Source organism: Patiria miniata, unplaced genomic scaffold (assembly GCF_015706575.1).
Source record: "Patiria miniata isolate m_02_andy unplaced genomic scaffold, ASM1570657v1 HiC_scaffold_6, whole genome shotgun sequence".
Classification (NCBI taxonomy): domain Eukaryota; kingdom Metazoa; phylum Echinodermata; class Asteroidea; order Valvatida; family Asterinidae; genus Patiria; species Patiria miniata.
The window spans coordinates 23,457,500-23,529,588 of NW_024037073.1; the positions used below are offsets into that span (position 1 = coordinate 23,457,500).

Here is a 72,089-nt window from a genome sequence, read left to right on the forward strand (position 1 = left end):
TTGTGAACGGAGCGGATAAGTTCAAAGGGTATTAATTCCTTGGTCATTTCATATCAATTTGTTAGCGCTCCTTTTCAAGCGCCCACACAGTCCCTGATTTTCCGCTATGGGAGTGGCCATCAAAAACTGTGCCTCGATGTCTCTTTTTGTACACCATTGAAAAACGGAACAACGCTTTCACTTCTTAAAAGAATACAAGACAGACAATAATATTCTACATGTACATCATACTGATAAGAAATATTGAATTTATATTAACAGGAAAGCCTGTACTTTTCAGGATATATATTGTTGTTTTAGCAGAATTTCACACGATTATGTGTAAATCATAGTTTTCAGTAAAACCTGCACCATTTCAACTCGCCGTAAATACAAACAGTGCCACCGTATGGCCTTCCTAAAAAAAGCATTGTTAGGGAAGGTTCTGGTCTAACTATCTATGTATTCTGATTAGACCTTGTTAAGACCTGTACTTTTAGGATTGAAGAAGATGATCGCCAATCATAACCCCTCTCACATACGCCATGGGCATTGCATTTTGTGTGTGCGTGCGTGCTATTCGATAATCAGGTCCAAAGATATAGCGCACAAAGTACATTCACTTCCACACACACGCGTGCGCGCATTTGTCTTACATTTTGTTAAAATTGAGCAATGCGCAAAATCGAGTTGAATCAAATAAGATAAATAGGAGTGCGGTTTCGGCCATAAACAAATTGATATGCCTTATCAATAAAAAACTTTTGAAGGGTTAATTAGAATTTTCATTTTAAAGCTTTGGAACCTGTTTCGGCCCTGTTTTTATTCATTATATTATGGGTTTTAATTAATGATTTTATATCCGACCCCTTTCAATTTTCAAAGGTGCTAAGCAGGGGTGTACATTATCCCCACTTTTGTTGAGAATTGAGAATTGAAGTTGTTGCTGATATTTTTAAACTGATAGTAAAAGTAATGTCGTTTCATACTAGTGGGAAAAGCAATGATGAAAAGTACCAAGCCTATTGCGTTCTACTTTAAGTTGCGCATAATCAGAAACTAAAACCAGTGATTAATTCATTTCACAATTCTTCTTTTTGAATTGTTTGAATTAAGAGTTCATAACTTAGAAATATACCGCATTTATTTTGTGAATATACCTTTATTGTTTTCCACCTTCCTAGTGATTCGGAGCACTGCATAAGTTGACGTACATGTGTATAAAGTTTGACAACAGATCTTTTTATGACTTAATAATAATTGTAAATACTGCAAGTGGAAGAAGTTGACTTGCAAATTATATTGCACATAATAACGTGTACATAGAACTGAACTTGTCCAATATTTGGTTTTTGTATTCTGATCGTCTTGATCTTTTCAAGCTCCACTGATGTGCTACTCTCTGGCATTCATGCAGAGTCAAAACAGATCAACCTAAAATCATCATATCATGCCTAGCTGTATCGACAGGCAATTATTAGAAGCTCACTACACCCCATCTGCAAGTTATCCAGTTATTCAGGGTATCTACATGACATGGTATCATCACCCTGTTCCTCATTGGTGTTTGTCAGCAAAATACATTGTAAACTTCACCATTAAGACCTCATGGGCTGCAACTACAATATAGTGTCCCTGCTTAAGAGGGCTACACACGTAGTTCTCATGTTGCTATACAAGAAAGTAATTATTTCAAAGGATTAGGCCTATATTTTCAGGTTCTGCAAAACAAAAATACTGGCAGTGCAGAGCAAAAATAAGCATTCTGCACACAATACAAAATTGGTGAAAACTTATCAAAATAACACAGCATTGTTGGCATAATGATGCAGCGTCCCCTTTTGTTTCCTGTGGGGAAACATGTGTTGGCCCTGTCACGATTAATTCCAGAATAAGAATTATCTTTGCCTGCGTTACAGTTGTATAGCAGGCAAATGTGTCTAATCGGTTGAGGAATGAATTCTGGGAGGCGGAGTTACATAAGGGTAGAAAGGGTGTGTCAAATTTGCATAGGAAAGAACGTGCGTTTAACATAGAACGTACGTAGAACGTACGAGGCGAAGGTGTGGTGGGATCATTCTAGCTTGCGACTTCAGTTCAGTTAAGGACAAACTGAGAATGGATCAGCTTTAAAAATAGCTTTGTGTAAACGTGCGAAATGTTTTGTTTTGCTGGCAACCACAAGGTTTTCCAGAGTTTTTGCTCATTGAGTTTTATCTCTGGTTTTTAATCCAGTGGGTTTCTTCGGGAGTTTGTAACAGTGTTTAAAAAATTCAATTACATGGAATTTGCATAATTAGGCCTATTGTTTGTAATTAAACAATTAAAATCCAGCACCAACTGGTTGACTGCCCCTTGGCAAGCCGTACCCTATATGGTGATATATGTCGTATATTAATTTGGTGTTGTGTTCATAGGAAAGGATGTATCATTAGAATCGACTGGCAAAAGCAGTCTTGTCTGCTCAAAGAACAAGAGATATATGATTGTAGACATCATCAAAGCAAGTCTTACCCTGTCCAGATTTTGTATCAGAGGCTTTGTTGAAGTTAAGGAGAGCAAAGAAAATGCAAGAGGCAACGTGAAAGATATCACAAAGGGTTCAACTGCACTTCCTCAGAATCTGAACATGAACCAGCCAAGAATATCTTGAAGGGTATCTGCTAATAGCTCAATGTAATTAGCTTTCATAATGGTCAAGTGGACAAGATTTCTTTGGCCAAGAGTTTGCCATGGAATCGTTCATTATGAACAACAGAATATTAAATATATTTAAGACTATTTCAGTACCTGTTAGTACCTATTACGCAAACGACCTTAAATATTGCAAGGGACAATATTCAACGGATGCTAAAGGTGATTCAAAGGATTGAATGATGAAGACCTGATTTATGATTGGATAGTTTGTCATTGTGGGTATATGTACATGTACAGGTACACCAGTGCTTTCTAAGAGCTCAGTAGGAAAAAAATCACAAGCTTAGTCAGCTTTTAGTGAACAAATGACCTTCTGTTTATATTCAAATATATTTAGCTCAAATAATTAGGAAATTTGGATTGCCCCAAAAGACAAAATTGCAAATACCTAATGTTAATATTTACAGTGACCTGACAGTATAAGAAAATGACAGTATTTTATGCATTCCTTCCTGGTCATATTTTAAATAAATGTTAATTCCATCAGCACTTGTACTACATTGTGTATTTTGTAATCAATAAACAATTAATCGATAAAACCATGGAGTGCACAGGCTGTTTCAGGCGCTACAGTGATTAGGCATGGCAGTTTTGGACACTACAGTGATTATATAGTGTCCAAAACTGCCATGCCTAATCACTATAGTGTCCAAAACTGCCATGCCTAATATTAGGCATGGCAGTTTTGGACACTTCAGTGAATAGGCATTGCAGTTTGGGACACTACAGTAATTAGGCATGGCAGTTTTGGACACTACAGTGATTAGGCATGGCAGTTTTGGACACTACAGTGATTAGGCATGGCAGTTTTGGACACTTCAGTGCCTATGAAAGGGTTGGGTAATTAATTCTTTAAGTAATGAAGTAATTACTTAAAGAATTGTATATTGTAAACCCCATTCACACTTTTATCAATAAAATGCTAGACTATGGAAAACTAACATTAACTTTAAAAGCCCTTGAACTCATTACTGTAATGAGTGAGGTACACGGTCAGAAAAAATATGGCTTTACTTTGCCTTCAAATAAGGTACCGGTACATGTATAGCTTTAATAAGCAACAGATGAAAAGCATGAGTTTAATGAAGAGTAAAAACAGTCAACAAGAGGCTCCTAAACCGAAGTGTAGGGTCATCGACGCCTTCACCGACAGCTGGAGATACCCCCAGTGTCACCCTGATGTTGGGTTATTCCGAGGATTGGGCGCCTATTCCTTATTTCCACATACCACCCAAAAATGTTGTAGAAAATGGCATCATATTCATGGAAAGCACATTCACAGGCAACACAAACCACATTGGCATGATGAACTTTCATGTTCAATTTCATGAGTTTATGTTTTCTGTGTTGTTTCTAGATGGTTTGTAGCCCACACATTTTAGGGGCCTTGGCTTTATGGTTGGGCTATACAACAAACCACCACCTCGGCTTGTGTTTCCCACTAAAACTGAAAGGAATATTTAGTTAAAAATATTTTTTAAAAAAATTGGTTGTTATCAAAAATGAATCTTCAGGTACATGTAGGTTGGCAGGCACAAGTGAATTAAATTAATTAATGAACACAAATTAGTTAACATGTTTGAATGTAATCAGTAGCATAGCTTTTTGTGGCGGGGGGGGGGGGGGGTGTCTGAACTATCTTAAAAGCTCTTAAAAAGATTGTTCTTTTATGACACCATTAAATGCTGCCAGGGGCCTTCCCCCCACCAATACCACCATCCAGCTAAATAAAGGCCACTGTACTTTTTATGCATCAAATTACTTTTTACAAAGGCATTTGGTCTGAACACCTTCATATATTTAAGCCAATATTTCACTTGGTTTTGCCCTCAACTGCCGTAATCAGTGAAGGGCAAATTCAACATTTAACCCTCCTATGCAAACATACATTCTGTTTAAAGTTGTCCTTTCAGTCTAATTCTCACAAGTGACTGTTTTCAACAGTTAAGAGCTCCCAGCCCTTATAAAGCAGGATTGACTGGCTGTGACTGTTTATGTAACTTGATACAGCTATACTTTGACTGTAGATGATTGATAAGACAGCTGTGCCTACTTCCTGCCTGCTGTTGTCTGATGACTGAGTTTGACTAGTCACTTGCTAGCTTGCTTGAAATATGATCTGACTGTTGGTGACTAGCTTAGGTAAAAAGCATGGCAGAGGAAGAGGATTATTTTTTTACTGTCTGTGACCGTTGAAACAGCAGGAGGGTTAAAATTGAGAAATCGTGTCATTGTGAAAAACTTTACATTAAAATTACACCAACCTGACGCAATTTCCATCAAAAGTCTCTACTACGTAAAGTATCAATTAAAAAGAATTCATCACAATGAAAAGTGACCACAAAAATATACAATTGCTAAAATTATAACAGCTTTTAAATGCTTTGTTTCATAAAGTATAAAAAGCAATACATTTAAATGTTGCTGGATCAAATATTAAACTGTCACTTTCAAGAATCTAATTTTTTCGTTCTAATAAAACAACGGATGAATTATGCATATCATGTGATACTTCAGTCTCAAACGACAGTATGGATTACGCCTTCACCGACAGCCAGATACTGATACCCCACTGTCACCCTGATGTTGGGTTATTCCAAGGATCAGGCACCTCCTCTTTTTAACTCTACGCTGATTACAAGCATCTCGCTTTTATGCCAAGTGCCACTGCATTGTTTAAGGGTCTTGATCCAGCCGAGTCTCTGTACTGCTGAAGAGTTCATCAGAAAATATCATTATCAGAGCTGAATCCTTGATCATCTATGCCAAGTCCTGCTGCAAAGTTTCAGGTTCGGCGGATTTCTGCAGAGTGACCCAGACCCACAGCTCAAATGAACCTAGGACATGCACAAAGCTGCTGTATCAGATGTCCCGCTGCAATACTTGAGGATAATGAGCCAAAACACTGCCTTCACCGACAGCCAGATACTGATACCCCACTGTCACCCTGATGTTGGGTTATTCCAAGGATCAGGCACCTCCTCTTTTAAACTCTCTGCTAATTACAAGCATCTCGCCTTTATGCCAAGTGCCACTGCATTGCTTCATGGTCTCGATCTAGCTGAGTCTCTGTAATGCTGAAGAGCTCATCAGAAAATATCACTATCACAGCTGAATCCTTGATCATCTATGCCAAGTCCTGCTGCAAAGTTTCAGGTTCAGCGGATTTATGCAGGGTGACCCACAGCTCAAACTAACCCAGGACATACACAAAGCTGCTGTATCAGATATCCCGCTGCAATACTTGAGGATAATGAGACCAGTCACTGCCATGCAAACGAGCTCAGAAAACATTATCAGAACAAAATCATCGACATGCAGGTATTCCATGTTCTGCTGCAAAGTTTCCAGTTTTAAGCAGAGTCTCTGCAACATCTCTACAGCTCAAGAAAACATGTCCACGTACAGTTTTTATTGAGCTACTTCAATGGCAGAATCTCTGATGTACATCATCTCTGGCTTTGAAGTACATGTATCCTAGGATACAGACATCTTTAAACGGCCAACTAGATGCTTATCTGTTACACTCTAAGTGGAGGTTCGGCAGGATTAACGATGTGACAACTCGGGGAAAAACAACCATCTCACTAGGCGTATGTACAGTTAGGCCTATCCAGTTAGCTGTAAGCAAGGGGCAGCTTGTACTACTTGCAATCACTTCAGGCCTAGTTGAGTCTGCAGGTGTTTATGCCAAGTTTCTTGCATATCATCCAGTAAGGCTTATCCTGGATTTCTAATACTGCAGGTGTTTGGCTGCATAATACGGGTAAAAGTCGACCAGGATCTGATGAGCTGTCACTGTCATTTCCCTGCTAACTTAAACTGTACGTGAACAGCTCTGCTGTGTTTCTTTAGAGACAAATATTCCACCGTGCATCAATGCCTCGTGTTGATCAGGGATGGCGCAAAGTTCACCTATGATCGTTTCCACTGCACTGTAAACTTGTCACCCTGAGATCGAGACCCTTTTTATTATCAGGTACTAGCGACTGAGTCAGTTGGACCTGGGGATCGGCACGGGAAGGGTCCAAACTCCCTGAAGAAGCAATTGCAATGACACAGCTGCATTCACTGCTTATTAAATTACTCTTTAGAATCCTTGCCGGATCATACATGTTCACATTTGCATTTATTTATAAATCTGATAAATTTGGCTTTAACCAAGGTAAAGTTTTTACTTTACACCAAAATAAACGCACAGTCATATCATGTTTGGCACCAAGATGCAGGAAGTAGTGGCTTACTTTTGGCACAAAAGCCATCTTGCTAATCAATACAGATATGGCATTGCACATCAATAATGTGTAATAATTGTATCTTGCACACACCAAGGAGGTCATCCTCTTAATAAGACTTGGGTGCCAATGCTATCTCACTTTTATTTTCAGTGTACATGTACCCTGCATTGATCACGGTATAACGTGTACAAGCAGTGAATGGGCAGATGGCCTCTGGTTTGAAATTGGATCAATATTGTAAGACTCCTGTGGTGTGGGGCGTGGTGTTTTACCAAGACCAAGTGCTCCATGGTACCTTCAGCTTTGTGTTTGAGTGCCATGCATCTTGAGCAATAAATGCCCCACATGAGTAAATACACCACGGCATTGACATGCTGAGCTATACTGGTCAACATACAGTTTGAACAATTTCCCTATTTTTAGACATATTTGTAAAAGCAGACTGCATACTTTTCATTGAAGAGTTTTGTCATGACTTTTTGTCCTGTAAAACTGACACCAGGAATTCTGGCCCAATCCACTTCTAACTGCAACATACCCAAGGGCTGTTACAATTACAAGACCATACTCTTACACCAAGCCACTACAATTGCAAACATGTGGGCTCTCTTTCCATTCATCATTAGAAAAATTACACTTTGTCAGTATTTGACTTTTGATGGAATTTGCATCAGGATAATTTATATTTTACAAATAATGAATGTTTCACGTTCGTGCAATGGTAAGAATAATTCCATTCGGTGACAGATGAAAAGTTCCATTGCACTATTGAAATTATTCTTACCATTGCACTCACAAACATTCATTATTTGTATACTATAATTACTGGCACTGTATAATCAGTGCTTTTCAACAGAAATTAAAACCAATAGCAAAAGCTATCTTGAAAGGCCAATAGTATCATTTGCAATTACAGAAATGTAAATAAAATGGCTGACTTTTCAGCTCAAGTGTCATGTATCTTTTAATAAAGATCATGAACACAATTTGTGCTTTTATTTAACAGGTTATTTCAAAAGGCAGATTTTTGAGTACTTGCAAATGATCCTGTCAAGCCATGTTACTTCCAACCTACATGTAGGCCAATGAGGCCTTTACTTTTAAAAGATATGCCAGGCCTGTACAGAGCATTTTCAAATGAGTGTCATGTACCGTTTCTATCAGAGAGTGTTCATATCAAGTAGCAAAGACTATTCATAAGATAGAATTTGCATCAATATTAGGTTTTGTCCTTCATCGACGAACAAACACTGTATACTCAGTGTGTTCAACCTGAGTGAAAGTCAGCAAAAGCACTCGGGTGGGAATCGAACCCACAACCTTCTGCTTTGTTGAGCAGACGTCTTACCACTCGACCACCAAGCACGTGAGGTTGTTTAACTTTCACTCGGGTGTAACACACCGAGTAGACAGTGGTTATATGTCGGTGAAGGGCAAAACCTTGCAAATTGTAAAGACTTAAATTGTGGAAGCAAAATGTATGCAAGATATAAATCACACAACAAAAATATAATTTAGCTAAATAACACTTTTCAAAGGTACATGTATTAGCACCCATCTCTGGTGCAGGCCTGCATATTTTATTTTAACTTTTAGTCACTGTAGCGCCCAAAACTGCCCTGCCTGTTACTCACTGTAGCACCAAAACTGCCCTAGCACTCTTAGGGTACATTCGAGTACAATGTGCACATGTAGCTCACCCGGATCGATGTCTCAGGTTAACCCCTTGCTGTTCAATTCGCTCCAACGTCTCGAGTCAGCCACCACAGAAACTGCTCAAGGACCAAACTCAGTGGTGGAAACAGGTCCCATGCATACAAGTGTTGTTCATTTCAAGAAACGAACAAATTTGGCGGCTAGACAGCGAAAATGTCGAGCGGACCCAAAAATCAACTTATTTCAAGCAAAAGGGTAATTTTTTTTAGTTAATTTCAACTTTAGAGGCTGTAATTCCAGCCCAACATTTTACTTTTGCAACTCTCTAAAAAGCAGTAAATCTCAAACTTAACACCCAGTCTGAAATGGGCATTTTGTACGGACATCACGTGAGAATCGTGATGGCCCACGCTTGAATGTTTGATTACATGTAGTCCGGCTGTCATAGCTAACGTCTCCCTTTACAGAGTCGATCCCAGTGAGCTACTTAAAGGCACCCTATGATTTTTTCAGTGAATAAATACACTGTAATAAAATACAGACCAAGATGCTAATGGGTTAATTATATTGAATGACAGATATAAAAATCATCAGTTAAAAAAAGATTGCTCAGCCATTCGGAAGAACATAAATTGCAATTGGTCTCAAATTAAAGCTGATGGTCAAGTGCATTACACACTACCAAAGCTTATATCATCATAGTTCCTTGATTGTTTATTTAAGCAGTTTTTGTAACTGATGCATTTTTTTATGCACACCCTGTGTAACAGCTATTTAAAGTGCTTTTGGGCAGCCAGGGGAGAGTAGGATTCTCAAAGGGAAGAAAATGGCGTATATCGCATTTTGGAAATACACTCTTCATATGTTCATACACCACACAACAAACATTTCATATTACAGCTTTAGCTAGAAAAATATTCTCACTAATAGGAAATTAGATCTTCATCATTCAATCCTAACTATGAGGTGTTTTACGTGAAAAATAGGGAGGGGGACTTCCACAAATGACTTCTTTTATCAAGTGGTACTAACTTTTCTTTCTTTTTGTTTTTAAGTTGTGCACCATGTTACACAATTGTTAAAAACCCGATTAAAAACTCTATTCTTTTTACATTCTTGCAATGGTTGACATGTACATAGAACTCTCTGAGAAGTTGCAGTTGTATAAAAGAGAAGAGATATAAGCCACAGAAAAATCACTATCTGATAATGCTTGTCCAGTAACTTTACAGAAAACGTTGTTGCTGACCAAGATTTGGTCAGTGACGGATGACATAGTTTGGTTTGAATTAGCATTTTAAAGAGATTTTACACTTCAGATCAAACGTTTGTTTGAAAGTGATATTTATGGGAGTATGCACTCTGTATGCCTAACAGCAAAGTGACACCTTCCCTTGAATATGGCCACATTTGGTCATTTTGTCAGGCAACACAACCTACATAATGACACACTAGCAGGGCAAATTCATCAAGGCACAGGGGAAAAAAGTGGCCCAAGTGAATCTAAGAGGACCAATGCAAGCTCTCGGTGAAAAATTGATTCAAACAGGAAAGAGGTACAAGCATATAAGGGCAGCCAGCTTCCAGACTGGACAAAGTGCTGGGTGGAAAGGTACATATATAGTTTACGATGGAAAAAAATATCATGTTTTCACTGTTAACATGCCAACTTAGTTGGCAGGAAAATGAACGAACATAGATATTGACTAGATGCGTATTGTGATTTGCAATGTTTCAAAGTCACGACAAGTAATCCACAGGACCAAGACAATTAATCCACAGGACAAAAACAACTTTACATGAGGGCATTCAAAAGTAGAGGCCAACAAGCAGTGTGTTATTCAGATAAGTTTTCACCATGGGAATTACACATTTTTCTTTCGAGATATTTTCTTTTAAGAATGATTAAAAAGTATGGCACAGTCTTACCTAGCAACTGCAATTGGGACAAGCTCGTGTTTCCATGACTCCTGGTCTCCATTCTGTGCATCATCAGTGACAGGAGATGCTAATGAGACGAGAGAAGCTGGGGCTATCCTTGAGGGCTGGATGACTCCTGACTCCTTGGTTATGGAGATGCTCCTCACAGAGTACAGGCAATCATTACTGCTCCTCCAGTGAAGGTAAACGAAGCAGGTCTATTGTCCCTGGGTCCAGCACAGGAGTAAGATGCCATGGGTATAGAAGACCCGTAGGCTTGCTAAAGTGGGGAAACATTGCTATGGGTGCTGAGTCCTTGGGTATAGGTGACCCATCGGACTGTCCAGTGAGGATGGGCCAAAACAGGGATCTTTATTCATCGAGTCTCACATTGCACTTCACCACATTCGCAGCAGATTCTCTCAAAGTCTGCACTTCAGGTCCTGCTTGTCCTTGTGGGATTGTAAAAGGCTGTGAATACTGATTAGTGTGCCCTTATAAAATAGCATAGCTAACCACCAAACAACTGGCCAGTGGTAAGGTGGTCTTCCAACTGACATTCAATTTGGCACTATGCTGAAGTTTCATTGGAGTCAACATTGATTTGAATTTGTTGACTCTCAAGCAATTTGATCGTCAGAGAAAGCAAATCCCAACTTAAGTGTCCTACATGTATAATTAAGAACTGTTCTGTATACCAATACTCCAATATAGTAAAATGCCATTTTTAATATATTTTCAAAGAGTATGGTGGCATATTGATCTCATTTAATCAATGTTCGCAGTAGCGTTAATCCTTCATCATTGCCTTCAGTATTATTCCCATGCAATATTCACATGCAACTAAACTTTCAAAGTTAAGCTGATGAGTATAAAGTATTGACTTAGACATATTCAAGTTGACTATGAAAGGACAATAAATATTACCATATTATGCTATGAATTATCAATAACATATATGCGTACGAGTAATAACTTGAGTACTATATTATTCAAACATTTCCAGAGTTTTCTAATTTAAAAGAATAATTTCACATTTGGTTTTTGATAGTCAGTAATTGAAGAAAGTAAAATATTTATGGTTAGAAAGTTGGCACATGATCCATATGTGAGAAGAATTAGATACCATTTTTATTTGTCAAGGTAGGTCTATATCGTGTTTAAATGAAATAATCAGAGAACAGTTTCCAAATTATATTTCGATGAAACACTGAGGCACACAGAGTATGGTGGCATTAATGTTAAATCTATTTTTGCAGTAACATTACCCCCCCCCCTTCATTGCCAAAGGAATTATTCCAACGAAATTTTCACATCCATTTTTTTTATTTGCAAAGTTAAGCTGGTGAGTATACAGTATACATGTAGATTCCGACATATTAGAGTTGACAACTATAAACATGTGAAGTGCTGCTATGAAGCGCGTCACCTTTTCAGTTTGGTAGCGCACGATCATTGAGGGCGTACGTACTTGTGGGAAAAAGAGGCGTTGCGCATTAGTCTGTTGCTAGCCAGGGAACAGAGTGCTGCATAGACTCAAATCGGGGTAATAGGTAATAGCACACCAGGCCCGTCATTTTTAATCCTTGTTCTGTTCTTTCAGTATATTTTACTTTTTTAAGAATGTGGTGATTTTGTGATGTGAACATGTTTTTTTTTCTTGTTTTGTTTTGTATTATAGTGCAATATTGTGGCACATGTATCTTCTGTGCATAATTCTTATAATTTACTATTTCACTGTATTGATGTCCTTTATATTATTATATTGTTATTGTAACATGTGTGTGTCACTATTTATAGCTATAGCTTCCTATGGTTGTGAGTCCAAGGGCAGACTAGCGTAGAGTGGATACCTTTGAGATCTGGGCATACAGACGCATTCTCCGAGTGTCGTGGATGGAGAGGAGGACCAACCGCTGGGTATTGGATACCACAGGGAGTGAGTTGATGCTGAGACAACAGATGGCTGTGCGGAAGATGCATTTCTTTGGCCACGTCATGCGCCGCGAAGGAATCGACAAAGAAATAATCCAGGGATTGGTCTATGGGAAGAGACGTCATCCAACAACATCATGGAACCAACGACATAAAGCAGTGGACCAGACAGGGACTTGCAGCAGCATCAAGATCGGCAGTGGATCAAGATTGTTGGCGCAAATTGCGCCATCGGACTGAAGAGAGAGGGAGGTACTGATTCATTCATGTGGTATCCCCCATTCAACATGTGGTATCCCCCCTTCGGCCACTACGTTCACTGTTTAACCAAGAAGAATCGTGATTTCATATGGGACGAGTAGTGTGACAGCTCTTTCAACACCCTCAAGACAGGATTGCAGGAGGTCACTATCCTGGGTTACTCTCAACTGGAGGGCCAATACATACTCGATCTGATGCCAGCAGGGATGGGATCAGTCAGTTCTCTCGCAAATTTAGGAAGGGAAAGAAAGAGTTATCATCTATGCAAGTCTGGCATTGTCCGAACCAGGTGCCTACCTATGTTGCCCAATACCTACATGTTCCACAACCCTAACCCTGGAAGCATCTGCATCTGAGGCCTTTACTTTTAAAAGATATGCCAGGCCTGTACAGAGGATTTTCAAATGAGTGTCATGTATCGTTTCTATCGGGGAGTGTTCATATCAAGTAGCAAAGACTATTCATAAGATAGAATTTGCATCAATATTAGGTTTTGTCCTTCATCGACGTACAAACGCTGTATACTCAGTGTGTTCAACCTGAGTGAAAGTCAGCAAAAGCACTCGGGTGGGAATCGAACCCACAACCTTCTGCTTTGTTGAGCAGACGTCTTACCACTCGACCACCAAGCACGTGAGGTTGTTTAACTTTTACTCGGGTGTAACACACCGAGTAGACAGTGGTTATATGTCGGTGAAGGGCAAAACCTAATTTTGCAAATTGTAAAGACTTAAATTGTGGAAGCAAAGTGTCTGCAAGATATAAATCACACAACAAAAATATGATTTAGCTAAATAACACTTTTCAACGGTACATGTATTAGTACCCGTCTCTGGTGCAGGCCTGCAATGGTGATTCATTCATGTTGTATCCCCCATTCAACTACTATAGTGGCATGGTGGCAACGTTGGAAACATTTCCATGCACTTTTCAGCTCATAAAAGGACTGGTCACAACAAACCGCCGACTTTGAGTGCTACATTTGGACTTCCGACCCGGTGCATCATTCACAAACAGGTGAACAGCTAGCCAGCTGATACTACAGCTGCGTAATAACACTAACTTTCAGTTTTTACCAACAAGAGTGTCCTTACCCTTCCAATCACCATGGCCAGTTCACATCGAGCAACAAAACAATGGTGTTTGGACAAGAATGAAACTGTCAACTCCTTCGACATCTGGAAACACAACCTACAATACATATCATTTCAAATATTTCAAGCTTCCTTGTAAAGTTCACATGGAACTCCACCGAGTAAATAAAACCCAATCCCGAGCTTATTTGGCCAAAAACAAAAACAATGAACACGTTATATTCAACCTATCATAAGCTATCCATCTCCACATCAGAGAAAACAGCCCTGAGTAAAGATTTAAACTTTGTTCCCACTCCGGCCAAACCACTACCAAAGACGAATGAGAATTGCATACCTCATGCAAAACAAACCCTTCAAACATACAAAGACCATTCAAACCTTTGTGAGGAACTTTTCGAAGTCTTCTTCCTACTGGAAGAACGAGATACACTCACTACAAGCACGGCCACTACGTACATGTACATTGTTTAACCAAGAAGAATCGTGATTTCATATGGGACGAGAGTTAGGAAGGGAAAGAAAGAGTTATCATCTATGCAAGTCTGGCATTGTCCGAACAAGGTGCCTACCTATGTTGCCCAATACCTACATGTTCCACAACCCTAACCCTGGAAGCATCTGCATGTAACCCTAAGCATCTAACCCTAAGCATCTAACCCTAACCTAAACCTAACCATCTAACCCTAAGCATCTAACCCTAAGTATCTAACCCTAACCTAAACCCTAACCATCTAACCCTAACCATCTAAACCTAACCCTAACCCTAAGCCTAACCCTGAGTATTTTGGGGGACATATATAGGTATTGGGGAACAGGTATTGGGGAACATCGGGTAGACCCCGTCCAAACCCAAACCTAATTACTGTGTAACAAGGCGTAAATTGCTAGCTGTTGTCCAGCTTCCTCAAGCATCGAACGCAACACCTCTAGGGTCGAGTCACCAGTAGAAGAAGCCATGCAGGCGGGATCTCTACATGCAGAGCCAATCTACATGCAGAGCCAATCAAAACATGAAGAGCCAATCAAAACAAGCGAGGCCCAACTAAAGAACGACACCATAACCTGGGTTCTGAAGGAGAAAAACGCAGCAGTCGACCATATCAGAGTGCTGTATCAATAAATGGTCCAGCATCAAAAACTTACTGGTCCAACTGGGACCAGTTCGAGTGAGCTGGTGCCAGACATCGATCTTGAGGAGACATTGAGCTGGACTGCTACCAAGATGACAAAAATGTTCATCGTCACCAAGTTTCAGTCCGGCATAGCAACCAAGATCAGAAAAGGATGTGAATGTTTGACATCATCTTCAATGCCAAGCTTAAGAAGAAATGAACCATTAGGTCCCAAAATTTAGTTTTGTTCGTTTGAGCGACCAGAATGATTCAAGGTGTAACCATCAATGCTTGGAATGTTAAGGTGTGGCTGAATCACATTCCGTTCTTTATATTGTTTCCATTGAGATTTCTCTCCCCGTGTGCATTGATGCGTATTCTGATATAAAAGCGTCACGAAAGCCAAGCCTTTTCATTCAGGCTTAAGCTTCAACGCTGAGTATCTTTGCTAGACCAATGTGCATTACCACTTCATGTTCACGTGAAGTTACATGTAGAAAGATTCTACCATGTCTACCCAAGAAAACATACCACAAGCGTCAAACGTGAATGCTGAAGTTTTGTTTCAAAAACTTCAAACCTACTTCGATGAGAAGTTTGACAATATATCTAGTTCAAGTTCCAAAAGAGATGAATCCTCGCTGAAAGAACTGAGTAATAAATTGGACGCGCAAGAGTTATCCAGGCCGGGCAACACAGCGCAGTTTGTTTTTTGTGGGGACATCGAGATTGTCTTCGACAACATCAAGCTTGCTTACTACTAAAAAAAAAAAAAAAGCAGACGTACAAAAAGCAATTGACACAATTCAAAAAGGAGAGGAGCTAATAGCTGCAAGAAAACGACAAATAAAGATCGCAGATAGTAGCAAAGCAGGTTGGTTGACGATCAGCCAATTAGAAAAAGGAGACAAAAAACATCTGACAGCTGACGAGCACTAGAAAGTACAAATTGCAGAAGAGGCTGCCCTTAACATGCTTAAGGAGCTGGAAGGTAGAAAGCGGCAAAAGAGGTCATCCAGCGAGCGACACTATCAAGATGGTACTTTTATCAATAACAAGATTGGCGCTGAACGCAGTCTTTTTCAAGGTAGAGTTTCACTTCTTATGCTTTGTCTTGTTTCAGAGTGGCCTGAATCATAGCCACAATCCCATGCTTTAAATAAATATCAATAAGAACATTAACAGGAATGTTGGTTGTGTGATTTATTGAGGTTGTCACGTTAGAATAAAACTGCTTTTCATGCGGATGAGCGTAGCGAAGGAGCATGAAATTATTCTTTCCGAGTACTGCTCCCATTAGAGACGTCCAATAATTTAACAGTGTTATCAAAGTGCTCTTAAAATATTCTAAAATCATTCTTAACTTGTTTGGAAAAGGTTCTTAAATGGTTCTTAAATTGTTATGAAAATGTTCTTTAGAGCATTCTCTTAATTAAAACATTAAACTGTAAGACATCTCCAGTACCACAGTTAACAATAGGTAACTTTTCATGTTGGCAAAATTATAATTTTTTATTAATGTAATTTGTGAGTTATTTTGTTTAAGTTTTCAGGTCGGGCCATTGTAATGCAAAATACATCGCTAGGAGTGTTGCTATGAAGCACGTCAAGTGATCAGTTGCATAGTGCGCTTTCATTAAGGGTGTACTTGCATGAAGAGGCGCAGCACATCAGTCGGTTGCTAGCCAGGGCACGGAGCACACGACCAGTTTACCCGATGGTAAGTCTACACTACACTAAGCTACGAGTCATACGCTGCACTGTGTACAGCTGGAGGTCCAGACTGCACCGCCATATCAGTGTGACGAGCCGACATGCTTATTGGTTGGGCCTGGGAGTACGCATACATCCATTATTTAATGTGTGGCTTGGATGCGCTGCATAGTGAGCACTGTATTGACTCAAACTGGGGTAGAAGCACATACTGTGGAGGCATGCAATCGAAACACGAATCAATTTCCTACCCAGGCTGCTAAGGATTGCATCCATCGTGTTATTAGCATTACGTTACTAATAAATGTGTTGAATCTAGTAACTGCTGTCACTATCTTTTTATTGCATTGTTCACTGACTCATTCAGTTTTCTTGCCTATAGATGGGGATATGTTTTCTCTAAACGGTGAGGATTACTGGTCACCAACTTAAAAATACTAGTTTCCTAATTCGTGTAACTGGAGGAACATAGGGAGCAAATTGCTAGTTCAGGAATATTTTTCAAGCAAAATAATCAATTGAAATAAATCATATTACAGCCTAACATTGTACTGAATCATTTCTAAAAAGTCAAACAAACCCTTTTGAAATACTGTGTGCCTCAGTGTTTTATCAAAAGATATTTGGAAACTTTTTTTCTAATGATAATGATTATTCAAATGCTTATGTACATTTACTGTTTTCAGGCATGCAACTGGCATTTTAGGGAAAAAAAAGAAACTCCAAAACCACACGAGACTTTGTATGGTATTTTCAATTTGTAATAGCATTCAGGAAAAGTTAAAAACAAGGAAATCAGCAGATCCGAGGAAAAGTTGCATGCCTGAATTTTGACTATAGTTTAATTTGGTTTTTCTTGATTTTTAATACCAAAATAAAACGTAAGACAAAGTAAAGTAATAAACTGCTGACAATTATTTAAATTCGGTCATTACTGTTAAGTAGACTTCAACACTAACTTTTGTTTGATCGGTCACAGACAGTCAAAATTTCAATTCTTTTCCCCTGCCATGCCTTTTACACAGGCTAGTCACCAACAGTCAGATCTTGTTTATAGGCACTGTGTGTGACAGTCCATTCCATCAACAGACAAAAGCAGGAGATTCAAAGGTGTTCAAGTTTTTTGTAAAAAAACTGATGGAAATACCAAAAAAATATTTAAATCAGAAATCATGATTTGGTTTCGACATTTATGCCCTCGCACTTACTACGTGGACAAGCCCAAAGCTTAGACTTGAGTAGGCCTACTTGAGGCAACACTCACACTCAATAAATAAGCTAGTGAAAACACCATAATCCTTGTTACATGTAGATGGGTTTGCCTTCTCTGACCCCAAATTCTTTAAAATATCAAGAAATGTCAAATGACACCAACAAATTGCCTATCAAAAAGAATCAACAATAAAAAGTAACACAAATTTGAAGTTATAACAAAAAAGGATTGAAAACGTTGAATGTATTTAAAAAGTAGAAGTAATTTTTTATCAAGTATCAAAGATTTAACAAGTGTTGCCATGCTGAGTCACAAAGTCATTGGTTAGGATAAGGGTAGGGGTGTTTTGGGGGAGGGGGGTTTCATAGTCTTGTTTTTTTTTTTATTTTGTTTCAAACAATTTCTCATTCAAGGGCTCTGGTGAACATGTTTTTCAAAGGAAGTGACAAAATTAAGTGGTTACTCACCATATGCATGCAAGTACATTACTTGTGTGGTCGTCCACATAAAAGACAACTGGTGCCAATGGTTTGGCTTTGCATGATTTACCTAATGTGGGTGATGACCTGCTTGCAACAGCAATACTAGCATCCAGTACAATTAATTGAAATAAAACAACGTAAAGGGCTGTGGCTTTCAGTGTGAACTTTTACCCAATTTTCTGTATGACTAAACAAATTAGCAAGGGATTACTTTGAATTAATCTTAACCTAAAAAAAACCTAATGAACTAGACCTTCAATCCAGCCATTGACTTGAAGTTGAAGGCAACTAACTGAGGTTAGAACTAGAATTGTGTGTCTAGAATGGGAGTGTACATGCCTGGCAAGGAGGGTTGATGCATGGCAGCTTTGATTGGAACAACATTTTGCACGTAGGACAGTATCGGTAAAGAAGGGATGTAATTATGGCAAGTGATGGCAATAGGCCTAGAGACATTAGACAACATGGCAAGAATTATCACTTTAGGCAAGAATTAATTGGCACTTTAGGCGAGAGATGGCACTTTAGGCGGGAGATGGCACTTGAGGCAAGAGATGGCATTTGAGGCAAGAGATGGCACTTGAGGCTAGAGATGGCACTTTAGGCAAGAGATGGCACTTTAGACAAGGATTGGCACTTTAGGCAAGAATTAATTGGCACTTTAGGCAAGAATTAATTGGCACTTTTGGCAAGAAATAGTTGGCACTTTTGGCAAGAAATAGTTGGCACTTTAGGTAAGAATTAATTGGCACTTTAGGCAAATATTGGCACTTTAGGCAAGAAAGTGGCAGGCAAGACAGGACAATTAACATAAGGCAAGAAAGGGCAATTTTTGTTCACTATAGAATGTCAAGTGAGTACATGTACATGAATGTTACTTACAGAGCTGAGTTTTGAGGACAGACACCCACAGACAAGCTAAAAGGGGAACTAGATGTTAACTATTGGTGGAGTGAGTATTGGAGGCCTGTGGAATATTGAGATGCTAGCACAGCAAAGGACTCCAGATATCACTGATGATGGAACTGATGTCCTGCAGAAAAATCCTGTGCCAGACATCCAAGGCCTTTCAGACTCGGCAAGGATTGTGGCACTCAATACTTATGATGAGGTGCTACCGATCGGTAAAATGCTGAATTATCAAAAATTTCCTGCAATCTCCCCAAAGAACCATGCGCCTTATGTTCATGGAGTCCAGCGCTAAGATCCTCACCGATGTACCCAATGCAGACCTTTCTGTATTCACAGGTGTTACATCAGGTTAGGTCTCAGAGTCTTACTCATCCTTGTAGGCTATTGCAGATCATGTTAGGCATGGAAAACCTAGATGCCAGTGTCATTCAGGAAGGACTAAATGCAATAAGAGCTGCCTATGAAGGGAAGTGTAATGGACCAGATGAACCTGATGGGTAGACCTTGAGTATACGAAACACTTCAGTCAGTGAAAGACTTTGGATCAAGTGTCTCAACTTGATGTACCCCAAATCGGTTGTGTTGGATTGTTGCCTTGACATAGCAAAGTTGTCGCAGGAGAGGATCGTGGTCAACGATGAAGGATTGCCAGACAAGGGTGCCAATGACTGATGAATAGATCCCAGGGCACTGGACAGATTGATTGTGGAGATGCCTATCAATGTGTGGCTCTCTGATAGACAAAAGGGCTGAGGATACTGCCAGACTGCCTGGAGGCCTCAATATCCAGGAAGAAGATTCGATCCAAGGTGAGCCAGATGCTGCTGTGTGTGAACCAGCTGAAGTGTCTCAGGAACTGCTGGAGGTACTGTGCTGTGTGATAAAATGATGAAAGTGTCATCCATAAAACTGAAGATAACTGTTGCTCTCAAATCCACGAAAGCTGTACAGAACTATATGATGATATTGGCCAGAACTGGAGATGGGGTTAATCCTGTGGAAGTTCCAGCTGACTGCTTGAAGAATTGACCTGTCCACTGGATGAAGGACGGCAGGATGTAGATGGGTAGGAGATCACAAACCTAATCCAGAGAGAGGGTTTCACACTCACACAGCTTGTCTTCATGAAGGTTTCCTGACCGAGACCTTGAGACATGCCTCACCCATGGGATTGGTGATGAATACCTGGAGTCTCCACTGAAGCTGCACATGGCTTTGTTGGGATCACAAGTAAAGGTGTTCGCAGCAGCAGCGCAGCGGCGGCGGCGCGCGGCAGCGGCGGCGCGGCGGCGGCGGGGCGGCGCGGCGGCAGCACAGCAGGTGATGGTGATGGTGGTGGTGAGAGTGAGGGGGGTGGTGAGGGTGAGGGGGGTGGTGGCGGCCGCCAGTGGGGGTGATGGGGATGGTGAGGGTGATGATCCCAATGACACCATGAGCGCAACCTCACAGTGTTCCCAACTACACCATGGTCAACCCCGATGAAGGCTACCAGATATTCACTGCCATCCCCACAGGCTACTCATGCCTCGGTGCCAAGGGGGACTCCGACTTGACTACGCCCTGCAGAAATATGAAGCCCCACACTCCAAACCAGGTTCATGATCTGCGACCCACCTACATCCTGCTGTCTTTCTTCCAATGAACAGCCAGTTGTCCAAGCAGCCTTCTGGAACTTCCACAGGATCAACTCTATCCCCAGTTTTAGTCAATGCCTTCATATAGGAGTACTGCCTTCGTAGATCTGAGACCAAGAGTTTGTCTTCAGTACACGGATGAGACTCTCATCACTTCATCATACAGCATGGGACCTCCAGCAGGTCCTGAAAGACTTCAACTGGATTTACAGCAGCATCTGGCGCAGTGAGGATCAGGCGCCTTGAATCTCATCCCCGGATGCTAAGGTCTGAAAACAGTCTGACAACACCCTCGACCCCTGAGTCTATTAGAGATGACCGACAGACACTGACTGGCAACATCGACAACCAATCCTTCCTGCACCCGGAAATCCAAACACCAGTCAAAGAGCAACCTTGTCCGGGAAGCCTGCATCAGCAACCACAATCCTGGCCGGCAACAACTTTACCATATCAAGACAGCACTACAACACAACAGATTCAAGGCTCATCCAGTCAAGACGCAAGATCCAAAGTCTTTCACCTACCAAAGGGTCCCCTACACCCAAGGTCGAACCCACTAGGCTCACCCCGCCTATTACACAGCCCAACACAGGCAGTTCTCATCACATCCAGTACTTCCTAAATGACAAAGGTATCCGGGCTTTCCACACCCACAAGATCCACAATAGCCCACAGGACAAGCAAGCCTCCAAGACCGAACCTGATGCATCCCCTGCGAATGCAGAAGGTGTACACTGGGTACACCAGCAAGAGAACTCAACGCCAGACAGCACAAACACAGAGCACATGGCAGATGGGGAGAATTACAGGAAATCAGTGAACACCCAGCACTCACCAAAAGGGACACCATCATCATGAGTATCAAGCAGCTACATCCATGCTCTGTCCGTCTAGCAATGAAGGTCAGCAAACAGACGATAGCTCTGCAAAACTTCAGCATCACCATCAGAGACATCTGTTACCCTCTACATGTACGTAGTAGCTCAAACATCCACAGACCTCCAATTGCCTTCCTCCTCCAATTTCTTAGACCTCCTCCTCCAATGTCTTCTAAGGATGTGACGTTTCATTTTGTAAATGTTTAGCAAACATTTAAAGAACCATCTCAATGTTGAGCCCTTTCACAAAGACTGACGACTGCCCATTGTGCAGACCAACATGATCGACACAACAAATAATAAATGAGTAACATAATAAAAAGAGGGCTGTCATTGAAAACAATAAAAAGATGAGCACGTAGCCTGAAAGTAATCTAGTACTGCAGTTCTCCTTAGCTTTTAGCAAATTGAATAGGTTTGGATTATTTTTGTTATGCATGCTCAACTCAAAGGAAGATAGCGGAAAATAGGTTCCTTTTTTTTTAATTTGAGTTTTGTTAAAACTTTTGGAAAAATACGATTTAGAATTTTGTTTATTATTTTAAATGTTTAAATGTGTAAATGTCACATCCATAATTTCCTCACTCCACCAATACATAGTTCCCCTTTTGCCTGTGGATTTCAGTTTAATGTTTACACTCAGCCTGCAGAGGACAAAAATACTTTTTGATATCAGATTTTATATATTTATTGAATTTGTTAAAAGCACAAGTAAATTAATATGCACAGTTTAACTAGCTAAATTAAATTTATGATATACATTTTTTTCAAAGTGGATTTTTGTTAATTTTCACCTACTGCTTCTAATTGTTTCAGCTTCTTTTCAAAAAATTAAATGTACCCACTGACACCCTATAGTGAACATAGTTAAACAGTACAACTGCCAATGCATCAACCTTACGCTAGAATCATTCGTGGGTTTATCTCTATCCTAAATGCTGGAGATAGTTTATCATGAATTTCTTCCCGCATGTACACTCCCAGCAAGTTCTTATTAAAAAGGGGCCTATGGGTCATTCTTCAGTATCAAGTGTCTACTTTCATGTCCCGACACTTTAAGGCACTATAATTCGAAAAAATATAGAATGAAAATTAGATTTTTGAGCAGTGAAATTAACTTTAACACGACTCCTATTATGTGCAGTGTTAAAAACTCTTTAACATAATGGACAAGATGCTCATTCTTTACAATACTCCCTCAAAACCCCCTCAAAATGCATGTCCCCGTGTATTTCTCAATATGTACCTACTGCCATAATTTGTAAAGTAAACAACTTGAAAAGGTAATTATACCTCCAAAAGCCAAGTAATATAATAATTGTCATTTCCGTCACAAAAGGTGTGACGGATATGACTTTTGCATTCTTTTCACAATCAATATTTATTTGGGTCCTATTGAAAATAAAGGAACCCAGCATTAATTATTTCCTGTAGAAAACTACTTCACATCACCACTCCAATACAATAGAGACTAAAATAACAGAGAGAGAGATATGTTGCAAGGATGAATGAAGTCCCTGAAAGCCATCAGCCCTGTTTTTGGTACATAATAATTGTCAATTATCAGATTGATCTTCGATCAGGCCAATTAAATATGTTGAACACTTCAAGTTATTCAACATGGGAAAATGCACATGACGAACGTGAGAAACCACTAGCTTAATTGTCACTTCCTTAACATGCTCAAAATCCAAAATGTTTAAATAGGATTATGTGAAAATCTTAGATTTACGGTTTATGGAAAAGGTCCGTTGATGCGATTGCAAACCCCGCGCTTTGTGAATGCACATCGCCATGATCGCAACCTTGGTAATACGATTCTTTCCCTGTTAAATACTCACGACCAGGCCATGAACGTCTTGCAGTTTTTCAGGGGTTAATAAAATCGAGTTGACGGCGGACACACTGAACCAAGTAGCTCACAGTCACAAATTAGCAGAGATAAAACCATGAAAACATCCGGAGAAAGTGACCCAACATGGCGACGACACTTGCGAGACGGGCTTGAGTACAGGGTCTTTTCATTGTGACATGTGCATGCAGCACTGACATGACAACAAACCGCCACGTGTGAATTGTAATCATTCATTTTGCACCTGTCAGTGTCACAGAACAACACCACCTGTATGCGCCCTCACGTGGGCAATACGTCATACCTTGGGAATTTTCGTAAACATTGGTTTCCTTTGAAAGATTTAGCTTTGACTTCCAGCGATGTTATTTTGTCACTTTCGGGATATACTGGTATCGGTCTTTGTTTTGCTTTGAACATTTCTTGTTGTTGACAGCCCAAATGTTATGACATGCCTGTATCGGACATGTAATTAGTTGTGGAAATGATTACGACACCGAGTCCGAAGCTAGTCCGAAATTTCAAAAACGCCACTCTCAAAGATTTGTTTAGAGGGCGCTGTTAAAGTTACCGGTAGAAACTTTTTAACATAGACTTGGTGGCAGGATTACCCCCAGAGAGATTGACCCCTCATGATACCAAAAATGCTACCTCAAAATGAAAAAAGTAGAACATAGTTCCCTAAGAACGGTGTAAAGATTATGTATGTTTGTTTTTGTGTTTACGTATATGTATGATATCCTGGGCAAATAGCAGAGCTGCAGCTCAGTCCATTATTTGTTTGCCAAATTGTGGTAAACGCAAGAAATGTGGCCTACAGAACCGAAATGGGCCGAGTCATTTGAGGGTACTCACCCTCAGGTGCAGTTCCACCAATGGGGGGGGGGGGGGGGGGACAGGGAGCACCCAAATTTTTGTTGAGACCACCCCCCCCCCCCATTAAAAAAAAAAGAAATTCCTCGGCTACAAAAGACGGTAGCAAATGTTAGAATTAAGGTGATGTCACATTCGAACGGTCTCTCCCTCCCCCCTTCCCCCTCAACAAAATAGTTGTGAGCAGGGGCCATGAATTGTACACCAGGCGCGGATCCAGAGGTGGGTGTCAACCCCCCCCCCCCCCCCCAGCTCTGTCAAAAAACAAAAAAAAATTATCATACAAATTCCTAAAAAATTATACTGGTATATGTCCGCCTGTTCAAATTACCGTACACCAGTCTGTAATCTAGTGTTACTAATCATCGAATTTGAACAGCGCCCCCTATTGAAATATGGAACCAGCCCCACCCCCACCCCAGTTTTTGATTTTACGGAGGCCAAGTGTTTACATTTTCTGATTTTTTCGCTGATGAACCCCCTCCCCTGTGAAAATTCCTGGATCCGCCCCTGTACACTATTAGGTAATGTAGTGTGCACGATTGTAGGATTTTATCGGCACTCCCCTGGGCACTCCCCATTGTATATATGTACAAGCAAAGGAAGATACTTAAATTTTTAAAGATAATTTAAATTTGGGTTTGAGTATTTTTCTTGAGTACTTTCCATTAGCCATGATATCTACTTGGAAACATTGGGATTCTGTAACCAAGAAATTAAGCGTGACACAATGAAATAAGCCAGAGGAAAACATGGTCAATCTTTCACACAGAATAATTTGACTGAAACAAGTAAATTAGCTCAGATCTACATGTACATGTATTTAATATAAAATTTGCCATTGAAAATACAATTTTATTAAAAGTTCAAAAGAGTTCATTTCTAACATCACGTTGCCAGAAAACTAGAACATTTTATAGAAAGTCTGATTCATTTTAAACACCGCATCCACTTTAATAATTTGCCATTGGAAATATAGTTTTTTGAAAAATGAAAGAAGTGACTGTTAATTTTTACAGCACATGAATTCTGATAAGTTTAATAACTATTTGGTGTACATGTATTATAATGACAAACACAACTACATGTACATTAAAGTAGGTGAATCCTATCCACATCATCTACGTTCATACCAACATCCATGACAGAAAACCTTATCGTATTTGCATAAATAATCTCAACAAGGCAAATTTGCACTTCACTGTAACACACATTGTTTTGATGTTCAAATGTATTTCACTCTCGAAGGTTATACGAAATGACAAAAACACTTCTAAATTGTATATAAATTCTTTAGAAGATTTGGAAACTTAAAACAAAGGGAATACAAATTCATCTTGATGTTTTATAATTACACATTGCACTCAGATGAATACATGCCTTTCATGATTGCATGTGCTGTCCAAATCTGGTCTCAGATTATCATGATCATGACTAATCCTACACATGAAAGAGTCACTTGACCAACTATTCAAAATGTTCACATTTGATGTTTCCCATTTACTATCAGAAGCAATGAAATACACTTCTTGTATAATCCTAATGACTGCAACTTTCTTAAAAGGTACATATGATTATTTGCTTCTTGTGCCTTTACTTTCGTTTGAAGCAACAAAATTGCTAAAAGTCTGAAGCAGGGTGCATGACAACTAACCTGTTGAAGGCTGATTGGATAGTATACATTTTAAGAAAACCGAGGAAATACATTCACTTGTTTGGGGTGTCTTGTAACTGGATTCCATTGCTAATGCATAATGTGCCGTGGACACCCTCTTTCAACACCACCTCAGTTTTCATCCACACGAAACAATTTCAGCTGGAATATTTTCCAAGGGTATTTGGTACCACTCCTATCTTGACTTTGAGCAGAGTTTTTTGTCATTAAATCAATGCTTCTCCAGGTCATTGCAAATGATGCACATGGCTTTGAGTTAACAGTGTTTCAATTTTATCTGTGAATGTACATCGGTCCAGTGAATAATAGTTTCAGGTACTGTTGTCCACAAGATTTTCACACAAAATTTGAGCCCTGCTAACGAACTCATTGCACACAGTAAGATGTGACAATAGCTTGTAGATTGACAACTAGTCTCTGTGGTTTCAGTAAAATATATAAAAAAAACATGTTTACATAATAAAATATGTATATTGCATTATTAATTTAGAGCACAAAATTGCATCATGACAAGTTCCATTTTAAGAGTACCGATTTCAACAATGAATTAATCATTATTTTTTTTTTAAATATAACACTGTCTCGTTATTTTGTTACAATTGTTATATTATAATAATGCAATATATTTTATAATGCACTAATCGTCGGTTTCCCTTTTTGGTTTATTGGAACATTTGTTTGTTTATTTGAACAATCCTTTGTACTGATCCAGTGTAACCGGCACAAATTTGGACACCATGCATTGGTTCAGTTGAGCTTGCCATTTGGGGTCGAGATGCATGTTGAGAAGATGCCTGGTGATAGATGTCTTGAGATCCTATGAGGAAAAAAATGACCAAAGAATATTCAAAATGAGATGAGCAAAATGGTGGTTAATCTAAACGCAGACTCAAAACGGCAGGCTCTTGCAGGCCATTTAAAGTCTGATACTGGCAAGCGCGTAGATTGTCAGATTGACCTATGATGCAGGGTTCAACATTATTTAAATATCTACAAGCGTACTAAATATCAGAATCATGAGGCCCTTGTATGTCCTCATGTACACGTGTCAGGTCAGATCTTCTGTTTAAACGGTGGTCCGACTGTCTGGGGTACTTTCCTCTTCCACGCAATAAATATCTTTACGCAAAGTATGTACATGTGTATCACTAATTTTATTCAGTATTCATAAGATGGAATTTTGCGTCGGGGTGATGTAAATCAAATTAGGTTTTGCCCTTCACCGACGTATAAACGGTTGGTATAAACGGTCAGTGTGTTACCTCCCGAGTGAAAGTTGGAAAAAAATCACTCGGGTGGGACTCGAACCCACGACCTCCTACTTTCTAGTGCAGATGTCTTACCACTCAATCACTGAGCTAAGGGAATCAGTTGGCTGATTTGAATCTGATGTACATAGCAGCAGGTATAGCATTAACTATTCATAAGATGGAATTTTAAGTTGGGGTTATGTAAATCAAGTTAGGTTTTGCCCCTCGCCAACGTTTTTTTCCCAACTTTCACTTAGGAGGTAACACACTCATACAGTGTTTATACGTCGGTGTTTATACGTCGGTTATTTGATTAGAGTTTTATTCAGCATGCAGAGTCATGTGGTCAAAAGGTTCCTGTGTTTGACTCATGCACGATGTTATGTTGAGTCAATCTTGACAGGGGACACGGTGCTGGTGTTCTTGGGCAAGATACATTACTACAATTGCCTCCATTGAGTACATGTGGGGGGGGGGTGCAGACCAGATATTGCTAATCTCGAGCTTATAGCAGGAAAGTGTTCTCATGGCCTGATGAACAGGGGTAATAAGTGTGAGCAATCTGAGAGTGTTGTATAAGAGTGCTATATGAAGACTGCACTATGATCATCAAATATCTTAACATCAGCACAAGGTGTTGGGCGACAATGCGTTCAAGAGTTCCACCTAAACCTTTTCTTAAGAGGGATTACTGGGCAGTGTTGTAGGACTCGAGTCTAGGACTCGGACTTGAGTTGGACTCTAGTCATATTGGAAAATGACTCGGACTTGACCATGACTCCTCGAACTCGATGACTCGCTACTCGAGTCAAGTAATTTCATCAAAAGTAAAAACCTAACGTAGGGATGGGAAAGGATCATTGAGGAATACTGTTTGGATGATAAAACATGGAGGGAAGGGTTGGAGGAAGATTTTTTAGGGATGGGAATTAAAAGGAAAACACATTTTGGCTCTAAACCACATGTACACACACAACTATATACACTGGGATTTACTTAAAAGACAGAATGGAGGATTAAAAAGTAATTTTAAAAAACGATTAGTTCGGTGAACAACTAAGAACAAGTGACTTGTGACTCGGACTCGGACTCGAGGCTTGTGACTCGAGACTCGGACTCGACGTTGGTAACTCGACTACAACACTGGTACTTGGTCACAGAGTCCACTGTACCTACCAGGTAATTCTGAGTTGACCACCCCAGGGTAGACAGGCAAAGGCCCCCAAGAGGTGACGACATGAAGCTTGTCCCTCAGCTCAGGATGGCCCTTCATCTGTAAGGCCAGGGTGTTGGAGTTGATGCCTGTACCGTCTGCTGTCTTATTAAGGATCATCTGGATGGACTTCAGATGGGAACCTGGGCAGGAAAAAAAAAATTATGAGATGTAAATTAACCTTTTTTATATTTGATTTTTGTTTGCCCTTCGCTGACATATTTTGTAAACACTGTGCACTTAGTGTTGTCCGAAGGCTTAGGTGGGACTCAAACTAATGACCTCCTACACAAAGTTGGGTTAAGCGCTGCTTCATCAGACTCTAAACGGCCAGCTTGCCACAGCAAGCTCAGTGGTCGAGTGGTTAATGCGTCTGCACTAGGAAGCAGAAGGTTGGGGGTTCGTGTCCAACCAGAAGTAAGCTTGTTGATTTTTTTCTTGCAAACCCTCGGAAAAAACTCAATGTTTACAGTGTTTGTAAAATACTTCAGGGAAGGGCAACAAAAAAAATACATATATGAAAAAGAAGATCAAATATTATATGGATGAAATCGAATACAGTTGATTCCTACTTTCTAATTCACAATTTCGAATTTCACAACTATGGTCTATCCATATAGATTTGAGATGCAGACCAATGCAAATGTGTCACAGATGTTTGTCTTTACCTGACTGGATAATTTTACCGAAGAAAATGGCCTTGTTCTCTCCTATCTTTTCGAGTCCTCGATGGGTAATCCCAAATCCGCTCAGTGAATGGACGTAGTTGTAGGCCCAAACAGATCCACGTAGGTCCTCAAACATTTGATATCTATCATTGAAATATCATCAATACAATTATGATTAGCATTGAAATATTTACATAGAATCAGGGGGGGGGGGGGGGGGGGGGGGGGGGGGAGGGATGTCAGGGGAAGAAAAGGGGTTGGGGATTATATTCCCCCCCCCCCCAAACAAAAATGGACAAACACACTTTCCCCTTCCCAATTGTCACATTTATGGAAGACAGTGTTCTAGTGAAGATTTGCAGTTTGCAGTAACACCATGTAGGCATGCAGAGTCTCTTTTGGGAAGATGTGTGGTTCTGAAAAGAACCACACATCTTCCCAAAAGAGACTTCTACATGGTGGCACCGCAAACCTTTACTAAACCATGCCACTACGTAGTTAAACCAAGTAGTTAGCTCTTGCAAATTGTCTTGCAAAGATGTTCCATCAACACAACTGAGAATATGACAACATCAACTTGATCGTCAGGCAAGGCAGAGACTGATTTCAAATGACAACAACCCCAGAAAGTGAAGAAGAAACTCTGATCAGATGACAACCAACATTTGCCCAGGGAAGAAAAAAAAGGCAACTGATGAACAGAAATCAAATTGTGATTTGTGAATAAAAACTTCCATTTGACATCATTCCTTATCAGATCAAATTGAATATCAAACAGAAGGGAAGTACAGAATTGTTGTATGGGTAAATAAATCAACATCCAGGGGAAGAACACAATTCATTTTGGGGAAAAAAATAACAAGGACTGATAGAAAAGAAAATCTCCTCTTTTTTTGCTGTTGTTTACATCTACATATACCTTTGTACAAAGTAATATTAGTGCTTAAAGATGATTTGAGTGAATGTTACTTTCCGTCTTCAGTAACATGACCAAATTGAAACCAACTACATGTACCAACTACCTGCTCCTCCTTCCAATCACATCCATATACTGTCATTATCCCCAAAGGCATTTTCAGGATGTATTCATCAAGTTTATTCCCACGTGACCGGTTGAACCAACTACAGGATGAGTCAAAAAGAAAGTGACCGAATTTGAAAAAAATGTTTAAAATATTTGGCTCGTTCTATCTTAATAAAAAAAAAAAGATAAAGTACATCTAATCAGACTTGTATGACTCGTGACTCGGACTCGAGTCCAACTCAAGTCACATTTTTAATGACTCGGACTGGGACTCGAGTCACTTTGACTTACGACTCGGACTCAGACTCGGGGCTACGGACTCGGACTTGGACTTGAACTGACTTGTGACTCGACGGAAATTACCGCACTGCACACACGCACATACCGGTATATAATTCGATCGTTTTCTTTACTGTGCAATACATGTACATGTACAGGGCGCTCGATGTGGTGCGTGCGTGGCCGTGGCCGTGGCCGGTTATCGATATACAATGTACATGTATTGACTTATAGAAATCAATGTACTGAAACTTGTACCCTGCCATCAACACGCAATACTGCATTGGTGCAAGATTGATAGGATAAGGTACCAGACTTTTCTTGTCAGACGTCCTGTCGTTCACACGCATATTGCTGTCGCATCGCGATAACGCGATATGAATAGTCTGCTGATCTGCCCGTTTCGGTAACGTTACATGAAGGTCCGTCTACATGAAGGTCCGTCTAGCAATGAAGGTCAGCAAACAGACGATAGCTCCGCAAAACTTCAGCATCACCATCAGAGACATCTGTTACCCTCTACATGTACGTAGTAGCTCAAACATCCACAGACCTCCAATTGCCTTCCTCCTCCAATGTCTTCTAAGGATGTGACGTTTCATTTTGTAAATGTTTAGCGAACATTTAAAGAATCATCTCAATGTTGAGCCCTTTCACAAAGACTGACAACTGCCCATTGTGCAGACCAACATGATCGACACAACAAATAATAAATGAGTAACATAATAAAAAGAGGGCTGTCATTGAAAACAATAAAAAGATGAGCACGTAGCCTGAAAGTAATCTAGTACTGCAGTTCTCCTTAGCTTTTAGCAAATTGAATAGGTTTGGATTATTTTTGTTATGCATGCTCAACTCAAAGGAAGATAGCGGAAAATAGGTTCCTGTTTTTAAAATTTGAGTTTTGTTAAAACTTTTGGAAAAATACGATTTAGAATTTTGTTTATTATTTTAAATGTTTAAATGTGTAAATGTCACATCCACAATTTCCTCACTCCACCAATACATAGTTCCCCTTTTGCCTGTGGATTTCAGTTTAATGTTTACACTCAGCCTGCAGAGGACAAAAATACTTTTTGATATCAGATTTTATATATTTATTGAATTTGTTAAAAGCACAAGTAAATTAATGTGCACAGTTTAACTAGCTAAATTAAATTTATGATATACATCTTTTTTCAAAGTGGATTTTTGTTAATTTTCACCTACTGCTTCTAATTGTTTCAGCTTCTTTTCAAAAAATTCAATGTACCCACTGACACCCTATATAGTGAACAAAGTTAAACAGTACAACTGCCAATGCATCAACCTTACGCTAGAATCATTCGTGGGTTTATCTCTATCCTAAATGCTGGAGATGTTTATCGTGAATTTCTTCCTGCATGTACACTCCCAGCAAGTTCTTATTAAAAAGGGGCCTACTATGGGTCATTCTTCAGTATCAAGTGTCTACTTTCATGTCCCGACACTTTAAGGCACTATAAATCGAAAAATATAGAATGAAAATTAGATTTTTGAGCAGTGAAATTAACTTCAACACGACTCCTATTATGTGCAGTGTTAAAAACTCTTTAACATAATGGACAAGATGCTCATTCTTTACAATACTCCCTCAAAACCCCCTCAAAATGCATGTCCCCGTGTATTTCTCAATATGTACCTACTGCCATAATTTGTAAAGTAAACAACTTGAAAAGGTAATTATACCTGCAAAAGCCAAGTACTATAATAATTGTCATTTCCGTCACAAAAGGTGTGACGGATATGACTTTTGCATTCTTTTCACAATCAATATTTCTTTGGGCCCTATTGAAAATAAAGGAACCCAGCATTATTTCCTGTAGAAAACTACTTCACATCACCACTTCAATACAATAGAGACTTAAATAACAGAGAGAGAGATATGTTGCAAGGATGAATGAAGTCCCTGAAAGCCATCAGCCCTGTTTTTGGTACATAATAATTGTCAATTATCAGATTGATCTTCGATCAGGCCAATCAAATATGTTGAACACTTTCAAGTGCTTCAACATGGGGGGGATGCAGGCGCGGATCCAGGATTATTTTAGACGGGGGGCACACTGTTGGAGCAAAATTATTTGCTCCGAGAACTAATGCGAGCGCGAAGCGCGAAGCCCTTACGGCGTGGGGTCCGGGGCCCGCTTAAGGGCCCCGGGAAATTTTGGATTATAGATGCTCTGTGGTGCAATCTGAGGCGATTCCTGGCTCCTTTCCCCTGAATTAGTTGAGCAAAAGTGTTAAAGATTTTAAGGATTTTTTCAAAACATACTCTTACTTTTACAATTTTTAAGTTACTGTGTGCTTGAAGTCGAAAACCATTTTACGTCTTTATATTTTCTTGCTTTTTATTTTGGAAAAGGAATTGTATTGACTTAGTTTTGTAAACTGTTGCAACGGTGCGTTGTGGCATTTGCTCCGAGGACTAATGCGAGGGCGGATCACGCCTGTCTTACGGCGTGGGGTCCGGGGCCCGCTTAAGGGCCCCGGAAAATTTAGAATTCTAGATGCTCTGTGGTGTATTCTGAGGGGATTCCTGGCCCCTTTTCCCCTGAGTTATTTGAGCAAAACATTTTAAGATTATAAGGATGTTTTTCATTGGTTTATAATATACTCTTGCGTTTACAAGCCTTTTCAGTTTCTTCTGTTCTTCACTTGTATAACCAAACATTTTCGTCTTCATAGTAACTTCCGTGCTTATTTTTGAAAAGGAATTGTATCTTGCAAGGATGAGTATAGGGCATCTTTCCGAAGACCAATGCGGAGCGCGATCATCTTTCGGCGTGGGGTCCGGGGCCCGCTTAAGGGCCCCGGAAAATTTTGGATTCTAGATGCTCTGTGGTGCAATCTGAGGCAATTCCTGGCCCCTCTTATCCGGAGTTATTTGAGTAAATTGTTTTAAGATTATAAGATTTTTTCATTGATTAAAATATAATCTTGCTTTTGCAAGCCTTCTCAGTTTCTTCTGTTCTTCACTCGATACCATGTATTTTCGTCTGCATGTGTCTTCGTGCATAATATTTTTGAAAAAGGAATTGTAAAAACTTAGTTTGTAAACTGGTGTAAGGATGCTTTCTAATGTTTTGTTTCAAGTTGAAATTTTCAGTTTATCAACAAGTAGAAACCGCCTGAACATGTTAATTGAATTCAAGTTTAAAATTAGTGTAATTTAATCAAACTAAAACAGAGGAGCAATTAGCCTGCATTGTAACTTCACAGCTCAGTTTTATCTCATGACTACAGAAATTAATCATACGGTCATCCAAGTTTCTACCTCTTTTTTTTTGCATAATGTAAAATGCCCAAACATTTTAAAGAAATGTTCTTTTAATTCAGTCAAGTTTCAATTTCAAGAATAGGGCCTATTGCACGTGCATGTATTTGTAAATAAACCATAGGCAGATAGGCGGCGCAGCAAGACAAATTGTGTGAGACACTGCGTCTGGTCTTTACAATTATAATAGACATCGGGTCTTTCGGCGCCATGATTGCAATTTCCGCATTTTACAATTTTGAAGGAGGATTCGTCATTTAGTTATGTAAAAACAATTACAGTAAATAATTGTTGATGATAACGTTGAGAAATAGACATCGGGAATAGGTGTATACCTCCCGGTCCGGCACGGATGCCGGCCCACGTCGCCACCGGCGAACTACGATCAAATTTAATATCCCGCTTGCAATTCAAAAAGCAACACACTTGCTTTCTGTCTAGCTTGCAAGAGCATGTCTCGAGTGCTATAACTTGCCTTTGGGCCAAAACTGCTGATTGTTTTTGTCCTCCAGACAAACAGATCTCTTTTATGTACCAAACTTTTCAGATTTGTATTTTCTGAAACGCGTAGTAACGTCAAAACCCAACTTTTGGATCTCAACTTTCTTCGTTAAAAAAACGCTTTATGGATGGATCCATGACCTTCAGGGGTGTTTCAATTTTTTTTTCAGGGTTTTACATCGTTTCTCGAATAAAGTCTTTACGAAACTAATATGATGACGTGACGTTGAAGAAGTCAATTTAAAACAAGGACATGTTTGGACTCCTTAAAAAAAGTATAATTTGTAATTCAAAAGCGCGTGGAACTGCTGGCAAATTGTTCTTACTAAAACACACCCTTGACCAATGGTGTGGTCCAAAGAGCACTGCGCAACGTGTGTTTGTCGTGCACATAAAGCTGCATGTTCGTTGAGAATAAATCGTGTACGTTCGTATGAATCGCATTTAATAACGGTATATGCAGGTAATACGTACGTACGTACGTACGCAAGGGGTACGTACTATGGGATCGCGGTTTATTTTGAAGCTTCTCGAGTCGAGTACGCAATGTTTGCAGGCTTATGTTTAATATCGGCGCCGGTATTTTTGTAAGGAGGTTACCTCCTCCTTCCCTCACCTCCCCTCTTTTCCCCCCTTCTATTCCTTTTTTTTTTTGACTCAAATTTGACGGGGGGCACGTGCCCCCGCGGCCCCCCCCTGGATCCGCGCCTGGGATGCACATATTGTGACGTACGTGAGTAACCACTAGCTTAATTGTCACTTCCTAACATGCTCAAAATCCAAAATGTTTAAATAGGATTATGTGAAAATCTTAGATCTGCGGTTTATGCAACAGGATTGGCACAATTGCGAATCCCACGCTTTGTGAATGCAAATCGCCATGATCGCATCCTTGGTATAGGCCTATGATTCTTTCCCTGCTAAATACTCACGACCGGACCATGAACGTCTTGCAGTTTTTCAGGTTTTTAAGAAAATCGAGTTGACGACGGACACACTGAAACCACCTCACAAGTAGAGATACAACACGTTCCTCGACAACGAATCTGGAGAAAGTTGCATGACCCAACATGGCAACGACATCATAGGGCAAGGGACACACCAACTTTTGCGAGACGGGCATTGTTACATTTTTGTAACACGCAGACAACAAACCACCACGTGTGAATATTATCCATCCATTTTGCACCTGTCAGTATCACAAAACACCACCACCTGTGCGCGCCATCACGTGGGCATACGTCATACCAAGCGCATACCTTGGGATTTTTGTCAATTTTTGTATATATTGGTAACGGTATTGTTCTGCATTGAAAACATCGATTGTCAACAGATCTAATGTTACAGTTGTTATGCTTGCATTAGACTGTTTAATTAGTTGTTAAAATGATTACGTAGACAGTTATGACTCTAAGGCGAAGCTTAATCCGAAATTTCAGAAACGTCACTGTCAAAAAATGTGTTTAGAGGGCGCTGTACCGGCGGCAGATCCAAGAATCAAGATGACGTCCCATGTCACCGATGTTCTGCTCGCAAACACGGGTAAAACTCAGCTGTTCTCCAATAATACTAACCTTTCAGACAAAGGTTCTCTCAAAAAAGTTCCAGAGATTATTGTAGGAAAAATAAAAAACTTAGTGCATTTAATTCCTATGTAGGCCGAGTATTTGAAACGCTTTTTGGTTGGTAAGTATTCGATCTTTATCGTTGCATCGGTTGCGTGATACAACGTATGAGAACGGGTGTCGGTCACTAAGCTTCGCCCGGTAATCCTTACTAGTATTATGACTACTCCAAGAACTATGAGGCTCTCCAGTGAGCCTCATAGACACAGAACCCCGCAAAATTGTTGTCAGCACAAAACACTAATTAAGTACAAAAACGTCCATCCCAACCAAGCTTTTTCCCACAGAACCGCTGCACAGTTTGCCCCTAAACTCCGTACAATACCTCATGACATACGTTATGTGCACCCAACAAACATCGGTGGATTCTGTCTGTTTTCAGCAAAAATGATGAAAAATATGCCCTTTCCGCACTGAGCCAACCTAACACTTGAAACGAGCACGCGCCCTGAATGATCGCAGTCATTTTCGGTTCGATCGCTCGGAGCGCGCCGCGGGGGTATGGTGTAGGAGCGGAACGATAGTATGCGCATGCATACAAGTGCAAGTATGTACCCCCCGCGGCGGGCTCCTAGCGATTGAACCCGAAAATGACTGCGATCATTCTGCGCGCGTGCTCGTTTCAAGTGTTAGGTTGGCTCAGTGTAGTCCGAGTAACTTGGACCCAACTTATCGCCTTTTTAAAAATTTGGACATGGTCTGGCGATAGTAGGGTCCAAGCTCATTCCTCGACCTAGACAACACAGTCACTGACAGTCCCAAAAACCAACATTTTCCAACAAAAAACATCAGATTTCACCTTCAAAACGGCCTCCAAATTACTAGATATGTCACCTGAGGTACAAGTAGACATAGATGATTAAGATGGTTGTACTTAAGTTTACTTACGATCCGGAAAAAAAGTGAAATTTTCCGTTCAATTCTGGAGACCCCCTCTGCCTAGGTTGTCGTTGTTGTGCTCACGTTCAAAACTGCATGATAATGGCGTCTGACCTCGACCTCATGCAAATGTGGTGCGGCGCGCTTGCGCATAATGCACTGCATGCATACCCGGCAGATTCCCCTGCGCCGCGCCGACGACTGTTTCCTGATGTAGAGCGATGTGTAAGTTCGCGGTACGCCTGGCTAGCCAGCGCGACTCCCAGGCGTACCGCGAACTTACACAGCGCTCTACATCAGGAAACAGTCGTCGGCGCGGCGCAGGGGAATCTGCCGTGTATGCATGCAATGCATTATGCGCAAGCGCGCCGCACCACATTTGCATGAGGTCGAGGTCAGACGCCATTATCATGCAGTTTTGAACGTGAGCACAACAACGACAACCTAGGCAGAGGGGGTCTCCAGAATTGAACGGAAAATTTCACTTTTTTCCGGATCGTAAGTAAACTTAAGTACAACCATCTTAATCATCTATGTCTACTTGTACCTCAGGTGACATATCTAGTAATTTGGAGGCCGTTTTGAAGGTGAAATCTGATGTTTTTTGTTGGAAAATGTTGGTTTTTGGGACTGTCAGTGACTGTGTTGTCTAGGTCGAGGAATGAGCTTGGACCCTACTATCGCCAGACCATGTCCAAATTTTTAAAAAGGCGATAAGTTGGGTCCAAGTTACTCGGACTAGGCTCAGTGCAGAAAGGGCATATTTTTCATCATTTTTGCTGAAAACAGACAGAATCCATCGATGTTTGTTGGGTGCACATAATGTGAATATGTCATGAGGTATTGTACGGAGTTAAGGGGCAAACTGTGCAGCGGTTCTGTGGGAAAAAGCTTGGTTGGGATGGACGTTTTTGTACTTAATTAGTGTTTTGTGCTGACAACAATTTTGCGGGGTTCTGACTCTATGAGGCTCCACTACGTGGAGCCTCATAGTTCTAGGAGTATATTATGACCCTGTTCCTACGTAAGGAGGGAAAGACTCACCAAAACAGTTGACTAAATCATGACACTCAAAATTGACATTCTGATATTTCTTGACCCATCTGAACAATTGGCATTGAATGACCAATGACATACTTAGTCCGAGTAACTTGGACCAAACTTATCGCCTTTTTAACATTCGGACATGGTCTGGTGATAGTAAGGTCCAAGCTAATAGTGCGAGCTGGACAACATCATCCTGTCACTGTCCCAGAAACCAACATTTTCCAACAAAAAAACATCAGATTTCACCCGCAAAACGGCCTCCAAATTACTAGATATGCCACCTGAGGTACAAGTAGACATCAATGATTAAGATGGTTGTACTGAAGTTTACTTACGAACCGAAAGAAAAGTGAAATTTCTCGTTCAATTCTGAGAGCTCCCCTCGCGATCTTGAACACGTTAAATTTCTGACTCGTGTTAATGTTTGAGCGACGCGATTTTTTCTTCATGCCCAGCGTACATTCGATGGTCCCCGTATCCCGAGTGCGATTCCGATACCGAGCGCGTGCGATGCATCGATTATGATAATTATCACGTTTGTAAACACAAACTTGCATTTCAAACTGTAAAAGGATATCAGGAACCAGCTTGAACTGGTATCCGCCATAAAAGCTGCGCTAGAGTTCACGACTCCCTATTATCGTTCGAAATGCACATGTGTTTACAAACCTGATCCAGCCTACTCATTATCATAATCGATGCATCGCGCGCGCTCGGTAACAGAATCGCACTCGGGATACGGGGACCATCGAATGTACGCTGGGCATGAAGAAGAAATCGTGTCGTTCAAACATTAACAACACGAGTCGGAAATTTAACGTGTTCAAGATCGCGAGGGGAGCTCTCAGAATTGAACGGGAAATTTCAAAGATATAAATTGTCTCTACAGTGTCTCTCTACAATTGTCTCTACCTTTTCAAATATATAAAAAAAAACCAATAATTATGGACAAAAAACGTACAAAATGAAAAGGAAAAAACATCGTTCGCCTTTGAGTTTGGTTCACACATTTGGACAATTTGCCGGGTTTACCTTAGATCAGCCGTAGTTCCATCGGAAAGGATGATAGATTATTTTCATTTTACATGTGATTTAATGTAAGAGGAAACCTGTAGCTTATAAAAATCGTCATTTTTCGAGTAAACCCATTTTGAAAGCTTCGTGCCCTCTATGATTGTACTTAACTGCATTTCTGGGCCGGGAACCAGTCAGTTGTAAATCGTTTCAGTTAAATGTATACATTTCCAACGCGTCCAAAGATTACAAATGGAGCGCCGCGGCACGTGGCGCGTGGCTAGCCATGTTAACGGGCCAAATTCCAGGGTCTGTGTACAGGTACGTGCACACTAACGTTACATTCAACAACAAAAACGTATAACGTGAGACCTTACTTTTCTCATTGAAACGGTTTCCGACTTAAATGATATTTAAACTTTCTGTGGCATTCTTGACCATTTTCAGTGAAGACAAGTTTACAATTACTCGGCAAAACTGCAAAAATTATCCCCTAAACTGTCGCCTGTTTTGAATTTGTGACCCAATACTTTCCTACTACACGACACGGAAAAACAAAAAAAATGCAACAAATACTCTCTGTTTTTTAGCGCTAAGGTTTGCAAAAGTGACTTTGATTGCCTTAAATTCCTGTCTACGTGGAAAGAAAAATTTATTTAAGTACTTTGAGCGTGATGTTGACCGATACTTCAGTGGCTCAAACTGCCACTGCAGGCATCCATGTTTGCTGATTATCAGTATTTCATATTTTGAGTGCACATGCGCACAAACTAAATGAGCGGCTGAAACATACGTGCCTTATTAACCGTTACAAGTCCACTAGCTTATTGATTGGGTTTTTATATCCTAGAGTTTAAAAGTGCTACAGGCAAAACTTCATTCGAAAGTTGGTCCTGCTATTTGGGTTTTGGTGTTTTTTACTCACCCAATATTTTGTAATTCTTTGCCCAGATCTGTTGGAAAAGGAAGACCTTGGGACGCGCATCGGCAAATTATCAACTCACATTGATGAGATCAAGGGTGAAATCTACCACGCCGTACACGAGAAGTATGCCAACTACAGACCCACCAGGGACTCCACCCAGGAGCTACACAACAAGGTGCAGACACTGTCCACTGAGATGCAGACTCTCAGCAATAAGATCAAGGTATGTCATAGTCTTAAGGCCCTAGTAACACATTCACGGTTGGACCTACGAATATCCACCGTTTACCAAGAATCAATTGATCACTATGAACCGTCAAGACTCATGGAGAAATTGACTTTCTAAGAATGCACTAGGGTTTCAGGACGGATAGCCACAACTTTCGGAGGTTTCTCTAGGAATACACCACGGTTTCTTGAATGGATTGTTTACGAATATTGACAGTATTACCAAGAATAATGATGTTAATGCCACAGTTGTCTGCGATTGGGCCACGGATGACCAAGGTTCTCCTACAAATAAAGCATAGTCATATTCGTAGTACAACCTTAGCAGAATTCAAGCATATCTGGGCATAACCATAGGACATCTGTAGTGAATTCGTAGAGAATAGATTTCCACCACGAATGAGCTACAAATCTCCAAGAGTATGTACAAATAGCTACAAATAACACTACGAATTAGTACAGTTGTTCTATGGATGTCCCCGGGTTTCACTGCGCATTGATTTTCATGACGATTCACCACGGACGTTTGGAACAGTTTAAAAGTTCCGTAGCGCCTCCACGAATACCAAAGGAAGATGAGGGATAACCACGCAGATATTTAGGATGAATACAGTACTCCCACGGTTATCACAATTCTCAACTGTGGATAGCTGTAGCTCCAAACAGTGAATGTATGACTGAGGCTTAACGGCTAGACATTGTTATGGTTTGATATGCAATAACCTGCTGCAGTGATAAACCCACACCCACTGACCAACCAATATCACCCACGAACCCGTCGGAACAACGTATAGGCCAATTCCTACTGGTTGTGTAATGTGCGCGCACCTTTGGCCTAATATATGCAGCGCGCATTCAAAAACAATTCACAGTAGTTCCCAAGAAAACTTTCAAATTTCTTCAAGTAACGTAAAACATGCAGCAAGACGTTTGTGCAACTTCATTGGTCAGCACTTTTGTTGTGTGTAGTTTGTGTGGGACTCTGAAAAAGAACAGTAATTGCCTGCGGAAGTAGAACATGCGCACTTCCCCCATTTTTTTTTGGGGGGGGGGGGGGAGATTTTATGAGTTTCCCTAGACTTTCCGATGGTGGGGGATATTGGTTGGTTTTGATAGCCACCTCTTGCGACGGCGGGTCATCGCTGTAGCAGGTAATTGCGTATCCGACCATAACATCGTCTAGCCCCTAGACTAGGTATGTGAGGCTGTGTCTGATGAGACAGGCATTGTTGTCTGTGGCAATGGCTTTTGACTTAATGCACTATCAGGGTTCGACCTTAGCGGTGGTCCGCTGGCCAAACGCCAGTTGAATTGCCGGCAGACCAGCTGAAACACCTTGCCAAGTGGTCCGGCTGGCCAGCTGAAAAAATCTGTGTCAAAAAAATGCTTGTTGTATTTATTTGGTTTCTTACTTATATGTACATTCGCTATTTTTTCAAAAGAAACCTCCGTTATTTTTACAAATTTGCTTCGCGATATGACTACTTCGCAATTTGATGTCACGGTGACTATAATCATGTGCGTAATCCGGTAACCCGTAATCCAGCCCAATGCGGCGATGACTGGTTCCCGCCAAGCCAATTTAGAAGACATCATGATGAAAATGCGGTAACTAGTCTGTGCACGGCTATGCGATCGACAGCGCTAGAGCATTGCTGCTATGCATCGTGCAGGCGCCAGGCACGTGCTCTGTCAACTGGTCGGATTCGACATCGTTATAATGCCAAGAAAACACCAATGGAGAAAGAACATTTTTGCAAGTTAATTTTATACAGAATTGATCTAGCTTGTCTGTGTATGTATTTTCTGTGTTCAAGAGTTCATTTTGAGAACGCACTACTCGTATTTGGAGTGATACATGCCGTGTGTTTCCCGAAATTTTTGACCGTGAAAACGGGTCGGTCGGCCCATGGTGGGCCGCTCGCCACACACGCACGCATCACACACCTCAGAGTTTTGGCCAGCTCCCCATGTCTTGACTAGCGATGTGCATATGGTGTGAACGACCTGAATTTTCCATTAATTTTTGGGTAATCCTTATTTTTAGGACCCCTTTCCTATATAAGGTTAAAAGACTCACCAAAACAGCTGACTAAATGACACTCAAAAGTGACATTCTGGTATTTCTTGGCACATTTGAACAGTTGGCAATGACACCTCTTGAATATCAGCAGGTTTGATTTTGTAGAAAGAGGGCAGGGTTTTGATTTATGAGGGGACGATGACAAACAGAAAATAGATTTAAAAAGCAAGATGGCGACCTGCCAAAAAAGGTAGGAAAGTCACTTTTTCTTTGAAAGTGCTTTCAAAATTATAACTAACATGAGTTTGTCTGAAGAAAAAAGACTTCTTTAGCCTGCAAAAGTCACTTTGGTACTGGACAGTCATCTGCAAAAGTCAGTTTTGAACAGAACTCGTACAAAAACTTTTTTGAAATTATCGAACGTAAATATATTAACAATAAAGGTAGGTTTTATTCACTTTTTGTTGCTATTTCGTGTATAGCTTTCGTAGTGCAATGAAAATAGTTCAGGCTAATACTTCGCATATAAAAAATTGAATACCCCATTCACTCTGCATAAAAAAAATTGGCAAAAAAAGAATTTCCGACCGACCGACCCTATTTTTGAAAGGCATGTAATTGGAAGCAGAACTATTTTTTTTGGCCTAATTAAGGTAGGTTTTATTCACTTTTTGTGGCCATCATTTTGTGTATAGCTTTCGTAGTCAAGGGCGGATCCAGGGGGGATGCCCCCCCCCAAAAAAAAAACGAAACCAATTTTTTTTTTTTTTTTTAATGTGACATCGCAATCAAGGCAGGCAATGAGTACACCACCATCTTTTCCTCAAAAAAAAAACATTGGTTAAAGTGGTCAGAAATTGCCTCAGATCGCACCACAGAGCATCTAGAATCCAAAATGTTTTTGGTGCCCTTAAGCGGGCCCCGAACCCCACGCCGTAATTTTTTGACCCACTTTTTTTGGGGACCACAATTTTTTTTGGCCCCCCAAAAAAATGTGTTCTGGATCCACCCTTAAGTAAGATTTGAGGCTTTGCATGGTGAAGATACTAAATAATGAAAGGTTTGCAGAAACACCATGTGCGAATAATTTCTCAACTAAGAGAATGGTTCTGAAAGAACCAGAGGTATAGTTTAGGCACTTTCCTGAAGACGGTCAGAGCATACTGACCGGAACGTCGAGTTGATACCTCTGGTTCTTTCAGAACCATTCTCTCAGTTGAGAAATTATTCGCACATGGTGTTTCCGCAAACCTTTCATTATTTGGATCCGCCCTTGTTCGTAGTACAATGAAAATTAATCAGGCTAAAACTTCGCCTACTGAGGCCTAATTGAATACCCCTTTCAAGCTGCATAAAAAAAAATTGGCCAAAAAAACCCCAAAAATCAGACCTACCAACCCTATTTTTAAAAGGCATGTAATCTGAGGCAGAACTTTATATTTTTTTTGCGGCCTCAGATCATGGAGGAAGAAAATAGACCTCTATTGCTCAGGTGACATGGGTGTTGACTATAGTCTAGTTTAATAAGACTGATGTGAAACTGATTAACTGGTGGGTACACGCTGTATAAGACGGACCAGTCAAAAACCTGGCGGACCAGTCAAAATTCTGGCCAACTGGTCAGGCTGGCTAGTCAAAAAAAAAAGTTAAGGGCAACCCCTGTGAAAGATAGTAAGGGGACTAAACTCCCTGTGAAATTATCCTTTCTGGCAAGCTCTCAATTCGAAGAAATCAACGAAACTCATTTCCAATGGTGCGTCTTAAGAAGCACCATAGGAAAATTTAAATTAGTAGTTCGTTTTGTTATTCAGCGCAGTGCGCACAAGCATTGGAACGACGCACAGGCGCGCGCGGTTGCTATAATTTGTCGGATCAGTGCGCGACATCGCGTAAAGCTGCAATTCAAAACAATTTGAAACATGATTTAGCAACTTTTGATTTGAAATTGAGATCCTAGAATGCTGTTTTTCTCGGAATATAAAGCTGAATCTGAGCTGAAACTTCATCAAGCAAGTTGTTCTGTATCCTTCATTAGATTTTGAACACATTTATTGCTTCAAACGAACAAAATGCACTAATTACAAATGATGGACTATAGCTTTAAAGGACAGGCCTTCAAAGTGATTCTGTTGAACCTTTTTAATGTTTAAACTGAGAGTTTATTGCTGGAGATGTTTGAAGACAATTGTGACAACGATTCTTGAAATCACATTTTTTTTGAGGAGACAGGTTTTTAGGGTCATTGTGTTTAAATGGTGATATTTTCTGAATGGATTGACCACTTTACTTATCCATTTTTTCATCTTAAAGTACCTTAAGATGTTTGCTTTCCCTTCATTATTTTTGATGCTACATATTTTTTAAATATGAAATATAATTTTTGGGATTTTGGTTCCATTTTTTTTTTAACTCACCCTGTGTCAATCTTGAAGTATCGTGTATAACCACACACCTGAGACTACCGGCTTTTCTCAATTTGTTTTTTTCATTTCCCGGACGAGCCCCCATTTGTCACATTCCCTGGTTTGCTCCTCCCCAAGAAATATAACCCTCAGTAGTCTGGTACACCGTCACACAAAATAAATTGTCGAGTGAATTGACAATTTATTTTGTGTGACAATTTATTTTGTGTGACGGGTGTACCAGACTTCTGAGGGTCATATTTCTTGGGGAGGGGCAAACCAGGGAATGTGACACTGAAAGTTGGTTGCAATCTGTTCTGGGCCTGCACATTACTGATGACACAGGAAGTATTGACAATTCCCTACTTTAAAGTAAAATACTTTTCTATTCTTGATAATATACTGTGAATGTTTCTCGTTACCAGTAAGGTGTTTCACGGTAATATGCGCCAATCACAAGATGGAATTTTTGCAGATGAAAATCAAATTAGGTTTCACCCTTCTCCGATGTAAATACACACTGTTTACTCAGTGTGTTAAGGGCCTGGCACATTATATGCGATCTCAAAGGAGACCTTACGGCGACCAAAAATATTTCATAAATGTAACAATCGCAGCGAGGACACAAGAAAATGACAACTTTCTGTATCAAAGAAGCTCAAGCTACGCTCATACTGTGCTCTCCCCACGCTTACGATGCGCTCAACTCGCTCTCTATGCGCCCCTGTCAAGCTCAATTACTCTATCTAGTCGCTGCCGCTGCGCTGTCACTGCGCTCACACTACGCTCTGCTTGCTGTTGATACGTCCTTGTAGCTCACGTCGCGCTCTCTATTCGACCAAAATACGCTCATGGGACGTCACTTACGCTGTATAAATACCACGACAAAATGGTCAATACACAGTCCAGTTTCAAAATTATTCTACAAGTTCAACGCAGTCGAGTTACCTTCTCATGAAGACTACATCAACTGTCTTGCGCCTAGGCTGCCTCAATGCCCCTTAAATGTCGCACGATTCACGCTCGCACAGCCCCTCGAGTTGCGTCATTGTGGCGCCTTGGCCAGAGCGCCGAGGTGTTGTGATTGTTTTGTGCATGTTCAAAGACCTTGTTGCTCATCGGAGACCATTAAGACCCTCCGGCGCCCATCTGGCAACCTATGTAGTTGTTGCTGCGATCTAGTAGTTGTTTTTGTACCCCAGCTATTTTTCAAGGACGCAGTAAAAGCGCACATAAGATCGCAGACAGTGTGACAGGGGCTTTACCTCCCGAGAGAAAGTTGCCTCATACACGAATATCAATGCGTTGTGTACGGCGTGTGCAAGCACTGAGAAAAAGGAACATTGTTCTTGACAGCTGTCCAGTGACTGCTGACTCGCTGTGTGTTGTGCATGCCCTTGGCTTGGTGGCTTGCTGCTGCTTGGCCTGGCAGCATGGTGCTCTTGGTCATTTTCTGCCTGTGGAATCACACGAAGCTCAATCTGCTTCCCTGGCTGCAATGGTCGGCTGGGATTCCGTCTTGGGAAGCAACGACAGCACATGTCTTGCCACTCGACCACCGAGCTAACGGGATTGGATGGCTGGTTCGAACGGAAAATTCCATCTTATAATAGTTTATGCGGTACCCGCCGCTATGTACATCAGATTCGAACCGGCCACCCGATCCCGTTAGCTCGGTGGTCGAGTGGTAAGACATCTGCACTAGAAAGCAGGAGGTCGTGGGTTCGAGTCCCACCCGAGTGATTTTTTCCAACTTTCACTCGGGAGGTAATACACTGAGTATACAGTTTTTAAAAACGTTGGTGCAGGGCAAAACCTAATTTGATTTATATCACCCCGACGCAAAAATTCCATCTTATAACGACAGCACAGTTTGAGGAATGAGAAAGCCTTGACTACAGCTGCACAATAGTCAGCGTTAGTCAGCACTGTAGACGAGGGAATTAATTGAGCTATTGATAAGTCTGAAGATTTTCTGCAAGTTCTAGATATTCAATAGCTTGGGCAGGCAAAGTATAAGTTGTTCCCAGAGTATAAATAATTGCAGCTGAAACGTTCAGTGAGTTCAGAATGAAAAAAAATGGCAGTATTGATGATAACCGTACAGAGGAGCTTGCCTGCTCGCTTGGGACAATTTGGCAACTGTGCTGATTGCTTGCACACTTTAACTACTACCAAGATGTACAAAGCAAGAGTGGCTACTAAACAGGTAGTGTTGGTAACAAATTAATCCAAAAAAAGATGTCTTTAAAGAAAGTCTCTGGCAAGAATATTGGGATCACACCAACAATAATTGTTGGCACCCAGAGTCCTGCTGATATCTTTGCTGCTAGAGATTTAGAGGCTTTTTCCTTGAATGTCAGAGGATTGCGCACTGCAGAGAATCTCTCAGCTGCTATGATCACTACAACATAACTAGAAACAGCAACAAACATGTATTTGAATCCCAGGACATACCGTTATTTTGTTTTACCATTTTGGATTTCCTCAAAAACAAAAACCGTGAACGAACTATTGACCGTTTTGTCGTTTTACAGTTTTGTAAAACGGTCAAACTGTATTAAGTCACACACAAAAAATACTTTTTGTTGTTGTTTTTAATTGTAGAAAGCGTTAAACGGTTAGTTGCTTTATTTTAGAGTGTTATTTTACAAAATCATGACAATGACAAAATAGTCAATAGTCTTGCCGACCATTTTTTTGATTTAGGTTCGGCAATTAAGCAATGCACCTAGGAATGTTAATGCGTCCTTGGGATCGAGTCATTGCCTGGGCCCTCCTTACATTTTCGTTCTCATGACAGAATTTGCGAATTAGCTATTGAAGAGCCGCGTCGACTTAAACTCCTATTTCCTTCAAAATATCTGCAACTTCATCAAACGTCTTATATATACCATCCTGTATCCATTGTGAAAAGTAATGCCCTCCCTTGCAGTTTTCCAGCGCCATTTTTGCTTGCAACTCTTTAAGCCCCACCAACTGAATCGCATGAGAAGGGGGTCAGGGTCTGCGCCAGGAATCACACCACGCATTAATTATGCCGAGCCAACACTCGTGTAAAGCAGGGTCCCCCTCCACCCCCTTGCCCACCGCCACAAAATGCACCACGGACTGTTAACTATGACACTAAAATAAAAAAACAGTGTGTATTCAATACTGACCGTTTTGCTGTTTTTCAAAGTTATTTCTCGATCGTTATGCTATAATGAATTTTACTAAACTGATAAAACGGAGAAACCGTATTGATATTAATACCGTTTGTCGTTTTATAAAACTGTAAAACGACAAAACAGTCAATGGTTCACTTACTGTTTTTGTTTTTGAGGAAATTCAAAACCGTAAAACGAAATAACGGTATGTCCCGGGATTTATTTGACACTCTGGAATGCTTTGTACACTTCGGATGAACACAATACAAATATATATGGAGTCATAAGGAAGAGCAAGTCAGCCACAGCCAGATTGGATAAGTAGATGTTGATGGTTGTACTCATTGACTTCACTCGAATGACTGTGAAAAGAAAGACCAAGTTTAAGAGGAGGCCGATTGGTGCAATGATTTCAGTACTTAACCATAGTATTTGTTAATTTCTTTTGTGAGTCTTGATAAAGTTCTCAAGGTGCTTTTCAACTTCATCGTTCTCCATATCCAACATTTTATTCAGATGTAGCAAAGAGTGTTCTGTCCTAGTCAAGATCACTCCAGTTTTATACTAACAGCAAATATAAGACCTGGAGCAATGTGTAGTTGAAACAAAAAGCTTCTGCATTTTTTCCCCTTAGTGTTTTTTTATCTCTAAGATTTGTAAGGATTAGTTCTTTGTTCCTTGTTTTGAATGCATACTAAACCAAAGTAGACAATAGAGTTTCACAGTTGACTTTGGCACAGATGTGCTTCAGAATAACTTTTTATTTTCTCTTCAAGACTTTTTTTACATGTACATTGTGTAATCCGTCGTAAAGGTTTTGCTCATATCTAGGTTACTTTAATAAGAAAAAGTGAAATGGCACTCTGCACTTTTTACAGAGTTTTACAGCTTATAAAAGATCACAGACATAACGTAACGCTTGCATTATCTATAACTGAATAAAATTAGATGCAGATCAAAAAATGACACAAAATCTTTCAGGTCGTAATTTTGCTTACAACATATTTATTTATATCTCACATATAGAAACTTGACACAAGCTTTAGATTTGGTGTTTGGATAATCAAGAAAGACATTTAAAATACAGATACAAATAGTCACTGCATCAACAAAGATTTGAAACCATGGAATTCCTACACTCTCTTGCTTGAAATTGAAAGTGTACTTAGACTTCTGCTATCAAATGTTATACTAAGAAATTACCCATGAACTTTTCTTTTTGTTCTTGGCCCAAACTGATGACCAGCTTTGCCAACAGATTGGCTCCCGTCCGTACATTATTGATACTGATTGTGGGGGGGGGGGAACCAGCCTATCCAGCAAGAACAGAAATAATGTTTGGCAGCCAATAATTTGGAATTGTAAAGTAATAATTCAATAACTGAGCTTTTTTGTGTTTGGTGTTTCATTCAAAAGTGAATAACTTTTGTATTGCTTGAAAAATAGCAGATTGGTAAAGAAATCTGTTTTTCGGGATGAAACTCGAAAATAGCACGGAACTTAAAGTAAATTCAGTACCTCATCTGGCATTTGTTGAGCAAAACTGTTATGTGGACAGTTTTCCTTTTTTTTTTTCCTAGAAGGTACAGCATTAACCCTAACCCCCCTAGGCCCAATCACCATTCATCTTCAATCCTTCAAAATCCTCATGTGCTTCAATCACCATTCATCCTCAATCCTCCAGAATCCTCATTTGATTCAATCACCATTCATCCTCAATCCTCTAGAATCCTCCAAAACCGCCAGGAGGATTTTGGAGGAGTGAGGTGGGTTAGGGTTAAAGGTTGCATGTCTGTGTAGAGTGTGTGTGCGATTCACAGTTTCAGATGATTCTTATTTTATCTGATAAACTGTCTAAGTTGAACACATTACCCTCATTTTTTCAAGCTTAATCTTTAATTTGCTCATGCACTACCAGAACTATGTACTGTAGTTAGGAGAACGGTTGTATGTAGAAAGATGACAAGTTCCACACACAATCCATTACCCTTTGGAGATACGGTGGACACAATACGAGGGCGCTATTTGGTTTGGGTCTAGTCTTTTGCATAAGTTACCCCAATATACCCAAATCAAATAACACCCTTGTATTGTGTCTGCCATATATCGAAAAAGGCTTATAGCAGTTGAGCTATTCACTTTTTCCAAAATTTGTTAAGACTCTGGAATACTGAATGTGCTTTTCATATCTTTTCCCAATCTACAGGTTAAACAACACGGTGACTCCACTGTGGAACCAGCCGTATGAGGACCAGCTATCCACCAAATAGACCAACACCAGGGAGTTTCTGAGGAATTTATCCAAGATGCTGCAATGGAACATTGGGGAGATGTCTCCCTGGCTGAAGCAACAAAGGTGAGCTACCGGCCAAAGACACGGGATGGTTGTGGGCCAGAATGGAAATGTGATCTTCGTTGACAAGAAACTGTTTCCAGACACAGTTTTCTGGCAAATGGGCTTACATGTACAGCTGCCCTGAAATTTCATTAAAAGTCCAGAAAATGATCAGTGCCTCATTTTTCTTGAGAATCAATTAAAACTCAGCAAACTTTGGGCCAACTTCTGAAATAAACTTCCTTTCCACACACAAAAGTCCCAAAGATTAAAAGGGGGGGAGGGGAGTTGGTAAAAAAAATGTTTACAAACAAAAAGCAGAAAAATGAACACAAAACCAAACTTCACAATTCATAAGCTGCTCGAATGAGACTCGCACCAACAATCTCCTGCTTCCTAGTGCAGATGTCTCAACTACTTGACCACCAGGCTTGCTGGGGTTGGCTGGCTGGTCCCAATCTGATACAGCAGGTGCCACAATCAATGAGTTTAATTAATTGTTTACGTAGGGGAGTTGTGAATGTGAATACCTGGTTTTGACCTTCACCAATGTAAATTTGAATGCACTGTTTATTCAGTGCTGTCTGAGAGCTTACGAGCAAGGATTCCGCAAGCTTGCTTGGGTGGGATATGAACCCATGACCTCCTGCTTACTAGTGCAGACATCTTAACCACTCAATAACAGAGCTTGCAAAGGTTAGTGGGCCAGTTTGAATCTTCTGCATATATATAGCTTTGGTTACCACAAGAAATTCACAAGCCTGTTGGAGTGGGATTCGAACCCACACCCTCATGTTTAATAGTGCACTCTTCATTTGATTGACAGGAAGAACCACAGTGGGATGGAATGTGAGTTGCAGCCAATTAAGCCATCGGTGTGTAAGCTAGGTGACAAATATTTGTTGATAAAAATATAGATTTTATTTAAATTTATTTGTAGTATTGTGAATGATTTCATGAATTATAATCTCAATGATAGTTTACATTGGCACATAGTGTTAGGTTAGCCATATGGAGAACTTTGCCACCCATATGTGCAGAAAATCAAAGCCCTGCATGCTCTGCGGTCACACACAACGGTGCATTGACCCGGTGACCTGCACAGCCCTACTGTGTAGACCGGACAATACATAAACAGCAGGTCGATCCTCAGAACAAAAGCGATGTCTGATTTGACAAGAAAAGTGACCCTTGTTCTCCTCAACCAATCTAAACGGTTGTTACATGAATGGAAAGCTTATTGTGTTATCTTTCAGAAACCGTGCGAGGTAATTGTATGCGACCGGGTTCACACGTGTGCTGTTCGAAGAAGTAAACCCGCACCCTCAAAAATCGGGGAAATGTGCCGTGACCTCCATAGGAAACGCGAAATTTTCACTGAGTTGCCCGTTTTTCAATGAAAAAGTGCACATAATTATTCGCCTTTCATCATAAAGAAATTATATTCATGTGAAAGAGGAAAATCTGTATTTTGTGATGCGATGCGAGGAAGTAAGTTTAACCGACAAACTTTCCGCATATTAATGAAAATTTGCTCAGAGCGCCTAGACATGAGCCAGTCTTCCCATGTAAACAGAGCTCCACTAGTGGCGAGTGAGCAAATGCTCCCTAGTTCTCCATATGTGACTGGTGTGATCTTTGAACTCGGGTAGATAGATAGAGTCACCTTACTTGTACTAAATTTATATTTCAACCTGGATTTCTTGTTAGATAAACTATACAGCATGTGAATCTTTTGTGGGGTAAATGTTCGTGACATTGTTTGTTTCCTCATCAACAGCCAGTATTAGAGAGTTATCGCAACAAGTGTGAGTTTACCATCGGAAAGAGTGTCTATGGCATCGGTGAGTGAAACTGGCATTCATTTTTTTTTATTCATCCAACCTCTACGTTTTGTGGTTCTGCATCCTTTGGATTTGATGATTTCTGGGCAACTCTGAAGTGTCATTGGTGGGATGTGAACAAACTGGGTCTCTCTCACCCATGTTTTGACCAGAGGTGGGGGGATGGGCAATGGCATCATCATGTGTTAGGAAAAATGCTGCTCGTTGAATCCTGTCAACATGACTTTACAAAGAAGTTGAAGTAGTTCTGAGAGAAGCAAAGAGCAACCCTAGGCACTCTTAAATGAAAGTAAAGTTTAACATCAAAGAATTTCTTTTCTTGGTTTTTTTTTTTAAGATAGAGCACACCTATCCACCAGTATTGGTGTTCAAGGCACTGCATCATTAAAAGTGCACATTGCCTGGAATGGCAAAACATTTCATACAATGTGCCTGTTATGAACACCGCAACCGAAAGTTTCAGGAATTTTTTTCTCAGTTATTCCCCTAAATTCTTGTCAGGTCTACATGAAACTTGGCCCTGGATAAATTGTGCAAACGTTTCAGATTCATGTCTTATTATTTTCATTGACAGATAACACTGTTGGTTTCCGGCTTGGCGCTTACAAAAGTAAGTATTTCCTCTGAAGTTTCCTTTTTGCAAAAGACGTAGATCAGCTTATATGTTTGATTGGATCGGCTGTCGCGGGGGCGTGGCCTATTGGTAGCTAATGCTGATCAATTCCAACCAATCAGAATGCAACACACAGAAAGATTGACAGGTGTACATATTGTGCATTGTCTAATATGTCTGTCAGGAATTAATTATTGAAAAGAAAGAAACAAGCCACAAAAGACTTACACCCTTGTCATCCCCTTTGCTGACCAATATGTTGGCTTACTTTTGTGGCATGAATATTGAGGGTATATGTTTGTACTTTCAACATTGACCAGCAAGCTCTTTTACTCAATAGGGATTTTTTAACAATTACTTTTGTACAAGCAAGAATTAGATTTTAAATAAAAAAATTCAGGAAATCACTGTTTGTTTAAATGTTGCTAGTGTACACTTTTATTTATTTTATCACTGATCTTGCTTTTACACGCAAATTTGTTTGTCCTATAAAAAGTGTGTGACTTTTAGAAACATGGTTTGCCCTGCAATTTTTTTTCCCAAATATTACTAGGTATCAGAAAGACGTAAGAGCTCAAACACCGATTTGGTGATAGTACATTTCTGTATTATTTGTGTTTAGAGTGTTAAATTACACAAGGAAATAGCAGCTTTAATGAACATATAAAAAGCAGCAATTCCTCGGATACTGTGCAAATTAAGATACATCTTGTATGATGCTAACTTTACAACGACATTCATATTTTACAGCATTGATTTTTCAATTACCCAAATTTGAAGTACCCTTGAGTCCATCTAAAAGAAATATTAGAATATTGCTTTGCATTTAAACATCATACAGACATGGAGCTCATAATGCAACAGACTAGTGGTGCTACACAGATTATGTACAATTATAGAGCATGCAAGTCTCGCCAGTTCACATTCACTTTTCATGTGAACATCTTGGTACCAAACACTGACTAGTCTAGCCACAGACTCCCGTCTTTGAATTCACCCAATGAACGGAAGTGGAGGTCCACATTTTTTCAATTTACTATAGTAATCAACTTGCAATATTTTTTGAATGTGTTGTAAATTGGAATGATTTGTTCTTGTTCAGAACCCATTCTTTACCCTTGACTGGATAAACCTAGTAAAATCACCTAGGTTTTTGAGGTCAACTTGCACGCTCTATTGACAGAAGTGGATTACAAATTGCTGACTTTAGCCCGGTTCAAACTTCACACAAAAGCATGTGCCAAGCAAAATTCATGTCGTCAACAATGGTGGACGCCCTTCGAATGTATTGTTGACGTCAGGAATTTCGCTTCGCTTTCGCCTTCGTGTGAAGTATGGACCGGGCTTTTAACTATCAACTACATTTTTTTCCAGCTAGTAGCTGTGATTACAACTTTAATACACCAGACTTTAAATCCCATACTGTACATCTAAAGCCTACAATGGTCTCATATTATATATCTGTGCTCTGCAGAAAAAAAGTCTATACCCTTGATTTCTCCTTGCTAAAGGATTTTTCAAGAAACTTCGAACAAAAAACAGCACTTTATTTGGTCTTCAAAAAAAGTTATTCACATTGTGCAACATGTATGCACAAAGATTGGTATACATTTGGAATCAGATGCTCCTAATGCATAACTTGCAACTTTGTTGATCTGTTACTTAGGCTGTGTCTGAAACGGGCTTCTAGAGCTATGGCTACGGCTATTGTCAGATTGTTCCCATGTAATTGTTTTGGGTGAAGACCTAGACAATATAGCTCTAGCCATATCAAGTTTTTTAATCTGTTCATTTGTGCATCAGGTCTTGACCTACAAGATAACCATTCCACCAGCACCTCTGACGTACCGGTGACTGGCGCTGCCATAACGGATCCTTATCACTATCTGACGCAACAGCACTTCACCTCAGAGATCTTCAAGATTGAGATCCAAAACCTCCCAAGACATTTTGGATTTGCGGTGAGTTTGCTCCCTTAACATTCAACCCTCCATAATGATAATCAGGCGGGGTCCAGGATTATTTTAGACAGGGGGCACATCGTTGGAACATGTTCTCCGAGAACTATGCGAGCGCGGGAAATTGTGGATTATAGATGATCTGTATTGCAATCTGAGGCGATTCCTAGCCCCTCTTACCCCGACTTATTTGAGCAAAACGTTTTAAGATCATATGGATTTTTCATTGGTTTAAAATAAACTCTTACTATTACAAACCTTTTTAGTTTCTTCTGTTCTTCACTTGATAACCATGTATTTTCGTCTGCATATTTTTGTGCATTAAAAAGGAATTTTATAGACTTCGTTTGTGAAACTGTTACAAGGATGCTTTCTAACGTTTTGTTTCAAGTTGAAATGTTCAGTTTATCAATAAGAACAAACCGCTTGAACATGTACATTGAATTCAAGTTTAAAATTAGTGTAATTTAATCCAATTAAAACAGAGGAGCAATTAGGCCTCCATGCACATTGTAAATTCACAGCTCAGATTTATCTCGTGACTAATCTCATGCATGCGTAATGTAATTGCCCAAACATTTTACAGCAATGTTCTTGGTTTTAATTCAGTCCAGTTTCAATTTCAAGAATAGGGCCTAGTTAATACATGTACAGGTACATGTATTTGTAAATAAACCATCGGCAGATCGGCGGCACAGCAAGACAATTGTATAAAACACTCATCATAGTTTGTACACATGTGACTGGTCTCTTATAGAACAGATAATAGTCATTGGGCCTTTGGCCCCATGATTGCAATTCCCATTTAGTACGATACATTGTGAAGGTGTTTTCGTCATTTTGTTATGTAAAAAAATACAGTAAATAATTGTATATTGATGACGTTGAGAAATAGACATCAGGAATTGGTGTATTCCTATCCCAACCCGGCACAGACAGGCGCCGGTCTGCGGCCGCCACAGGCAAACTCCAATAAAAAAATTCCTCGCTTGCACTTGAGAAAGCAACTCACAGCGTGTTCTGTCTAACTTGCCAGAGCATGTCTAGAGTGTTAAACTTTGCCTTTACGCTATAACTGCTGATTTTTGTCCAAAGAACAAACAGATCCCTTTTAAGTACCAAACTTATCAGGTTGGTATTTTCAGCGATGTGTAGTAATGTCAAAAACCTTTTTCGTGAAAGAAAAATGTTTTATGGACGGATCCATGTATGCCTTCAGGGGTGTTTAATTTTTGGGGGGGTTTTACATTGTTTCTCGAATAAAGTCTTTATGAAAATTATATGATGACGTTGAAGAACTCATTTTAAAACAAGGAAATGTTTTGGACTCCGTGAAAGTGTAATTTGTACTATTTGTAAGGAGGTTGCTCTCCTCCTTCCCTTCTTCTCGCTCTTCTCCCCCTCTTTTTGTCCTTTTTTTCTTCTTTTTTTGTGGACCCTCGGACCACCCCTGGATCCGCGCCTAAATTAACATACAGTTTGCACTTCTTCTTTTTTATAGCATAAAGAAATTAAAGGGCCGCGAAATGAATTTCACTAAAATATTACCATATACAATGTATAAGCCTCCTGTATTTATCAAAGTAACAACTACATGTACTTATTTATTTCCTTTTTTTCAAGTGCTCTTTTTACAATGTCCTAACACTTTCAATTTACAGCTTTGGGATTTTCTGTGTAATTTATGAACCTAAATTTCTCTGCATTGTACATGTACACATAGCAGTTTGCACATTGAAGTACCCCATTGACTGCCTGCCATGTGCTAAATGAAGAAAACAGTCACATCAACCTCGGCCAAAACCATTTTGTAATTTTTTTGTCCTCAAACATCAGTGAAACTGAAGTTGCAGCACATGACGTCACTGTAATTCTCATGAATATGCACCTTGGCACCATCCTAAAAATATGAAAAAGCCTGAAACATCCAAAGACTTGGAATACAGAGGTGCATTTCCTAAAATTAAACCTCCGAATCTGTTTCCAAGGCACTTGAACAAGTACTTAAGGTGGGACAAATGTCAGGGTTATCCATATGTTAGTGCCAATAGATGTGCATTTTCACAAATAAAGAGTAGCAAACTTGTTCATTTACAAAAATGTCATCAAGTAACAAGGAACAGATATGGAAAGTGTAATTCATTTGCCAAGAAGATCATTTGTAAGTACATGTAGTTCAACACCACTTGAATACATACATTGAATGAGTTCCAGCTGTTCCCTGACAGCAATGTGCTCTGGTCCTGCACATTACTGATGTCATTGTTGCATACGTGTATTGGCAATCTGCTAAATTAAAACTCATTTCAACTCTAGCATATTATTTGCTGTTAATATTTCTCAATTTCAAATCTACTTGGAATTCCAATGAAGAAGATGTATGAAACGGCCTTAAATCTGCTCCACACTTTGAACACAGCAAGTTCAAAAGCAGCACTGACTCTACACACTGCTGCCCTTATAGATGGCTTGTACTCATCAGTTACCAGAGAACATTGCTCTTGACAAATTTCCAAGAGTGTCTCCCTTCTGGTTCTGGATGTGCATACTACTGCCCTTGTGCTGATGGCTCAGTGCCAGTCAGCCCAGGACATTGTTCCTGAGTACTTGCAAGTGACTGCTGGCTCTCTGCTGGTTCTGGATGTACACACTGTTCCCCTTGCATGGATGGCTTGCAGTCATTGTTCCTCATGAGAAATTGCAAGCGCTGGTTGCTGGTTCTGCATGTACTTCAACATGCACTTGAACATGCTGCAGACTGTGCATGGATGCCTTGCTGCTGCTTGGCCTGGAACATTGTTCTTGACAGCTGTCCAGTGACTGCTGACTCGCTGTGTGTTGTGCATGCCCTTGGCTTGGTGGCTTGCTGCTTCTTGGCCTGGCAGCACGGTGCTCTTGGTCATTTTCTGGCTGTGGAATCACATGAAGCTCGATCTGCTTCCCTGGCTGCGATGGTCGGCTGGGATTCCGTCTTGGGCAGCAATGACAGCACAGTTTCAGGAATAAGAAAGCCTCGACTACAGCTTCACGAAAGTCAGCGTTTGTGGCACTGTAGACCAGGGAATTGATTGAGCTATTGGTCAGTTGCAAAATTTCAATGCATAAATTCAGAAAATATATTGTCGCTCCAAGTTCCAGATTGGCAACAATCTGAGCACTTGAAGTATACTTTGATGCCACTACAAGTACATGAATTGTCATAATTGCAACTGAAGTGTACAGTGAGTTCAGAATGAAGAAAACAGCAGTGTTGATGATAACCATGCAGAGGACCTTGCCTGCTTGCTTGGGACGGTTCGGCAACAGGGCAGATTGCTTGCGTACTTTCAATACTACATAGATGTACAAAGCAAGAGTTGCTATCAAAGAGACAATGTTGATAATGGAAAGAATCCCAAAGTAGACTTTATTGGAGACAGCGTCTGTTAATGGTACGAAAATCAGAATCACACCAACAATAATTGTTGGCACCCAGAGTCCTGCTGATATCTTTGCTGCTCGAGATTTAGAGGCTTTTTCTTTGAACGTTATAGGATTGCGCACTGCAGAGAATCTCTCAGCTGCTATGGTAACCACAAAGAAATTAGAGGTAGTGACGAACATGTATCTGACACTGAATGTTGCCTGTTTGACCAATAAGTTGGACTCTATAGGTGAAAACAATGCAAATATGAAGTGAGTCATAAGGTAGAGGGAGTCAGCCACAGCCAGATTGGATAAGTAGATGTTGATGATTGTACGCATGGACTTCACTCGAATGACTGTGAAGAAAAAGACAAAGTTTAAGCAGAGGCCGATTGGTGCAATGATTTCAGTACTTAACAATGTTATTTGAGAAGTTCTTTCTTCACTCATGTAAAAGTTCTCAAGATGCTTTTCAACGTCAGTATTCCACCCAGTTGATAGAGTGGAGCTGTTTTGGCAGCCATCACCCATAGTTCCTGCACAATGTAGTATTGAGCTCCGTGAGCTACATTTTTATTCAGATGCAGCAAAGAATGTTCTTCTCTATTTCAAGATCACTCCAGATTTATACTTACAGGGATTGTAAGACCTTGAGCAAAGTGGAATTGCAACAGAAAGTTTCTTGTTCTTTTCCTTCTTTTATGTGCCACCAGGAGGTGCCCTTTTGGATGATGATGTCATCACACTGTTTTTGTGTCTAGCATTTCTCACTAAACACTTGCAAAATATATTTGTCTGTAGTAAAATGCTTCCACATTTGAGTTATGTTCGGTTTTTATTGCACTTCCGGTTACACCGGAAGTAAAGGTCAAGCGGGTTTGTGTCTGGGACAAGAACTGTTTGTCACGGCAAAGTCTACAACTTCACGAAAAAAACGAACACGACACTCTATTTAAGATATAACGCAAACTATTTTGTCCAAATTTACCTTAAATCGCTTGTAATTTTACATCTGATGACGTCATGATGAAATACCAAAATTTACAACATCTTTGAAACATGGTACAAGTTCACACAAGGTTTTGTGATCGTACTGTCAACCGTTTGGAAGAAATTGTGCTTTGTTTTGATTTCAGGCTAACATCTTCATTTTGAATTCACCTAACTTTGACCTTCTTGTAGACCCGGAAGTAAAGGTCAACCAAGTTTACGTACATGACAAAAATGTTAAGCAGTTAATGGTCTATCTGATTACAGAATACCACCATCATTGATTATTGAGTTCAAGAGTTATAGGTGAAAGTAATTGGTCACTTTTTCAGATAAAATCACTTGTAATTTGACACCTGATGACGTAATCATGACGTCAGAGTAATATGCACCACTTCGGATGAGGGTCGATATGTATTAAAAGTTACAAGTTCATACCATATACCGTTTAGGAGAAAATCCGCGGAGAAGTATTGTCCGGAAAAAAAGGAGAGAAAGAAGATTTCTGAGAACAAATCCAGACAGTGGTCGGGTTGTGCCTGACCACTCAATAATTTGCTCCAGATTAAACATGCATATGTATGTAATTGTTTTTTCATGCAAGTCGGCCCTTCACAAGGCATCAATGCCACTCAATGTGAGGGCTACCGCACAAGAAGAAAAGACAGAAAAAAAAGAGGATGATTGAAAATGAAGACAATTAAGTTTAGTGTGTATGAGAGATGCATGTTCACATTGTGTTTATACAGGGTGAGTTAAGAAAGTGACCAGCACTCAAGATTTTTTTTTTATTTTTAAGCAATCAAATTAGATGCACCGAAGAATTATGTCTTAAAAGAGCCTGTTTTTCCAGACATCTGAAAAAACACAATTACTAACATTGATCCATGCCATCTGAAGTTATGCATGTTTTACTAAAATGAAACCATTTGTGAAGCTGTGCAAGGAATGCGATAATATTGAAAGCTAAATGAGCTAAGTGAGAATTACAGATTACACACAAGCATTCAAATACAAGTGAGAGTTTAATGATTGAAATCAAGACAATTTTCACTATCAGATTGTGTGTTTTGAATATGCGAGACAAGTCCACTCTGTTTTTTTTTCTTCGAAATATCGAAGGTGATTTTTGTATCTTTTCCTTTGCAAGTTCTTTTTCATTCATGGAAGTGGGAAAACGATGGATTTTTCATTGTCCTCAATGGGTACATGTATTATTAGTTCGCAATATGGTAATTGATAAGTGGTGGACAGCTAAGTTTTGTGATCATTTTATAGAAATAGACATGAATTGGAAATAGAGTATGCAATTTAAGTGAAATTTTCACAGTTAAAAGTCAATAAGATACACATGTACTTTACCAGTATTTTATTGAAATGGAACAAGCTAAATATTTCCAACATTTTTTTCAAATTCTGTCACTTTCTTTTTGACTCATCCTGTAGTTGGTTCAACCGGTCACGTGGGAATAAACTTGATGAATACATCCTGAAAATGGCTTTGGGGATAATGACAGTATATGGATGTGATTGGACGGAGGAGCAGGTAGTTGGTAGTTGGTTTCAATTTGGTCATGTTACTGACGACGGAAAGTAACATTCACTCAAAACATCTTTAAGTACAAATTTGACTTTGTTCAAAGGTACATACCGGTAGATGTAGACAACAGCGAAAAAGAGGAAATTTTGTTTTATAAGATGGAATTTTTGCGCCGAGGTGATGTAAGTCAAATTAGGTTTTGCCCTTCACCAACGTATGTACTCAGTGTTACCTTCCGAGTGAAAGTTGGAAAAAATCACTCGGGTGGGACTCGAACCCACGACCTCCTGCTCTCTAGTGCAGATGTCTTACCACTCGACCATGGAGCTAACGGGATCGGTTGGCTGGTTCGAATCTGATGTACATAGCAGAGGTTACTGCATGATCTCCATTCCAAACACCGGCACTGCAACTCTCCACTTGTTACTTGTTAGGGTCTCCCCATATGAGGTCTTTAAATACATGAGTGCCTCTTCAGCAGTCTTACCAGAGGACAGTAAAGAGCGGACTGTCCACTACCTTCTGACTTCGGCGGAGTGAGTCCAGCAAAACCTGGCCACGCTGGTCCTCCGGATTGTGATAACCGTCATACGCATGATTCAAAGCTGTTACAAAGTCATCTACCGGTACGGACTTTGCATCGTCCCATCCCTCGAATGTGGGGAGTTTGCGTTATTGTGCCATCACATCTTGAGGTGGCAGGCCACAAACGCCCGCAGGAGCTCCTCTGAGGGGAACCCGGTATTGGTCGGTTCTGTCTTGATCTGGACTCTGGTAAGCGGTGTGTACTCTCCTCCCACTTCCCATCCTCCTTCTGGAGGGAGAATGGCTCAATTCAGAATCGGCAGAAGTAGTTCATTGTCCTGGTCAGTTCTGTGAATCAGCCCGGTGGCATTCACGTAGCACCCCTTCAGGCTTTGAAGGGGCAAACGCCCATCAACCAAGGAACACTTCCTGGTTTTCTCCTCTGCTGGAGACTGTACTTTGACGTAGGTTGTCATCTTGATGACTATGATGTGACAGACGGATCCTCAAGCCCTCGCTACTGGTTGGTTGGCTGAAAGTACATATCCCACTTGTGGGGGGGGGGGGAGGGGGAGGGGTGTCAAGGGTGTTCAACAAGAATGCACATCGGACACCCAAGGTTCGGATCTCTGAAGTTTGTGCGAAGCACACAGGCCAACAGTGGAGGCGATGGCAACATGAGGAATCAAGATAGAGAGAAAGAGAATGCAAAATAATCAATTGTTCCCTAAAGTTTAACTGAGACCAAAAAAACAATAAGAATAAAAAATACTGAGAATAAAAATCACATAGGAATGTGTGTGAATTGTTTTCGTTTTGCTGAAAGAACGCAAGTCAGCAATTTTATATTAAATACTTGTAGATCTGAACCAAATTGTTTGTTTCAGTCAAATTCATCTGGCTTATTTCATTGTGTCACGCTTAATTCTTGGTTACATAATCCCAGTGTTTCCAAGTAAATGTCATGGCCAATGACAGCACTCAAGGAACTAAGCATCTTCCCTTTGCTTGTACATGTTGTCAGTTATGAGCGTCAATAAAATCCTACAATCGTGCACACTAATGTAAAGTGACAAAATAACATCGCTGGAAGTGAAAGCTATATCTTTCAAACAAAACCCATGTTTACTAAAATTCCCAACGTATGACGTATTGCCCACGTGAGGGCGCATACAGGTGGTGTTTTGTGGCACTGACAGGTGCAAAATGAATGTTTCTTCTTCTTCTTTTTTAAATAATCCAGTCAGGTAAGACAAACATCTGTGAAGACTCATTTGCATTGGTCGGCATCTCAATTCTATTTGGATGATTGTGAAATTTGAAATTGTGAATCAGAAAGTACATGTAGGAATCAACTTTAGTACAATTGATTTTCAATTTCATCCATATAATTATTGATCTTCTTTTTTATATGTGTAATTTTTATGTTGCCCTTCGCTGAAGTATTTTACAAACACTGTACACTCGAGTGTTGTCTGAGGGCTTGCTAGAAAAAAAACACAAGCTTTCTTCGGGTTGGACACGAATCCCCAACCTTCTGCTTCCTAGTGCAGACACATTAACCACTCGACCACTGAGCTTGCTGTGGCCAGCTGGCCGTTTGGAGTCTGATGTAGCAGTGCTTAACCCAACTTTGTGTAGGAGGTCATTAGTTTGAGTCCCACCTAAGCCTTCTGGACAACACTAACTGTACAGTGTTTGCTAAATATATCGGCCAAAGGCAAACAAAAATCCAATATAAAAAAGGATAATTTCCATCTCGTAATTTTTTTTTCCCCGCCCAGGTTCCCTGAAGTCCATCCAGATGATCCCTAATAAGACAGCAGACGGTACAGGCATCAACTCCGACACCCTGGCCTTACAGGTGAAGACCCATCCTGAGCTGAGGGACTAGCTTCATGTCGTCACCTCTTGGGGGCCTTTGCCTGTCTACCCTGGGGTGGTCAACTCCGAATTACCTGGTAGGTACAGTGGACTCTGTGACCAAGTACCAGTGTTGTAGTCAAGTCACCGTCCAACGTCGAGTCCAAGTCCCGAGTCCAAGTCCAAGTCTCGAGTTACAAGCCTTGAGTCCGAGTCACGAGTCACTTGTTCTTAGTTGTTCACCAAACCAATCATATTTTTTTTACATTATTTTTAATCAGCCATTCTGTCTTTTCAGTAAATCCCAGTGTATAATGTTGTGTGTACATGTTGTTTAGACCCAAAATGTGTTTTCCTTTTAACTCCCATCCCTACAAAAATCCTCCTCCATCCCTTCCCTCCATGTTTTATCATCCAAACATTATTCCTCAATGATCCTTTCCCATCCCTGCGTTAGGTTTTTTCTTTTGATGAAATTACGTGACTCGAGTCATAAGTCACCAAGCTCGAGTTCGAGGAGTCATGGTCGAGTCCGAGTCTGAGTCATTTTCCAATGTGACTAAATTGAGATGCGCTTGCAGATCTCGGCAACTTTAGTGGTAAAAGGAGTGTTGAGTGAACTAGGGGCAAGTTGGATCTAGGACCAATGGTTGAATAGTGGTTGGTTGGTGACGTACATAGCACATGCGCACTGAAATTAAAGTGGGTACAACTCTAGTCAAACTATTGACATGTCAACAGCCGTGAGAAGATGGTGCTCGCACATTCGCTGAAGATTTGTTCAACACTTGATGTTTCTGTTTTATTTACACAAATAATAGCTTTTAACTCTTTCGCTACGGATTTTAATTTACCTTTTTTGTCCCAACTGGACGTAATTAAAAGCTGAAAATTCCGAGGAGCGTCGATGTGGGCGCCGCCATCTTTAAATGTATCTCCGTAAACAAACTGCTCACAATAACCTGCAGCGCACCCCAGCCAGACGGAGAGCCGCTGGCAGCGGCTCAAACTAGGGTCAGAGGTTATACGATATAAATTATGTAGATATGGCCCACGTCATGGGGACACCCTGTTTATTCATAGTGACGCAACCGAACCGCTGCGACCTGTACAATTTGTATGTGCCGCTGTCAGCGGCTCGCCGTAGCGAAAGAGTTAAGCTCGGTGGTTGAATGGTAAGACATCTGCACGAGAAAGCAGGAGGTCATGGGTTCGAGTCCCACCCGAATGATTTTTTCACTTTCGCTGGGGGGGGGGGGGGGAGGGGGACGGGACCCACTGAGTAAACAGTGTTTATACATCGGTGAAGGGCAGAGCCTAATATTGAAATAGTGATTGCGTAGTTTATTATTTTATTGTACAATGGTGACAGTAGTGATAGAATCCTAAACTAACAAAGAAAAACTATGCCATGAAAGTGGAATTTAGTACTCACAATTTTTGTTTTTCTGCCGTTTTGTTCGATATCGTAGTTGATCCCCTCTGCCCAATGTTATGACAAATTGCTATTGATAACCAGCTATAAATCGTGGCCCGACCAGCCGCGGTAGGCTGGTCCTGAATAGTCTACTAGACTAGTCCAACCATCTTCGACTAGCGTGCGTTCCATCAGAGTTTGTCAAACTATAATTAATTACAATACCTCACCCAGAGATTCTGTGTCTTGATTGGCCGAGAGCGAGTCACATGGTACTTTCTATTTTTGCTATCTTTCAGAGCACAGCCAAAAGTACTATACCCATAGCAACCAAAGTACTATACCACTAGCAACCAAAGTACTATGCCCATGGTGCGGTTTTTGTGTGCATATGCATGCTGGCGTGCGCGTAGCGCCGTATTGTTTCCAAGAGAGCGCGCCACAGAGTTGGATTCAAGCATTTTGTGAAGGGGTGGTTTGGAAGAGTTCCCACCAATTTTGTATTGAAATAGAAGTTAATTTTAACTGTGTTCAGATTTATGTAATTTAAGGTATTAAAAACCTAGCAGAATCTGTGGGTGAAGTGTTATGAAACAAATATTGAATGCCTTATCTCGTGGTGAAGTAAAACTAGCCTCCGTCGATGATCCACGGAGCATTTAATTTTCCCTTTGCTTCCCCTCAGGGAAATAGATGTCCATTGATAACCTGAGGCGGCTAGGTTTACTACACCACTCCAAGCATTCCATATTTGTATACTATGGTCCTTGATTGAACCTGGTTCCATCTAATGGCCCCCAGTTTAGCCAAATTTGTGCGTACTGAATATTTCTTGTATTTATTCCCTCCACAGAGGAAGTACGTTACCTGTCTTCACGGAGGCTACGGTCTCGGACTGGACGATTCTTGACCTGGATCCTAAACCACATGCATATCAGGGACGTCTGCTTCTACCCACGCTTCATAAAACGATGCATGCCATAGATGCGTCAACATGTTGCCTTCAATTCTTGATTCTAAGCATTGCTTAATATTTAGTGTGGGAAATCAAGATTAATAAGGGGTGGGGCTAGGTTGATCAAGTGGGGGGGGGTGATTGTATGCCCTAAGACCAAATTTTTAGAGATAATTATGCCATTGTATTGTAAGGTATTTCTTCAAGGTGCAGTTTTAAACTTTCTTCACAGTTCGCTCTTTTAGTTTCAAGTAGTTTTGGTTTTTTTTTACCAAAACTCATAACAAATTGCAAGGGTTCAACCTAACATTTCTTATGAAATTTGGCCAAATCAGGACTTGCCTCCAAATGACTCGGAAATTCCCTACGATGTAAGATGAGTTTCAATCAGTGTTCAAAAATCCATTTTTATGAAGATTTGAGCAAAAATTACCGGTTTATTGATTGGAAAGAAGTTATCTTTTGTGACCACAATTTCTCCCACATTTCTGATGTGATTATCTGTTGCATGGAATATCTGACCAGAAATCGTGTTGGAATTGGGCCTCAAGTACTTTAGGCCCCCCCCCCCCAAAAGGCTCCAGTTTCTGGTATGCGCGCGTGTCACTGTAGCCATGCGCGACAGCCAACTTAAAAAGTGTTTTCATTGTAAGATTATGTCTCAAAACCGCCCAACTCACTGGTTTGACTGGAATCCTGCTGCTACACAAGTTTAATGTGTTTTTAGATGGGGTTACTATCGAGCAAAAGCTTTATGTGGCCTCTGCAGGCTCACATATATTTTGCACTAAATTTAGTCGGTCACCATTTGCAGTCATCACCGACATTTGAAGAAAATTTTTTTTTTTTTAAATGCTGCGTCGCTGCACCAATTTTTGGGCAAGCTCCGTACCAGAAACCGAAGACTTATTTTTTTGGCCTCAGACAAGTATCCTGTAAGTTTAAAGCAATTTAAACAATTTTGCCAGAATTAAAATAGAATACATTTTTAATAAAATTTTCCCAAAAGACGATTTCTCTAAAACAAAAGTCCTTTCTTAGAACTTCATCATGTTTTGTTAAGAAATCCTTCTAAAATATCCTCAATAACATGTACTTGTAATCAAGTGCTGAATAGTTACTTTCATTTCTCATTAAGCTGCACTATTTGTCAAATATTATCATATATCACTTCAAGTATCTTTCTTTCCTTTCAACTGGGTATGTAACTGTCTAAAACAAAAACATTCAAATGCAAAACATGTTTTTCTCCTCATAATGAAAAGAAAATTGAAAAATTATGTTCAAATTATCCGTTATTTCCCCACTGATAAAAATCCATGTTCAAAGATTTAGAGACATATTTTTTATTTCAGTACTCAGAATTGACATTGTTGACCTGCTTTTTCAGAAATGTCTACCAGCCTGCGGTTTATTGATGCAACATGTACTCTTAAACTGGACTTGAAAAATACAAGTAGACGAGAAATCTATTGGAACAGACTTGCCATGCGTCCGATTTAGTAACTGCAAAACTTAGACGTTATTGCCCTCTTTAATATCAATAGATCTGCTCAAAGTATGTACAAGTATGTTCAGTCAAAGTTACGAAAGGAAATTTGAACTGCATGTGACAGTATAATTTGTTTTAACATTGTTTCATTTTGTCTAACAAATATTGGTGTCCAAATTCACGCTCTGGTTTTTGGAAATGATTGCATTTTCTCAGTGATTGTTACAAGGTTAACACTGGATTTCTTTGTCTTGTTGTTTTATTTCTTGCTATGATTCAAATGATTTTCTAGTTTAAGGTTTCTGGAATGAATAGATTGAATAAAATTGCAGAGTGCAACTACTAAGCTCTGTGTATAAGGTGTGACATTTGAAATATTTAACTTTTATTATTTTGTTTCTCTCAAATGCGTGGCCAAAAAAAAGAAAGACTTTTCTCCAAACGACTCCGAAACCTCTTTCGATATCAGATGAGTATCTATCAACATTCAAGCACATTATTTTGAAGATTTGGGCAAAAAATCACCGACTAATTGATAAAAAAAATATCATTTTTAGCCAATCTTTCAATAGAGGGCGCGCCACATGCACAGTGGTCGCTACTCGTACCGCGTCAACACAGATGTCCGACTTTTGAGTAAAAAGAAGACATCTATCTCAAATATTGAGTAATGCATTAAATTGAACGGTGGCCAGATGGTTTATCATGAAAAATAGACAAACTAGACAGAAGATTAAAACAAAATATTGTTTTTCTCTCCCTCAACAGTTTCTGGTGTCAACGCAGAGAAAAACTTGGAGATAGGATGCAGTCCCAGTCCAAACACTTTTTTTCTCACTTTTTGCTCGAAAACGATAGTCCTGTTCGACAAACTATCTCAAAAATTGAGTAATGCATTAAATTGAACGGTGGCCAGGTGATTTATCATGAAAAATCGACAAACTAGACAGAAGATTTAGACAAAATATTGTTTTTCTCTCCCTCAACAGTGTCTGGTGTCAACGCAGAGAAAAACTTGGAGATAGGATGCAGTCCCAGTCCAAACATACTATTTTTCTCACTTTTTGCTCGAAAACGATAGTCCTGGTCGACAAACTCTCTCAAAAATTGAGTAATGCATTAAATTGAACGGTGGTCAGGTGATTTATCATGAAAAAAAGACAAACTAGACAGAAGATTTAGACAAAATATTGTTGTTTTCTTCCTCAACAGTGTCTTGTGTCAACGCAGAGAAAAACTTGGCGATAGGATGCAGTCCCAGTCCAAACATACTATTTTCCTCACTTTTAGCTCGAAAACGATAGTCCTTGACGACAAACTCTCTCAAAACTTGAGTAATGCATTGAATTGAACAGTGGCCAGGTGATTTATCATCAAAAATAGACAAACTAGACAGAAGATTTAGACAAAATATTGTTGTTCTCTTCCTCAACAGTGTCTTGTACAACACTGAGAAAAAGTTGGCGATATGATGCAGTCCTAGTCCAAACATACCATTTTCCTCACTTTTTGCTCGAAAACGATAGTCCTTGACGACAAACTATCTCAAAAATTAAGTAACGCATTAAATTGAACGGTGGTCAGGTGATTTATCATGAAAAATAGACAAACTAGACAGAAGATTTAGACAAAATATACTTGTTCTCTTCCTCAACAGTGTCTTGTGTCAACGCAGAGACAAACTTGGCGATAGGATGCAGTCCCAGTCCAAACATACTATTTTCCTCACTTTTAGCTCGAAAACGATAGTCCTTGACGACAAACTATCTCAAAAATTAAGTAATGCATTAAATTAAACGAATGTCAGATGATTTATCATGAAAAATAGACAAACTAGACAGAAGATGTAGACAAAATATTGTTTTTCTCTCCCTCAACAGTGTCTTGTGTCAACGCAGAGAAAAACTTGGCGATAGGATGCAGTCCCAGTCCAATCATACCATTTTTCTCACTTTTTGCTCGAAAACGATAGTCCTTGACGACGAACTATCTCAAAAAGTAAGTAACGCATTAAATTGAACGGTGGCCAGGTGATTTATCATGAAAAATCGACAAACTAGACAGAAGATTTAGACAAAATATTGTTTTTCTCTCCCTCAACAGTTTCTGGTGTCAACGCAGAGAAAAACTTGGAGATAGGATGCAGTCCCAGTCCAAACGTACTATTTTTCTCACTTTTTGCTCGAAAACGATAGTCCTGGTCGACAAACTCTCTCAAAAATTGAGTAATGCATTAAATTGAACAGTGGCCAGGTGATTTATCATGACAAATAGACACACTAGACAGAAGATTTAGACTAAATATTGTTTTTCTCTCCCTCAACAGTTTCTGGTGTCAACGCAGAGAAAAACTTGGAGATAGGATGCAGTCCCAGTCCAAACATACTATTTTCCTCACTTTTAGCTCGAAAACGATAGTCCCTGACGACAAACTATCTCAAAAGTTAAGTAATGCATTAAATTGAACTGTGGCCAGGTGATTTATCCTGAAAAAAAAGACAAACTAGACAGACGATTTAGACAAAATATTGTTATTCTCTTCCTCAACAGTGTCTTGTATCAACACGGAGAAAAACTTGGCGATAGGATGCAGTCTCAGTCCAAACATACTATTTTCCTCACTTTTTGCTCGAAAACGATAGTCCTTGACGACAAACTATCTCAAAAATTAAGTAACGCATTAAATTGAACGGTGGTCAGGTGATTTATCATGAAAAATAGACAAACTAGACAGAAGATTTAGACAAAATATTGTTTTTCTCTCCCTTAACAGTGTCTTGTGTCAACGCAGAGAAAAAACTTGGAGATAGGATGCAGTCCCAGTCCAAACATACTATTTTTCTCACTTTTTGCTCGAAAACGATAGTCCTGGTCGACAAACTCTCTCAAAAATTTAATAATGCATTAAATTGAACGGTGGTCAGGTGATTTATCATCAAAAATAGACAAACTAGACAGAAGATTTAGACAAATATTGTTGTTCTCTTCCTCAACAGTGTCTGGTGTCAACGCAGAGAAAAACTTGGCGATAGGATGCAGTCCCAGTCCAAACATACTATTTTCCTCACTTTTAGCTCGAAAACGATAGTCCTGGTCGACAAACTCTCTCAAAATTTAGTAATGCATTGAATTGAACAGTGGCCAGGTGATTTATCATGACAAATAGACACACTAGACAGAAGATTTAGACAAAATATACTTGTTCTTTTCATCAACAGTGTCTTGTGTCAACGCAGAGAAAAACGTGGCGATAGGATGCAGTCCCAGTCCAAACATACTATTTTCCTCACTTTTTGACCGAAAACGATAGTTCTTGACAACAAACTATCTCAAAAATTGAGTAATGCATTAAATTGAACGGTGGTCAGGTGATTTATCCTGAAAAATAGACAAACTAGACAGAAGATTTAGACAAAATATTGTTTTTCTTTCCCTTAACAGTGTCTTGTGTCAACGCAGAGAAAAACTTGGAGATAGGATGCAGTCCCAGTCCAAACATACTATTTTTCTCACTTTTTGCTCGAAAAAACGATAGTCCTGGCCGACAAACTATCTCAAAAATTAAGTAACGCATTAAATTGAACGGTGGCCAGGTGATTTATCATGAAAAATAGACAAATTAGGCCTATATCATTGGTTTTTAAAACTCTACGCTTGCAGTACTGACATGCGTGAAATGTTTTGGTTAAATATGTTTTATTTTGTGTAATGCTCTGCAACTAGTTCGAGAATAATACCATAGTCAGTGATAACTCTGTGTTTTTAGTTTCATATAAACTGTTAAACGAAGTTGAAAAATCTAAATTTCAAATGCTTTTCAGGAAACACTGTGTTATTTCCAAACTTGTCTATCCTATAGTTTTCAATTCTTGGTCCAATCATGGAGGAATATTCATAAAAAAAGAATATTTATATTTTTAATTATATTTGATTCTGAAAACAACAGTTCAATTTATGTCTCGGGAATGTAAAAAAAAAAAAAGGGAAGAAAATTAAGTAACAATAAAATAATGGTGGGACTCGAACCTGAGTCGCCTGATCGGGAGTCATATGCCAGTCCACAAGACGAGTCCACGAGCTCAATGCTCGACTAGTTCTGCTTAAATATAACTGTAAGATAGGCTTATCGTGGCTTTTCACATTGCGCCCATGCACGCTTAGACGTAAAACACAGTCTGACGATGTAAAACATTCGTTTGATTTTGGGTGTAGCTGTTCAAGTTGATCTAAATTTATTTGGAAAAGGGTGTAGGGTGTCAACTGAACTAAACTCCTGAAATTCACTGAAATAAAACTCGTACAATCTTTGGTTTCAGTACGAAACACACGTGTTCAACGGATGCAGAGAAGCCCATTTCTTTTGTTAAATTCCTTTGTTGAATCTGGCGTTAACAATAAAATGTTTCCATTGAAGCGAAAGGATTAAACGCCGCGATCTTTTTTCACGCTTGAGTGCATCTGAATGGGGAATATTGAAGCGGAAAATCACGAATTACAGCACTTAGGCAGCATTTTATCCTACATAATGATACTTTTTGAAGAGGAAATTGCATACTGAATACAACTATAGTTTCAAAATTCAAAAATTCGCCGTATTTAAAGAGTCGAGGTAATTTTTTAGGAAAAATTTCACCAAAACTTTCCTCATCTTAACGTAGGCGGCGCTATATATATTCATTCCCGCACGTGCACCGTATCCAGAGTTGGCTAGCGCATTAGCGTGTGTGTGTTATGGCATTGCAAGGGGATGGGGGCGGGGCTGGCTTCCTTTTTTGAATACATATACAGTTTATAGCCCTTTTATTTAAAAAACATTTCTCCACTTACGACTTCAAGTTTAATAAATATATTTCGCTTGTTCCCCCCCCCCATCTCACACGACAAAAAAAATCCCGCCTCCCTCTTGCTCATGTGTATACCGGAGCCCTTTAATTAATATCCTGATACGCGTCACTTTTGTTCCATTAAAGTTGACTTTTATTCGGATTGCATTTTTTCACTGACCTTAATTATGTATTATTTTAGTTTTAGACCTATTCAACTTTTATTCGTGAGATAAATTGAATTGTGATGCTAAAATGAGATTGGGTAAACAGGTGATACACAGATCGGGCGGCGGCTATCGCGCGCACTGAGAAGGAAATATATATATAGCGCCGCCTACGTTAGGATGAGGAAAGTTTTGGTGAAATTTTTCCAAAAAAATTTCCTGGACTTTTTAAATACCGCGAATTTTTGAATTTTGAAACTATAGATGTATTCAGTATGCAATTTCCTCTTCAAAAAGTATCATTATGTGGGATAAAATGCTGCCTAAGTGCTGTAAATCGTGATTTTCCGCTTCAATATTCCCCATTCAGATGCACTCAAGCGTGAAAAAAGATCGCGGCGTTTAATCCTTTTCCCTCAATGGAAACATTTTATTGTTAACGCCAGATTCAACAAAGGAATTTAACAAAAGAAATAGGCTTCTCTGCATCCGTTGAACACGTGTGTTTCGTAC

The 72,089-nt window shown here is 39.9% G+C and overlaps 3 long non-coding RNA genes across 4 annotated transcripts; 2 read left to right on the forward strand and 1 right to left on the reverse strand.

The window, feature by feature from the left end:
• Nucleotides 1-25,256: 25,256 nt before the first annotated feature.
• On the reverse strand, nucleotides 25,257-28,606 carry LOC119743564. Its single transcript, XR_005273054.1, has 2 exons — nucleotides 28,557-28,606; nucleotides 25,257-26,947 (listed from the first exon to the last, which is right to left on the reverse strand). It is a non-coding gene; the product is annotated as an uncharacterized LOC119743564 (long non-coding RNA).
• Nucleotides 28,607-35,832: 7,226 nt separating this feature from the next.
• On the forward strand, nucleotides 35,833-52,440 carry LOC119743544. Of its 2 annotated transcripts, none has more exons than XR_005273048.1 (6): nucleotides 35,833-35,899; nucleotides 39,874-40,070; nucleotides 49,856-50,005; nucleotides 50,811-50,859; nucleotides 51,765-51,828; nucleotides 52,403-52,440. It is a non-coding gene; the product is annotated as an uncharacterized LOC119743544 (long non-coding RNA). The 2 variants fall into 2 exon arrangements; XR_005273049.1 differs by lacking the exon at nucleotides 35,833-35,899 and adding an exon at nucleotides 35,912-36,043.
• A 1,903-nt stretch (nucleotides 52,441-54,343) lies between these two features.
• On the forward strand, nucleotides 54,344-65,667 carry LOC119743486. Its single transcript, XR_005273036.1, has 3 exons — nucleotides 54,344-54,402; nucleotides 62,644-62,820; nucleotides 64,993-65,667. It is a non-coding gene; the product is annotated as an uncharacterized LOC119743486 (long non-coding RNA).
• The last annotated feature ends 6,422 nt before the right edge of the window (nucleotides 65,668-72,089 follow it).